The sequence below is a fragment of the Ziziphus jujuba genome, chromosome 12 (assembly GCF_031755915.1).
Source record: "Ziziphus jujuba cultivar Dongzao chromosome 12, ASM3175591v1".
NCBI classification, from domain to species: domain Eukaryota; kingdom Viridiplantae; phylum Streptophyta; class Magnoliopsida; order Rosales; family Rhamnaceae; genus Ziziphus; species Ziziphus jujuba.
The window spans coordinates 24,395,188-24,467,276 of NC_083390.1; the positions used below are offsets into that span (position 1 = coordinate 24,395,188).

At 34.9% G+C, this 72,089-nt stretch overlaps 6 protein-coding genes and 3 pseudogenes across 6 annotated transcripts; 7 read left to right on the forward strand and 2 right to left on the reverse strand.

The window, feature by feature from the left end:
• Positions 1-2,640: 2,640 nt before the first annotated feature.
• LOC107429670 (uncharacterized) lies at positions 2,641-4,397 on the reverse strand (annotated as a pseudogene).
• Positions 4,398-5,565: 1,168 nt separating this feature from the next.
• On the forward strand, positions 5,566-7,126 carry LOC107429673 (lignin-forming anionic peroxidase). Its single transcript, XM_016040403.4, has 3 exons — positions 5,566-5,929; positions 6,010-6,201; positions 6,309-7,126. Exons 1-3 carry the CDS (start codon positions 5,684-5,686, stop codon positions 6,867-6,869), a joined length of 999 nt encoding a protein of 332 aa, XP_015895889.3. The 5' UTR covers positions 5,566-5,683; the 3' UTR covers positions 6,870-7,126.
• A 6,193-nt stretch (positions 7,127-13,319) lies between these two features.
• Positions 13,320-14,737, forward strand: LOC107404031 (lignin-forming anionic peroxidase-like; annotated as a pseudogene).
• A 1,000-nt stretch (positions 14,738-15,737) lies between these two features.
• Positions 15,738-17,157, forward strand: LOC107435795 (lignin-forming anionic peroxidase). The gene is made up of 2 exons (XM_016047427.4): positions 15,738-16,097; positions 16,231-17,157. Exons 1-2 carry the CDS (start codon positions 15,879-15,881, stop codon positions 16,966-16,968), a joined length of 957 nt encoding a protein of 318 aa, XP_015902913.3. The 5' UTR covers positions 15,738-15,878; the 3' UTR covers positions 16,969-17,157.
• Positions 17,158-29,750: 12,593 nt separating this feature from the next.
• LOC107404037 (lignin-forming anionic peroxidase-like) lies at positions 29,751-36,930 on the forward strand (annotated as a pseudogene).
• Positions 36,931-40,014: 3,084 nt separating this feature from the next.
• On the reverse strand, positions 40,015-41,846 carry LOC132799174 (serpin-ZX-like). The gene is made up of 2 exons (XM_016010968.3): positions 41,445-41,846; positions 40,015-40,821 (listed from the first exon to the last, which is right to left on the reverse strand). Exons 1-2 carry the CDS (start codon positions 41,844-41,846, stop codon positions 40,015-40,017), a joined length of 1,209 nt encoding a protein of 402 aa, XP_015866454.3.
• A 5,598-nt stretch (positions 41,847-47,444) lies between these two features.
• LOC107435792 (lignin-forming anionic peroxidase) lies at positions 47,445-48,759 on the forward strand. The gene is made up of 2 exons (XM_016047424.3): positions 47,445-47,766; positions 47,860-48,759. The coding sequence occupies exons 1-2, from the start codon at positions 47,548-47,550 to the stop codon at positions 48,595-48,597; spliced, it is 957 nt and encodes a 318-aa protein (XP_015902910.2). The 5' UTR covers positions 47,445-47,547; the 3' UTR covers positions 48,598-48,759.
• Positions 48,760-58,564: 9,805 nt separating this feature from the next.
• Positions 58,565-59,926, forward strand: LOC132800172 (lignin-forming anionic peroxidase-like). Its single transcript, XM_060813196.1, has 3 exons — positions 58,565-58,810; positions 58,918-59,109; positions 59,215-59,926. Exons 1-3 carry the CDS (start codon positions 58,565-58,567, stop codon positions 59,773-59,775), a joined length of 999 nt encoding a protein of 332 aa, XP_060669179.1. The 3' UTR covers positions 59,776-59,926.
• A 1,680-nt stretch (positions 59,927-61,606) lies between these two features.
• LOC132800277 (lignin-forming anionic peroxidase-like) lies at positions 61,607-68,469 on the forward strand. Its single transcript, XM_060813625.1, has 3 exons — positions 61,607-61,958; positions 62,080-62,280; positions 67,707-68,469. Exons 1-3 carry the CDS (start codon positions 61,740-61,742, stop codon positions 68,259-68,261), a joined length of 975 nt encoding a protein of 324 aa, XP_060669608.1. The 5' UTR covers positions 61,607-61,739; the 3' UTR covers positions 68,262-68,469.
• The last annotated feature ends 3,620 nt before the right edge of the window (positions 68,470-72,089 follow it).

A 72,089-nucleotide genomic window follows, 5' to 3' on the forward strand; every position in this document is an offset into this window, starting at 1 on the left:
CGGGATTAGCTGAAAACACAACACATGGCACATACTGTTCACTCAAGTCAAAATATATTAAAATATTAAGGTATTCGGAAAAATTTACAGATCCATAATTTTTAAACCACATATCCAAATCGGGCGTGTCGCTATTCTATGAACTCGTATCTATGAGTACTTCACAATCATACATGAGTCAAAGCTCAACTTTGCATGAACAAAAAGTCAACTCCGGCACCCCTTGGATAGTTTGGACCTCAACTTGTCTTGCACGTAACTTTCAAACGGTAGCTCCATTTTTTATGTGCTACTAGTCTACAAACTTGGATCGATGTGTACTCCACAACGGTGCCTCAGCCAATGCGAAATTCTATCCGAAACAAAAAATCAAAATTTTGACCCACTCGATCAACGATCAATCTCTTTCAATGTGCAAAAATTCCTATGTACTTCGGGACGGGGTGTTATAAAGAAAGAGAGAGTGAGAGAGAGAGAGAGTGAGAGTTCTTTCATGGTACACGTGTTAGCAATTTTTAAATATGTGAATATTTATACATTTTGAAAAAATCGTTATTAATACAATTAGTAAAAATTATAGCTTTTTAAAAAACTGTTATTTTTACTGATATTTGCATATTAAAAACTATGGATGTCCAAACTATACAACCACCATATATATGTATATATCATATAATTAATTTCGTTACTCATGAATCTTAGTATTAGAACTCAGCTAATTAACAGTTCAATTCTTAATATTATTTTTTTAAGTAAAAATTTCTAATTTCATTTTAAGAGGATATATTGATTTTTATTCTTTAATTTGCCACATGTTGGTGTGATTGCTGGCGATCCTTGAGCTTACTAATACTATTCCTACTCTAGGAAACTTCGAACGTAAAAAATGATGGCCAGTTTTGAATTAGAGATGTTAACAATGATGAATTAACGTCAACCATAACCCCTAGCCTTCCAAGCTAATGGTGCGAGTTCGATGCCCGCTGTCCACTTGTGCTTACTTTCTCTTATCTCTATTCAATATTTTTCAATATTTCTTTTTTATAGTCAAAATCTATAAATCTATATATCTAATAGATATTTATATCTAATATATATTTATATATTTAATAAATAACAGAAAAAATCAATTATAGATACTAATATAATTAGATCTGCTCTTCATAGACAAACTTGGAATTTGTGATCCCAAATAAGATTGAATTGGATTTTATTTTTTTCTATTGTTGTTGATGGATAACATAGTATAAATTTGTAATTAATTATGATCACTTGAGATGAATCTAGCTATGACTATGGGGCAACCAATCATAAAATTGTTTAATCATTTTTTTTTCTATGCTCCTTTTTTCTTTGGATAGAGGAGACTCGTTAAATAAGAGTTGGATTATATCACATGATTAAAAGAAACCTTTTAAAGAGGTTGGTGTGCTTCAGAACTATATCTACTCAAATAAGTTGAATCTAGACTAAACATCATGTCCAAATAGTTCCATTTAGTTGTCAGACTTAGTAAAATGTCAATGCATGTGATTGCGTGAGCAATATGTGTATATATATATATATACATATATACATTTCTGGTGGCATTTGGTACGCAAGAATGATTCGGATCAAATAGGATAGAATAGTATAATACTATATTTGGCACAATGATGAACTGAATGGTGAACAAGTTATCCAATATTTAGTGCAGAATCGGACTAGATTGACCTATTTTATAATTAAAGTTTTTATTTTTATTTTAAATGAAAATTTTAAAAATTATTGTTATGTTTACAAAAAAAAAAAAAATCTTATTTATATTTACATGCAAAATTTATTTTTTGTTTTTACACACACAAATTATATTAATATAATTTTTTTTATTTTAAAAATTATTGTTATGTTTACAAAAAAAAAAAATCTTATTTATATTTACATGCAAAATTTATTTTTTATTTTTACACCCACAAATTATATTAATATAATTTTTTATTTTTATTTTTGGTTGCTGAAACACCCTTTTCAACTTTTTTTTTTTGGGTTGCTGAAACAGCCTTTTCAACTTATACCTTGTACATATATTTTATATAATATATGTATTTTTTTTGGAGTACATAAAATATTTTTGCAAGCGGTTTAATATTTTTATTTTTTTTCAGGTCGCAATTCTTACTCCCCTTTCCACCATTCTTAGTGCAACTTTTTTTCTTTTCTTTTATTTTTTTGTTTTTTCTTTTATTTTTTTTAAAATCCAAATTATAGTCTACTATCATTTTTTTCATTTTTTTCTTTTTTTAAATACGTTCTATTTGGCTGTGAGCTTAAAATCATTATTTCATGGCTGATTTTTATTTTTTTATTTTTTGGGGTTAAATTGTAAAGTTCTTGTTCCTTTTTCTCAGAAGTAAGGATCGCCAGTGCAACAAAAAAAGCCAATGGTGTGTGTAGTAGCATGGCATACACCAGCTCAAGCGATTTTTTTTTCTTTTTTCTCTTAACGTAACAACTAAATGGATATGTACCTAGTTTTATAAGTTTGCAGATTTAGTCTACATGGAGAAGGTAATAAGTCATTATTCCAAACAAAGCACAAAGTTTTTCATACAAAATGCAAAACCACACTTAATTAAAAAATGAGACCCATACATAGTTCTTCATCGACAAGGACTACGAGATTTGGGAGATTCAGAACTTCCTGTGCAGGCTTCTATGGTATCAGAACAACAGATCCAGATGTTTTCCTACCCTCGAGATCTGCATGTGCTTGCGCTGCCTCAGACAAAGGGTATGTATGATTTACTCGAACCCGAAGCACACCTGATGCAATATTAGCAAACACCTCTCCTGCAGTTTCCAATAACTCTTCTCTAGTAGTTGTGTATTGCATCAAGGAAGGCCGTTTAAGAACAGCGATTTCACTTGAAGAGCGGATAAAGGTACCGGATCTGGAGTTCCTGACGACACCCCAAAACTCACCATGTACCCACGGAGTTTTAAGCATGCCAACGATCCCTGGACATTTTTCCACATTAACAGACTCATTTCAGGGAACAATCAAATATAGCAACGTTACTTGTTTTAGAAACTATATCACATTGATTGTTGCAAACAGAATAGTAGAGAACATCTCAAAGATTTGGATGGTGCCCATGTATAAAGTGAAGCTACAATAGAATAACCCTGTCCAGCAAACTCTCTTGATTGAATTTTCAGAGTTCTCTGAAGAAAATAAGAAGATAAATTCATTACCTGAAACGTATCCTTTCCTACAGAATCATAGACAACATCAACCCCATTGCCTGATGTTATCTCATTCACATGGGCAACAAAATCCTCCTCCTTATAGATGATAACATGGTGAGCCCCATCTTCCTTGGCTTGAGCTGCCTTGTCTTTAGTTGAGACAGTTCCAATGACAGTGGCACCAAGAGCATTAGCCCACTGGCATAACAGAGAACCAACTCCACTGGCTGCTGCATGAACAAGAACTGTATGTCCTGCCTCAACCTGTATGCAGAAGAATCAAGTGAGATCTGATACCAAAAGCAACAGAGGTTGATAAATATAGAGATACGACAGAGAAAAGAGGACTATTGTTAGTTAATTAGTTAGAGGAATGATAAAAAGACATGCATACTTAAGAGATGCAATTTAGTAGGCAAACCCATATTGTCCCAATGGCTAAGACCTCTAATTCAAGGAGCGACCAATTGTAGTAAGCTACATTATTTATCCCGTTTTGGTAAATTGAAGGCCCTTTGGGATTGTGGACTACATAACTGAAGAATGCAGCAGAAGAAGAAAACTCATTGGCCAAAGATGCTTCGAAGGGGATGGTCAGCTTGGAGAAGAGATCTTGCTCGGACAAAAGTGACCCAGCCTCCAAATCAAGCCTTCTTCCTCCTGAATATCAAATCAAGCCGCAAGCCCTAACACAAATAGATCGAAGCTTATTTTGCAGATCAACAAATGACATATTACAAACAAATTTCATAATTTTTCAGCTAAAAAAATGACATAAAAAACCAAAGAAGAAGAAGAACATGATGATGGAAGATTGACGAAGCAAATGACATTTCCCAAAAAAATTTCATAATTTTTCAGCAAAAAAAATTAAGTGAAAAAACAAAGAAGAAGAAGAAGATGATGATGATGGAAGATCGACGAAGCAGAAGAAGAAGAACAACAACTCACCGGCGAGAGATGCGAAAGGGATGGTCAACTTGGAGATGCTTCGAAGGGGATGGACAGAGATGCTTCAAAGAGAGCTCGCTCGGACAAAAGTGACCCAGTCTCTAAATGGGTCAGATCTATTCCCTTCATTTGGGATAAAATAACCAATGGGACAAACCTGTCCCCCTTCCATTTTTACTTTCTAAACATCGGACTGGGACTGAATCCTGTCCTAACATGCCCAGTCCTACAGAACAAACATGCCTTACAGACAATAATTATTATATTTTAAATTTATAAAATTTTAACATCGTAAAAATAAATAAGGATAAAGAAGAAAAAGCACATGATCAATTTTTAGTAGTTTTACATGAATTGATTTGTACTATATCCACTTATCCTGAATTGAACTGTATTTATATATATTTTCACATTTGCATATTCTATTTTTAATAAAATTTATGTGTAATATAAATGATCAATATCCTAAAAAGAGAAAGATATCTTAATTTTAAAATCAAAATATTTATGAAAATGATTATACATATATAAACATAAATGCTTTATGCAACGAGGCTCTTATTTTTAATAGGAGAATTTATATATATATATATATATATATGAAAGTTAATTTTTCATTATCGAAAATGAAAAAGAATATTAGTATTTTTCTTAAAAACACAAATAAAAAATACAGTTAATTAATAGGAAAATTCATATAAATACAAATAATCAATATATTTGTTTCATAAAAAATTAATTTGATATATTATTCTTATATACTTAATTGCCCTTCTGTCAATTTTGTTTTGGCGTTGGCACTCTATTAATCTCTGCTTAATTCACTCCTGTTTGACAATATTAAAATATATATTTTTCATATGATTTGGTTGCAAAACTAAGAGGGTGGAAAACGACGAAACATGGGGCTGCTCTTCTTAATTACCAAACGTACCTCATCTGGAAATCAAATCAAGGACGAAACATATGTATGTAGCATTCCTTACTAGCTATAGCTCTCGCTAATTACAATAGGGTCAACGATCAATATAACGTAAAATAAATAGTTTTGGTAATCATAATTCTCTTTTTATTCACAATAAGCCAAAAACCAACTTTGGCCTCCTAAAATGTGTGTATATATATAATTGCAAATGGAATTATTATATATATCTTTGACCTTTATTTTAAATTTATAGTACATGCATAGTAAATTCCTGCACGCCATTTATGTATGTGGCAGCCAAAGAAGATCACAGAACCGGTCACACTCGCACACACATATTGATTTTTTCTTTTTTTGGTAATAACATCGCACACTGATTGATATATATTTATTAATCTTCTACGAAACAATCCCAAATTAACCTGCTCTGCTACAGGTCTGTTATATATAGAGGATAGTCCCTAAGCTTTTTCTCAACATATCCACACATTTTTTTCCTCTTGATATCCACTCAAATTAAGTTTTCAGATTTACTGCTTTCTTTGGAGAACTTGTTTAGTTGCTAGAGAAACATAACAAATGGCTTCAATGAATTGGATCTCTAAGAGCACTAGTTCTTTTACATTTGTTAGTGCTGCTCTATGTTTGTTGTTGGTTTTGCATTTCTCTACAACTTGTGAAGCTACACTGTCTTCCAAGTTTTATGACAAAACCTGTCCCAATGCTCTAAGCACCATTCGAAGCTCCATTAGATCAGCAATTTCCCGAGAACGACGCATGGCAGCGTCTCTCATTCGTCTTCATTTCCATGATTGCTTCGTTAAGGTACCTATTTGTGCATATATATGGTATAGTTTTGGACAATATAACTAGCCATATGCTTATAATGTTCTTCGTTTTTGTAGGGCTGTGATGCATCAATCTTACTTGATGACTCTTCTACGTTCACAACCGAAAAGAATGCATTGCCTAATAGGAATTCCGCAAGAGGTTACGAACTCATAGAAGATGCAAAAGCTAAAGTTGAGAAAATATGCCCTGGAGTTGTATCTTGTGCTGATGTCCTTGCAGTTGCAGCACGTGAGGCATCACTTGCTGTAAGAAGCAATTAAAATCCAACCTCATCATATCAAAAATGAAAAACTATATATTATAAGATATTCCAATTAATTATTAAATTAATGTAAAAATTTAATTTATACAGGTAAGTGGTCCATCGTGGACAGTGAAACTTGGAAGAAGAGATTCAACAAGAGCATATCCAGATGTGGCCAATACCGATCTTCCTGGTTTCACAGAGAGCCTTGACAGACTTATATCTAGATTTGGTGGCAAAGGCCTAAGCGCAAGAGACATGGTTGCATTATCAGGAGCACATACAATTGGACAAGCTCAATGCTTCACTTTCCGTAACAGGATTTACAGCAATACCAGCGATATCAATGCTAGCTTTGCTCGTTCTCGAAGAAGCCGTTGTCCTGCTGCTGTAACCCAAGGCAGTAGCAATTTGGCACCCCTTGAATTGGTAACGCCCAATTCATTCGACAACAGTTACTTCAAGAACTTGATTCAGAAGAAGGGCCTTCTTCAATCTGATCAGGTTCTGTTCAGTGGAGGATCAACTGACAGCATTGTATCAGAGTATAGCAAGAACTCTGCTAGATTCAGGGATGATTTTGCTGCTGCGATGGTTAGGATGGGAGACATTGAGCCACTCACTGGTTCTTCTGGGCAGATAAGAAGGATTTGCAGTGCTGTCAACTAAAATTTGTGACTACCTTGCTTCATTCATTGCCGTGCCCCTGAGAAATATATATTCTTTCGTTTAACATTAAGCATTGGATTTTTTGTTTGTATTAAAGAGCAAACACAGATGTTTGCCATTAATTTGTATTTGAAGTTTGATCCAATTGTAAAAACAATTCTGTGATTATAATGTATAGATCATTGTATTTTAATTAATAAATGTTTTTTTTTTTTTTAATTCCATCAAAAAATTCATGGATACCAATTACTTCAAGAACTCTGATTTGGAAAAAGGAAGGTTCGTCTTCAAGTCATGATTAAATTTTATTTAGTTCGACCAAATTATTCTTTCCGATAGAGTAAATATAGCATTAAATTTGTTAAAGTATATAATGCAATTCTAGTTCACCTCATAAATTGGAGCCTTTTGACAACAATGGTATCGGGTTGTGGTTTGACAAGATTAATTAAGTACCCTACAATGCAATATTTAAAGTCTGAATTTGTTTCTGCAAATAAGAAGGATTTGTACTTTGTTGTTGGTATCAACTCGATAAACAATACTGGTTGATGATCTAGTCAGGTTAATTATTTTTAAAGTACCAAAAAATATATATATATATATATATATATATTTTAGTATTGATTCATAAATAATCTAATAATAAATTAATCACGGTTTAATTTTTTAAAGATAAAGTTTATGAGTTGATCATATCCTTGCAACCCATTTAAATTATTGAAAAAAAAAAAAAAAACTATGTCTTTCTTATGTACGAGATGGATGCATTTTAAAATTATTATAAATAATGAGCAAACTATTATAATGTTATTTGTGTTCCTTTAATTTGTATAAGTTTATGTTATGAGGGTAGCCGAAAAGGCCCTGCACCATACGTATAACATCTAGGCGGGTAGGTACTCGCTAAAAATCCAATATGGAGCCCACCCAACATCAGGGGCTGTATGTCACCTGTCACAAGTTCATTTGAGTCGTTTAGATAAGCCAGGTTGGGCAGTCATGCGGTCAAGATTGAGACACAAATAGGCAGAGTTTGTCATTATCTCCAAATGTCACCTCCTGAGAGAGCGGGAGTTCGTCCACCTCGCAAATGTAATTATTATCTTCATATCAAAAACTGAGATTAACAATGGAATGTTTGACCATACATTTGCGTCTGCATGTGTCCAATTACCTATTTAACAACATTGGAAAGTTCAAAGATATTTCTTTGAGGGAGTGTCCCAGCTGTCCACAACTTCGACTACATTTTTAAATTTCTACTCTGTTTAATTTATTAATGTCATTATTCCAATTCGAGTATAGTTAAATATTTCTTTTGGGGAAGTTGCATGCATGGCTTCCTTCAAGTTTCTCTCGCTGTCATCATCATTTCACATAGAATATTCATAATTAAACTTTGAAAGTGAAATCAGTCAGAATTTTTTAGTCTTCCAAGCTCAAAAAGCACATGACGCATATATATATATATATATATATATGAATTTAATAGTAGATGATATATTGACTATGTGCCTCATATGACAAATCTACAACTTTATTATATTCTCTTGTCGTATTTAATTAATTGATTTATGCCTGTATTCTACTTTCCATGTCGGTTCTTAATTAATTAAAGTACAGGTACTTTTAGAAATCGAGTTAAGACAGCATACTAACTACAATTAATTATGTTAGAAAAAGGAAAAGGTAGCATGTAAACTATTATGCTTTTAGTTTTTATGAAGATTAAAATATTTTATCTTCAAAAATAAGAAAAAAAAAAATTTTTAACACCAGAAAAGTTTTCAATATTTGTATCTTATTTTTGTTTAGGTTTCGAGAACACACTGATAGTACTCAAGATAACACAAGTGCGGGTGACGTTAGATATATATATATATATATATACACACACATAAAGAGAAAGAATTCTTCTGTAGTACACATGTTTGCATATTTTTAACATCTGAATGTCTGTAATTTTTTAAAAAATATTAATATTATCAATTAAGAAGGTAGTTTGTTGAAAAATCATCTTTATTAATGTTTGTATTTTAAAAAATATGTATATCTATACTATACAGCCACCATATATATATATATATATATATATATATATCATAAAATTAATTTCGTTTCTCATGAATCTGAGTATTAGAACTCCGAAGGTAAATTTATAACATAGTTTTACATAATTGATTTGTACATGAATTGATTTGTCCACACTATCCCAGAAAACTCCGAACGTCAAAAGTGATGGCCAATGAATTGGATTTATTGTTTTTTTTTTTATTTTTATTTTTTTGTTTTTGTATCGTTGTTGAAGGATAACATATTATAAATTTATAATTAGTTGTGACCACGGTCTTGAGATGAATGCGGTGCAACCAATCATAAAAATTGTTTAATCATTTTTCTTTTTCTATACCCTTTTATTTTATTTTTTTTTTTTTTTGGGGGTGGCGGATAGAGGAGACTCGTTAAATAAGAGTTGGATTATATCACATGATTAAAAGAAACATTTTTAAAGAGGGTGGCGTGCATCAGAACTACGTCTGCTCAAATAATTAGAATCTAGACTAGACATCCTGTGCGAAGAGTTCAATTTAGTTGTCAGACTTAGTAAAATGTCAAGGGATGAGTTTGCTTGAGCAATATGTCAAGACCCGTTCAGAATTCTTTCCCGGAACCCTAGACAAGCCCTGATCCCAGGAAAATACCATCGAACCTTCCAACGGAAAATCTGGCAGTACCACCCCTAAGGGTAGGACTAACAAAAAATTACCTGCACTGAAAACACACTTCTATAAACATCCCCTTATTCCTCCCACAATACTACAAATTGATTCCACAAATTTCAGCACTTCAAAATAAATAGCAGTAACTCAGTGCATAATTAACAACTACACGTCCAATACAGTATACAGAGCATTATACAATAAATGTGGCATTTATACAATGACAGATAAAGAAGTAATACAAGATAGAGAGGAAAAAGGAAAGAAATACTTCGTGGGCTTTCGGCAACGAACTGAGACGTTTGGCTCGTCCCGGACAATCAACGTCTCCCAACCTGGAACTAGGGGAACGGAATTTAGAAACGTGAGATGCTAATCATCTCAGTGAATGACCCTAACTACTGAACACCTTTAATATTAATAATATACCAAATAAAGGGATTTAATTAATCAATACCGAACAATTAAATAAATAAATAAATAAACAATTGAAGTAATATTTTCTCTCAAAACCCTCATTATTCACTCCATTGGAAAAGTTCCCCTTGTAAAACATTTTTACAAAACCCGATATTCGTATCTCCCGAAAACCAAGGGATCAAACCATTTGATAAACAATAAATAAATAACTACCCCAATATATAATTAAAATGTAATAAATTATAATAAATAATTTTTGAACACCTTTGGGGTTTGAAACTTTATCTGAAAATTACACTTGACGCACCACACCATATACCAGTGATGCCCTCCGATGCCCAGCGTCCTGAGCACATACTGCCGGGGAGATTAAAGAGAGAAACTTGCAAACGGCACTTCGGCGTCCCGACAGTACAGCTGCTGAAACCGTCATCCCGGCCAAGGGAGGGGCGGCTGTGGCCAATATCAAACTTGCCTGCCCACGGTCCAATGGCAACCACGGGAGACATAATACTTGCGCGCTAAACCATATAATACTTGCTCGGTAAACCACGTGTACATACACCAAAACACCAATACTATATGAGTGCATCTAAAATAATTATTAAACCAACCGTACCGTTTTCCAAAATTACCGTGGGAAATATATTAAATTTTCACACTTACCATCCCACATATTTTTATTTAATAAACCGGTATGAAACATCGATGACAAATAAACCATAATTTTCTCGTAATATGAGGTTCCACAAATAAAACACCATGGGCATAATTATAGAATTAAACCACCAATTTAGACAAATATTTTCATAAAATAATCAAACCAATTATGCCAAAAAATAATACTTAAAACCATGTACGATTATTACTGAAATATACTTTGCTCATGCATAATAAATACCATTTAATCACCATAAAATAAGAATCGGGAATTTCTTAATGACCCCAAAATTTCATTTAGCACCAATGGATAATTATATATATAAAATAATATTTTTCCCGATTATATTTAAAATACGCCACATGAGCATAAATTCCAAATATCAAATAAACACCAAATAAATATAATAAATTGCCCAAAATATTTTTAAAGGTGGGTCACTCACCTGGAGCACGCAATTAAACCATGATCCACCATGGGATCAATTCCACGACTCACCCGTGCTCCGAATCGAAGCTTAAGTGATGAGGATCACGGATTCGGTCTTACTTTCCGGTGATCGGACTCGAGGTGGCCGGAATCTCACCGGAAAGCTTTCGGGTTTCGACTCCACAATTCTCCCAAACCGTCACGAATTGGCGGAAAAGGATGCCAGATTCGGGTTCAGGAGGTCGAACACAGTGGACAAGGACCGGAGGTGCGACTCGGTACTCGTCGGAACAGTAACTTCCGACGAGCCGCCGCGGTCACCGGCAATCGTCGCCGACGGTGGCGCGTGCGGTGGCCATTGGTTGAGATTTTTGGCAGATTTGTAGATCGAGGGGAGAGGGTTCCAACGGGACCGACGGTGAGGCAAATAGAGGCCGGACAGTGGAGAAATCGGGGTTTGAAGATTTCTGGCCCCTCGCCGGAAAACGCTCCGATCCCGGCGCGTCGGAGGTCCGGTGGCCTTGAAATTTGGTGGGTTGGCCGGAAATGAGGAGGTGGTGAGGGGTGGCTGGCGCGTGTGGCCGGAAAGGGGTCAAACGGCGGTGGAGGGAAAAATCGCCGCCGATCTTCGACGACTCGATCCGAGCGCGTCCGGAGGCCGGCGGTCGTGAAAATTGGAGGTTTGGGTCGCGGAGAACTAGGCTTCACCGGTGGCCGGCGCGTGTAGCCCTCCGGTGGCCGGACGATGGCCAACCGGTGGTGGCCGGTCATTTCTCTCTCTCCCTCTCTCTCTCCTCTCTCTCTTTCACTCTCTTCCCCGAGATTTTTGTCAAACAAAAGCCACAGTGGTGACACTGTTCATCCACGTGGACCAATCAGGTGACGACACGTGGCATTTCACTGTTCATCGACTCAAAAACATTAAAATATTACGGTATCCGGCAAACTTCACGCGTCGATAACTTTTTAACCGGATGTCCGTTTTAAGCGTGCCGCTAGTCTGTGAACTCGTATCGATGAGCACTTCACAACCATGCATGAGTCAAAGCTCATTTCCCCATAAATAAAAAGTCAACTCCGGCACCCCTTGGACAATTTGGACCTCAACTTGTTTTGCTTATAACTTTCAAACCGTAGCTCCGTTTTCAACGTGCTACTAGTCTATGAACTCGTGCCAACGTGTACTTCGTAATGGTACCTCAGTCAACCTAGAATTCGAATCGAGTCAAAAAGTCAACCTCGGTCAACGTGCAAAAATTCCGACATGGTTCGGGACGGGGTGTTACATATATATATATATATATATATATATATATATATATATATATATATATATATATATATATAATTTATGTGTATTACAATTGATCAACTCCTAGATAGAGAAATATTTGTACTGTATTCTAATCTTATGAAATTAAGATATTTTATTTTTAAAAATCAAAGTATTTATGAAAATGATTATACATATACAAATTACATAAATGCTTTACGCAATGGAACTCTTATTTTCAATAGGAGAATATATATATATATATATATGAAACTTAAATTATAATTCCATGATCGAAAATGAATAAGAGTATTAGCATTTTTCTTAAAAACATAAATAAAAAATACAGTTATTTATATGAATTTCCCTATTAATCTCTGCTTAAATCTACTCTTGTTTGACAATATTAGAATATATATTTTTCTTATTATTTGGTTGCAAAACTAAGGTGGAAAACGAGAAAACATGGGCTGCTTTTCTTAATTACCAAACGTACCTCATCTAGAAATCAAATCAAAGAGAACTAGCTATACCTCTCGCTAATTACCAATAGGGTCAACGATAGATATAATGTAAAATAAATGGTTTTGGGGATCATAATTCTCTCTTTATTCACAATAAGCCAAAAACCAAATTTAGCCTCCTATAGTGTGTGTGTATATATAATTGCAAATGGAATTATTATATATATATCTTTGACCTTCTTTTAATTTTATAATACATGTATAGTAAATTCCCGCACGCCATTTATGCATGTGGCAGCCAGAGAAGATCCAGAACCGGTCACACATCGCACACAGATTGATTTTTTCTTTTCTTGGGTAATAACATCGCAAACGGTTTGATATATTATTTATTAATCTTCCATGAAACAACCCCAAATTAACCTACTCTGCTACACAGCTCTGGTATATATAGAGGATAGTCCCTAATAGCTTTTTCTCCAACATATTCACACATTTTTTCATCTTGATATCCATTCAAATTAAGTTTTCAGAGTTAGTGCTTCCTTTGGGGAACTTGTTTAGTAGCTAGAGAAACATAAAGAATGGCTTCAATGAATTGGAACTCTAAGAGCACTATTTCTTTTACATTTGTTAATGCTGCTCTATGTTTGCTGTTGGTTTTGCCTTTCACTACAACTTGTGAAGCTACATTGTCTTCCAAGTTTTATGACAAAACCTGTCCCAATGCAATTAGCACCATTCGAAGCTCCATTCGGTCAGCAATTTCCCGAGAGCGTCGAATGGCAGCATCCCTCATTCGCCTTCATTTCCATGACTGTTTCGTTAAGGTACTTCAAATACACTATGTAGATGCTTAATTAGTATGGTATATATTTTTGACAAACATATAATTAATTAGTATAGTTTGCTTATGAATATGTTCTTGGTTTTTCGTAGGGCTGTGATGCATCAATCTTACTTGATGACTCTTCCACATTCATAAGTGAAAAGAACGCATTGCCTAATAGGAATTCCGCAAGAGGTTACGAACTCATAGAAGATGCAAAGGCAAAAGTTGAGAAAATATGCCCTGGAGTTGTATCTTGTGCTGATGTCCTTGCAGTTGCAGCACGTGAGGCTTCACTTGCTGTAAGTAGCAATTAAAATCCAACCTCATCATATCAGAAATGAAAAACTATATATTATAAGATATTCCAATTAATTATTAAATTAATGTAAAAATTTAATTTATACAGGTAAGTGGCCCATCGTGGACAGTGAAACTTGGAAGAAGAGACTCAGCAAGAGCATATCCAGATGTGGCCAATACCGATCTTCCTGGTTTCACAGAGAGCCTTGACAGACTTATATCTAGATTTGGTGGCAAAGGCCTAAGCGCAAGAGACATGGTTGCATTATCAGGAGCACATACAATTGGACAAGCTCAATGCTTCACTTTCCGTAACAGGATTTACAGCAATACCAGCGATATCAATGCTAACTTTGCGCGTTCTCGAAGAAGCCGTTGTCCTGCTGCTGTAACCCAAGGCAGTAGCAATTTGGCACCCCTTGAATTGGTAACGCCCAATTCATTCGACAACAATTACTTCAAGAACTTGATTCAGAAGAAGGGTCTTCTTCAATCTGATCAGGTTCTGTTCAGTGGAGGATCAACAGACAGCATCGTATCCGAGTATAGCAAGAACTCTGCTAGATTCAGGGTTTGCTGCTGCAATGGTTAGGATGGGAGATATTGAGCCTCTCACTGGTTCTGCTGGGCAGATTAGAAGGGTTTGCAGTGCGGTCAGCTAAAATTTGTGACTACATTCTTTCATTCTTTGATGTCTTCTAAAGAAATATATGCTCTTTTGTTGAAAAATAATTAGCATTGGATTTATATGTTTTTAATAAAGAACAAACACAAACGTTTGTCATTAATTTGTATTTGCAGTTTTATCCAAACACAAAAGCTTAAAGGCCCAAATAAAAAAGTTAGATGATATAGATACAATCAAGCCCTCGCATAATTATTCCACCAAAAGATAAGCAAATAAATAAAAGCCTCCAATTACTTAAAAAAGAATATCCAAAGGACAAAAGTTGGTGGTCTTCGAATCGGTGCACGTGGTGACTACCATCTACAGGGAAAGAAAAGCAACGTATCACGTCTAAGCTTATCCTTATTTATTTATTATTTTTTTCTGAAATATCTAACTTTTTTTTTTTTTCTTTTTTTGAAACACTGAAATATCTAACTCTATCGGCAAATTTTGTTAACAAAATTTTTACTAGCTAGCCAAACTATTTCAAGTTTTATATTAATCAATCAAATATATATATTTTTTCTTACATACATTGGAGGATTCAATTTTGGAACCTCATCTGAAAGATAAATAATTTTGCCACTAGACCATCTTGAAAAGGACAATTAAATAGAAATTTTAATTCATAATCAAGTTATTAATTTTTATTATCCTTGACTTTTTTTCCGACCATCATGCGTTATTTACAATGTTTTTACTTTTTAGACATTTTGGAATGATTTGTTTACCATTTAACTAAGATACCACATAAAGTAGGCGGTAGAAATAATAAAAATATCAAACTTGGGCATGCAGGTGGGCTGGATCTGCAGCTGTTATATACTTTTGGAAACTGGCATCATATATGCATATATTCTCTTGCAAATTTCACATGTGTGTACATCGGCTTTTGTTCACAATTTGCCCAAATAAAACCAACTCTTAACTTATAGAAAAATCAACTTTGACTTGTACAAATTCAAATCTATAATAATATTCAAATTAATCAATTTTGAGAGCCAACCAAAGAATTAATTATACTATAGAACAATTCATCAACGCGGTCAGTGAAAGAAGAAAAACATCATACTATAAATATGATAACAAACCCAACTCTTTCTCCACATCAATTTCCATTTGCTTCTTTTCTGATCATAATCATCTTTTTCTCCTTCTCTATCAAATTAGCAAAAAACTTGCATAATATAATTAATTGCAAAAAAAATCTTGCTATTAATTATATTTATATTATATAATGGCCTTCCGAGAACATCACGTTCTTCCTGCCTTTCTTTTCCTCTCCATGCTTGTCAGTGCAACAACGACCAAAGCAAACCTATCTTCTACATTTTATGACAAAACCTGTCCTAAAGCTTTAAGTACTATCCGAACTTCCATTAGAGCTGGAATTTCCCGTGAACGTCGAATGGCGGCTTCTCTCATTCGCCTTCATTTCCACGATTGCTTCGTCAAGGTATATAAACTTACTAAATATATATAAAAAGATTTAATTATAAACAGATGCTTGTTATAATTAATTTGCTCTCTAATTGTTGTGCCAATATTGTTTTATTAATTAACTTTTTTTTTTTGGGGGTCTTTAACAGGGTTGTGATGGATCAATTTTACTTAATGATACTGCTACTAACGAAAGGGATGTAATTTTCAATAAGAATTCAGCAAGAGGTTACGAACTCATAGACAATGCGAAAACAGAGGTCGAAAAAATATGCCCCGGTGTCGTATCTTGTGCTGATATTCTAGCAGTCGCAGCTCGTGACTCATCGGTTGCAGTGAGTGGTCCATCATGGACGGTGAAGCTTGGAAGAAGAGATTCAACAACACCATATCCAGATGTTGCATTGTCTGATCTTCCTCGTTTCACCGAAAGCCTTCCGGAACTTATAGCTAGATTCGAACACAAAGGCCTAAGTGAAAGGGACATGGTTGCCTTGTCAGGTTCGCATTCAATCGGACAAGCTCAATGCTTCACATTCCGGGACAGAATTTATAATGGCGGCGACATTGATGCTGGCTTCGCTAGCACTCGAAGACGCGGTTGTCCGGTTAGCTCAGGTGATTCAAAGTTGGCACCACTTGAGTTGGTGACACCAAATCAATTGGACAATAACTACTTCAAGAACTTGCTTCAGAAGAAAGGTCTTCTTCAATCTGATCAGGTTCTATTCAGTGGAGGATCAACGGACAGCATTGTATCTGAATATAGTAGGAACCCTTCAAAATTTCTGTCTGACTTTGCATCTGCCATGGTTAAAATGGGAGATATTGAACCTCTTACTGGTTCTGCTGGACAGATAAGGAGGATTTGTCATGCTGTCAACTAAAAATTTGGAGCCTATAGCTAGCGACTATATTGGACTTGTCAAATGTATATGCTGCCTTTAAATTCTGTCTTTGATTTGTATTCAAATTAAAAAGAAAAAATTATTAAATTTTTAATAAGTAGACACTTATAGTTATTTGTATTTTTCATTTCCATCAATTGTAAGCGATTATGAGATTAATTAACGTTAATTTTCTTTACTTTGTTAATGTTCATGATGTGTTAAGCATTCTAACAAAAAGAAAAGAATTAATCTTTGATAGATATTGTTTAGTTTTAAGGCTATATATACAATAATTAAAAAAATAATAATTATCCTCTTTCTCCAACAAAAGAAAAATTAAGTTATACACAGATTTCATCCTCTTGATGCGCTTAGTCAAATGTACAGATCCGATGCATTCGGTCCTTCTGTACTTCATCTTTTCCAGAGTTTAGCTTTAGAAGAAAGATCAGAAGAAAGATCATCCATCTTTAACTTTGGTTGTCCATTTTTATTTTGGCATTTTAATTTCAAACCTTATAAATTTTGCCCTATATTTACTTTTCTGCTCTTGAAGAGATAGCGAAGTCCCAATAGTTTATTATTTCTTTCGATAATTATTTGAGTTTGAATCCTCAATTTTCAATATAAAAAAAGCAAAAAAATAAAAAAATATATGTATTAGTACCATTCTAAGTTCAGGGTTGAAGTACCACCAGAAAGTGGTTGGAGGAGGGCTTGACGTTGAAACCAACCTCTCCTCCAACGATTATTGGTGGTCCTCTGGCGGGCAGTAGTGCACCGGCAATGACCAGCTGCTGGTGGTTTTCCGGTTGCAACTCACTAGAGTAGTTTTAAGTAAAAGAAAAACGCTAAGAGGCAGAAAAAAGATCGAGACAGCTAACCTCTATACATGCATGCGTGCAAGCATATAACATGAAATGGTCAACATCTCATAGAGCAAATCAACTTCAAAAATTAACTAATATGAAATCGTTTCAAAACCTTGACATTTGTGAAGAAGAACTTAAATTGGCTGCGATTAATGCGAACATATTTGACTACGGAACTTATAAAGAACGACACCTCTCAATAATTTTATATTTTATAATCTTGTTGTATGTATTTTAAAATTGAGGGATATCATCATTGGTCCAAATTAAAAATCATAAAAGTCAAAGGGAAATTGAAATGTTGAGTTGGTCAAATCTTTGAGTTGACCACAATATTAATTCTTTTACCTAAATTCTTATCACCGCTGCGAGCGACGAGTACATATAATATTTTTATTTTTTCTGCACGGTATTTTTTATTTAACAATTACAATTAAAATATAAAAATAAAGTCATTGTTATGGAAGAAGATGCATGAGCTAAAGTAATTTAATTTCCTCATCGTCATCATCATGATATACTCCTTATACATCATAATGTAAGTGAACCACTTAAGCAGAATGTGATTTTCGTATGTCTTCCAGCTCAAGTCTCTTGATGAAGACATATGTAAATTTTGAAAAAAATAATGTATTAATTAATTAAGGATATAATATTATTATATAATTAGGTAGCTGCTGACCTATATCTATATATATATATATATATTATTACGCTGAACTATATATTTATTGCTTTATTAATAGATCAAAATCCTATATATCTTAATCTATAATAAAAATCCACGTCATTTAGAAAGGACCAGTATTTATTTAGATATTGTTCACAAGAATTGATTCTCGGGCGATGTAATATTGGCATTAAAGTGGTTAGTGCTTCGAAAAAAACATCGATCAAGGTAGGCTTTAATTAATAGTAAGGTGGGCTGGTGCCTTCGCCCTTGTACCAATGCACACTGCCATATTTAAATATTAATAATTAAATTAATTCAACTTTTCTTTTTTTCGTTCAATTATACTATGGACCCTTTGTTGATTTTTTTATATACTATTCTTTTTCTTGTTTGTTTTTACCCTTACGTTAATAAGATTAACATCTAATTAAGAGATTAATAAAGAATTGAATGCTATTAAAAATAAAATTTGAAGTACAAACATGAAAAATTCAAGTAGTCTTTGCCTAGGTACCAATACGCACACTACCAATTTAAAAAAAATAATAATAATAACAATTGAATTAATTTAAACTTTTTTTTTTAATTATACTATGGACATTATCTTCATTTTTATTATATACTATTTCTTCTTTCTTATTTGTTTTTACCCTTGGGTTGGTGAGTTCAATATTCAATCAAGATATTATTAAACAAAATTGGAAATCTGCTAGTCATGCACATTGGCTGGGTTTAACTTTCATAAATACTTCATCTTTATTCACAATAATTTGCCAGACTAACTCCAACTTTTTAACTCTTGTATCGAAGTAATAATGTCTTCGTTGTCTTATTACTTTATACAAATCTATCATGATTTTTAAATCTACATAATACAATTCAATAGCCAGCCAAAGAATAAGAGAATTTGACAAAGCCTTTCTTGTTAATTTCTACTACGTACTGAGTAATTATTTTCCTTCCCATCCATACAAAGTTTTCCAAAGAAACAAACATCTAATAAGTAATGTCCTCCCATACGTGCAATATTGTCCCTTCCACTTTATTCCTAATCCTGATACTTATTTTCACCACAACATGCAAAGCCCAAGTATGTATATTTTCTTCGTGTTATGAATGAACCTGTCCAAACTAGGTTTCCATTCAATTTCATGTACGAAAACGTCAAATTCTTGTTACAATAGTACTATTGTTAACTTTAAAATAACATACTGTAATTATTGTTCCAAAACGACTACTTAAAAACTTTTATAAAAAAAAGCCCAAAAGTTATTCTAATTACTTAATCTATTATCAAATATATATATATATATATATATATGCTGTTCCAGTTTGTGGTGAAAGTAATAACAAATAAATTTTTTTCACCAAAAAAAACCATAACAATTAACATTTAACCTTGCCAGTTAGTGCAAATATTATATCATAATACTCTTAAAAGAAGTAGATGAGAACTCAAAGCCTAATTGGTCTAAATAAAATATATATCCCTTAGAGAGTTAAAAGGGTGACAATTCATTTAGACTCAGTTTGGATGAATTGATCTCTGGGTCTTGTCACCGGAGCTTGTAACCAAGTAGGGTATTAATGTGGTTGGTGCTTTGAAGAACTTGATCAACGTGGGACTTTAATATGTGAAATGTTTGTAATGATTTGATTGGGAATATTAATGTGAAATACTGTGAAATTGTATGTTAGTTGATTAGGAATATATGAGAAATGCTTGCAGTTATTTGATTAGAAATATTAAATTGAAATATTGTGAAACGTTTGCAATAATAGTTTGGTAGAAGTAAATATTAAAGTGAAATAACGTGAAAAGTTTCCACTTATAGTTGATTGGAAATAATAACTGAAATGCTTGCGAAGCCTTGGCTCAGTTGTCAATGCACACAACCATTTATTATTATTATTATTATTATTATTAAGTTTAAGTTTTAGTTTTTAAGGCTGTACAAAATTAATGGAAATAATTAAATAAATTAAGTATCCACTTTCTACAATAACAAAAAAAAAAAAAAAAAAAAAAACTTAAATTGAAGTATATATTAAGATTTCAAAATCCTCTACATGCTAAGTCAAATACATCTATTTTAATTTGTTGTTGGCTTCTGAAGACAGTTTATCTATCTCGATCTTTAACGTCGGTTTTCCATTTTTTTCTTTTGGCATTTTGAATTCAAACATTACGTAAACACGCGATCTCTATACATGCATACTTTCAAGCATAAGCATGAAATGGTCATCTAATATTAAATGGCAAATCAACCTCAAGAATTAATGTTCTTTTCTAGGCAGGCATCGATCAAATCCTTGACATTTGTATGAAAAAAGAACTTAAATTGGCTGCAATTAGTGTGAACAAATTTGACCATGAAACTTAAGAACCTCTCTCAATGTAAAAGTCACAAATCAAAAAGGGAAATTGGAACGTTGACTTGATCAAATCTTTGAGTTCATAACACTCTTTCATCTAAATTCTTATTACCTGTGGTGACGACGAGATGGGTATCTATAACATCTTTTAATTTTTTTTTCCAATGGCATGGACAATTTTTTTTTTTTTTGGGACAAAAAGACATTAGTTACCTTAATAATTCCAATTAAAACATAAAATAAATAAATATTTTTTTTTTTAAGAAGAAAGTACTCTTTCCTCATCGTCATCATCATCCTATATTCCTTCTACATCATAATTAATGAAAACGAACCAGTAAATTAAGCAGAATTTTTTTGTCTTACCAGCTCAAGTCCATAGATGAAGACATACATCCAAGTTTTAAAAATAGAAACGTATTAATTAATGATATAATATTAACATATTAATCAATGATATAATATTATTATAAAACTTAGTTGTGCTGAATTATCTATTGCTTTGTTAACATATCACAAACATACTTTTAGCTGTTACAGAAAAATATAAATCAAATGAAAGTTCACCTTTCATCGGCTTAAGTTTTTGGAATAAGTGATAATTCAACATGGTATCAAAACCAAATATTCAAAAGGTTTGATTAAAAAAAAAAAAAAAACACATGTAAAGATCCAAAAGTGGATCTACATATGAGGGTATCAGAACCAAAGATCCAAAAAGTCTTGAGTTTAAAACTCATTAACTTCATCCAAAATAAATTAATTAAAAAAAATACATATAAAGACCCAGAGACGGATATGAGAGGGAGTGTTGGAGAAAAATAATAAATTAATTAATAAAAAACACATGTAAAGACCCAGAAATTTTAAATTAGCTTAAACTTTTGAAATAAGTGTTAACTCAACATTAACATTCTATACTTTTAAATCCATACATCTATATAAGGTAATTTAAATAAAAATCCTACATCATTTAGAAAGTAAAAACAAGTAGTATTTATTTGGACATTATTTAGAAAAGTTCATTGTTGGGTCTTATAACATTGTTTTCGTAATTAATTAAGTTGGGATATTAAAAAAGTTGATGTATCAAAGAACTTTGAATTAACGTGGGCTTCTATAAAGTTGATATACGTTTGCTTATATTGCATAGTGATTTTTTTGTACAAAACACAAAAAGTACGAGTAACCTTGACTGAGGTGCCAATGCACACAACCATTTTTTTAATCAAATAACTTAACCTTTTTTTAAAAATAAAAAATAAAAATTATACTATGCACCTTTTTCTTTCATTTTTATTTTATCTTCTTTTTTTCTTATTTGTTTTTACCCTTGGGATGATGAGTTCAATATATAATAATTTGCCTAAGATGACAGGACCCGCCCGGGAACCCTCCCAGGATCTCCCGAGTGATCCCGCCTAGTGAAGTCTCGTTGGACAATCCCTAGAAAATATCCAATGGAACTTCACCTTAAAACGTAGATAATCAAACACCAGCATTAACATTAATACCTCAATATATATATATATATATAAATAAGTCCACAACCGGCCTACTGTACTACAGGCCATAACTATACACATGAGTAGCATGGTCTCTACTGAGTTCCATAATTAAAATCAGAGCATTCTAAGAGTGTCAACAAAGTCTATGAGTACAAATAAGTAATAAGTAAGTCTAGAAGATAACAATAGGTGAAGAAAAGATAAATACGACTGCTGTAGTGGAAGGAAACAAGCGATAAGCTATGCGCGAGGTAGACTGCTACTAGCTGCCTGGGCCTAGGGGAGTGAGATAAAGAAATCTCAGTGAGTGGCATAGTATAATAAAAAAATAATGATTTATTTTTGAAAAATATTTCTCTCAAGACCTCTCATTCCACTCATTGAAAAGTTCCCCGTTTAAAAATCATTTCATAGAAACCCAAACTTGTACCCCAATTAGTATCATGAAAACCGATGCTTAAAAGTATGAATAAATGATCATTGTAATATTATGAAATGTCTCAAATCAATATATAAACATCTAAGCATACACTATAATAAATACAGTTCCACCAAATAAATATGAAAATGCAGAAATCACCACAATATTTGTAAATCAACAATATATACAAACATATACAATGTACCATACGATACACCAATATGCAAATCATGAGATACACCCACCTCACGACCCTCAATATATGAATGGTGTCATGGAAATAATAAATAACCATCGGGATGTACCTAATCTCACGGTCCATGGCAATAATAAACCGTTGGATGATACCAACCTCACGGCACTGTGGTAAACCTAGCGCGCGATAATATAATATAATATAATATTGATCCAAGGTATTGGCATTACATGGTACATCAATTTAAAAATAATCATGAACCAATCTTGTAAGATTATATATATACTTTTCTAAACGATACTGTATCATAAATCATAATTTAATATTTAAACTTCCACCGCTTAATTAAATACTTCAAAAATCTCAAAACATCATTTCATACGAAAACCAGAAATACCATAGTGAAATATATTCACCATAAACCAATTTTAAGCACATAAAATTATAAAATATTTGATCATGCTTAAAATCATATGATTTTCAATCTGGTTTCTCAAACCAAATAGTTTCCAAAATGATTTAGAATCTCAATTTAATTACCAAGATATTTAAATACCACCAGTCCATTTATGGACCCATAAAAATTGAAAATTACTTAAAACATTATCAAAAGTCATATAAAATGATAACACATATATGTGAAAGCAAATATTTATTTATGCATAAAACAACATTTCAATCAAATAATATATACGTAAAATATTTAAACCACATATATACTATACTATATACCCAAATCATTTAAAAATGATATAACCACTCACAGTACTGTAGATGCTCATGCCTGCTTCTCCACAGGATTGCCTCCAGGCTCAACTCGACTGCCTGTAATATAATAAATTATTCCTCAGGCTCCAAAAAACTAAACCAGAGACACTTGTATAACCCAAATGTCTCAAAATGATTTACAGTACTACAAAATTGCATAAATTGGACACTGGGCAATCCAATTATACCGCGTGTCCTTATGACCAACCCAAAATTGGGAATTTTTATCCGAAGCCTAATATTTCGAAATCGAATCACCTAATGGGTCCTAATAATATCCAATTTCACTAATTCAACTCCAATTTTAACTAATTTGACTAATTTTGTCCAAACACAGTCCCCAACTTATCTGAAAATTAACTAATTGATTCAAAAATGGAAAAATTATCAAACGACCTCCAAAATTCACAAACTTTATATTGACGGAAAGCCCAAAAGACAAGGAACTCATCAGTATGCTCACCTTGGTCCAAAGTTTCCTCCAGTGGCCAAAAAACACTGTTAAAGCATCGGCCGAACTTCTCGCTGTCAGATCTTTCAAAGGGTGAGGAATCTGGACAAAATAACCATGGAAATGAGCTCAGAGGGCCGAAAATAGTGGAAAAGGTGTATGGTTTGGCCTGAAAGGGCCAAAAAATGAGAAAATCTGACGACCCACCTCGCCGGCCGCCGCGAACTTCGTCGGCCCAATCTGGGCGCGTCCGGCCGCTTTTTGCCATGAATTTCACGGTTGAGCTCGCCTTCAGGTGGGCTTCCTAGGTGCCTAGTGTCAGGACCCGTCCAGAATTCCTTCCCTGGAACCCTAGACAGCCCTGATCCCAGGGAAACCCTACCGGACCCTCCAACGGAAAATCCGACAGAGCCTCCCCTAAGGGATTTACTTACCACAAACTACCTGCACTGAAAACACACTTCTATAAACGTCCCCTTATTCCTCCCACAAACTACAAATTGTTCCACAAATTTCAGCACTTCTCAAAAGCAACAACAGTCCAGTGCATAATTAAACAGAAGTACCCCAATAGTATACAGAGCTTTAAAAAGTGCTAAACAACAGAAATACAACAAGGCTGAAAGAAATAATACACTGAAATGAAAGAGTACAAAGATACTTCTTGAAACACAACAGCAGCGGAAAACTTGGTTCGCTCCGGAAGAACGTCTACCACTACTTGCACCTAAGGGAACGGAATTTAAGAGTGTGAGATGCTAATCATCTCAGTGAGTAACCCGAACTACTGAACACCTTTTAATAAAAAAATAATAATAATAGCAATTAAGGAATAGAACAAATACCAACAATTAATAAATAAATAATAATAATAACGGTTGGAAAATAATAATTTCCCTCAAAACTCTCACCAAATGCTCCGTTTGAAATGTTTCCTTTTTAAAACCTTTTCCCAAAACTCAATGTACATACCTCCCAAAAACCAAGGGATTAAACCATTTGATAAACAATAATTAAATAAAAACATACCCCAATATATATAATAAACATATAATAAATTATATTAAATAATTTTGAACACCTTTGGGATTTAAACCATTATTTGCAATTTACACCGACGCATCACACCATATACCGGTGATGCCCTCCGATACCCAGCGTCCCAAGCACCGACTGGCGGGGGGTTAAAGAGAGAAACCTGCAACGGTCACTTCGGCGTCCCGACAGTACCGCTGCTAAAACCATCAACCCGGCCAAGGAGGGGGGCGGCTGTCCACAACAATAACCTTGCCTGCCCACGGTCCAATGGCAACTCACGGGTGAAGTAATAACCGCACGCTAAACCACATAATAACCGCGTGCTACCACGTGTCCATACACCATACACCAGAACACCAATACTGTATGAGTGCGTCTAAAAATAAACATTAATAACCAACCGTACCGTTTTTCCAAAAACCACCGTGGGAAATACATTAAATTCTCACACTTACCATCCCACATATTTTTATTCAATAACCCGGTACGAAACATTGATAACCAACAAACCACAATTTTCTCGAAGTACGAGATGCAACCATAAAAATACCGCGGGCATAATTTATAAAATTTAACCAAATATTTTCGTAAAATATTTAACCCAATTATGCCCGAAAAATTAATACTGAAAACCACGTACAAATACTACCGAAATACACCTTACTCATGCATAATAAATTAAACCACAATAAAATAATAATCGGGAATTTCTAATGACCCCAAAATTTCCATTTATTACCAATGGGTAAATATATATATATAAAATAATATTTTTCCCGATTGTATTTAAAATACACCACATGAGCACAAATTACAGATAGCAAATTAATACCACATAAATACAATTAATTACCCCAAAAATATTTTTAAAGGTGGGTCACTCACCTGGAGCACGCAATTAACCCATGATCCACCACGGGATCAATTCTACGACTCACCGGTGCTCCTAGAACAAAATTCACAGACAGTCAAATAAATTAATATTTTATTCGGGTAAATAATACCTGGTACCTGGGGAGTCAAACACAAACTTTAACCAAAATGGTCGAATGATATACCGAATCGAAGCTCGTGGGACGAGGATCACCAATCCGGTCTCCATCGACCCCAATTCCGCCGGAGGTGGCCGGAATTTGGTCGGGAAGCTTCGGCCGGTTTTGATCTTGAGGGATCTTTCAAACGGTGGGGATTTTGGGCAATCTAACCCTGGAAATGGACTTAGAGGGGTTGAAAATAGTGGGATAGAGGTATGGGACGGGCTGGGTTGGTCGGAAACGGCGAGAATCGCCGGAAAAATTTCTCCTCGCCGCCGTGACTTCGCCGGCCCGATCTGGGCGCGTCCGGCGGCGGCTGGCCGGGAAATTTGGTGGCCGAGATCGCGAGGTGGCGGGCTACACCGGTGGCCGGTGCGTGTAGCATTCTGGGGATTGAAATCCGGCGAAACACCGGTCAAACAGGGAGAGGGAGAGAGTCAAAGGAGAGAGAAAGGGAGAAAAAATTTTCTGCATATTTTATCTTTCGGGCTCGGGGAAGAAAAAGAAAAGAAAAGAAAAAGAAAAAGAAAAAGAAAAGGAAAAAGAAATAAAATAAAAATGATTAAATAATATTAATAATAATATTATTATTTAAAATAATAATAAAACAATTTGATTTTTACACATGGTTGACATGTGGCATTTCACCATGGTGTCACATGGTCACCTTCATTGAGTCACACGTGGCACATCGTTACGCGTTTAAAAAAATAATATTAAAATAATATAGTATTTGAAAAACTTTACAGGTCCATAACTTTCAAACCACATGTCCAAATCAGACGTGCCGCTAGTCTACGGACTCGTATCGACGAGCACTTCACAACCATGCATGAGTCAACACTCAACCTTGCATGAATAAAAAGTCAACTCCGGCACCCCTTGGACAATTTGGACCTCAACTTGTTTTGCTCAAAACTTTCAAACCATAGCTCCGTTTTCAACGTGCTACCAGTTTACGAACTCGTGCCAATGTGTACTTCGTAACGGTACCTCAGTCAACCTAGAATTCCAACCGGGTCAAAAAGTCAACCTTTGACCCCTTCGGTCAACGGTCAACAGTCAACCTCGGTCAACGTGCAAAAATTTCCGACATGGTTCGGGATGGGGTGTTACACCTGGCGTGTGTAAGTGGTGGTTAGCAGGAAATGGGCAAAACGGCGGTGACCCGGTTCGATGGTAAACGGGTCGAAATGACCCATTTCGGACCCACGGGTCTGAGGAGAGAATTTCTCGGGTTTTGGGGAAGAAATGGGTATTTTGGGCTTTGTTTCCTGTTTGACACACGTACCTAGGCTTATATAAAGCCTTGAGTCACTAACGGACAAAAATTGGAGACTGGCTTGGACACTGATTTAAAACTTATGCTTAAAACTTCTCAGAACCATAACTTTTTATCCGTAATTCAGAATTTGACGTGCCACTAGTCTGTGAACTCGTATCGACTTGATCTACACAATGGTACCTCAGTTAAACCAAAAATATTGGCTATTGAAAAAGTCAACTTGAACCCATATATTATTCACTTGGTCAAACTTAATCAATTTGGTCAAACTTGTTTAATCATGTATATTTTTTGGTATGGGGTGTAACATAAGACCATCTCCAAGTTTAGCTTTTGTATTAGATACAGTAATAATATCCTCTCTTTATTTTATTATATGTTACACACATTAATATATAAGAATTTTTAAAACTGCATAAATAATTTAATAATTCAATAGCCAGCGAAAGAATAATAGAATTTGTCAAATCCTTTCTGATTTCTACTATATGCTGAGTTATAAATATCCTTGGTCAAACTCTTTCTGATTTATACTATATGCTGAGTTATAATTATGTTACAATATTTTCCTTCCCATCTCATACTTTTCCAGTTTTAATTTTCTTTCCCATCCAAAAAAAATTTTTCCAAAGAAACAAACAATCCAATAACTAATGGCCCTCCGTGCAATATATCTTCTTCGTTTAATGAATATACATTTCCAAATTAGATTTCCATTCAGTTTCATATTTATACGAACGTTAATTTTTATTTTTTTTTTAAAGATTATAGTACTACTGTTACTTATTGTTATAAAATGACTACTTAAAATAAAAATAAAAAGCCAAACGTTATTCTAAGTACTTTATAATCGAATATATATATGTTGTTCCAGTTTGTGGTTTAAACGTAATAACAATTAACGTTATAACTCTCTCAATTCATGTAAATGTGGTAACATTCTTAAAAGAATTAAATGAAAATTAAAAACATAATTGGTCTAAATAAAAAGGAAAAGTACCACATCATTGTAAAAGTAAAAAGAATCACTAATTATTTAGACTCAGTTTAGAGGACTTAATTGCCGGGGCCCTGTAACGAGGCTTGTTACCAAGTCAGGAGTGGTTGGTGCTCTGAAATGTTATGTCAAGGTGGGACTTGCAATTAGTTGATTGGAAATATTGTGTGATATGAAATATTGTGAAATGTTTGCAATTAGTTGATTGGAAATATTAATGTGAAATGTGAAATATTGAGCCTGGGCTCAGGTATCAATTCACACAACCCCTTTTTTTTTATGTGTATTATTACGCTTAATTTGCTAGCTAATTAATATTTTTATAGTATCCTAATTTTATTTTTTTAATTGATTTTACCCTGGATTGATGAATTTAATTAAGAGATTAATCAATAAACAAAATTGGAAATCTGCTAGCCATGCAGGTGGGGCACTGAAATTAATTTTCATTTGTACTTTTCCTTCGTTTTGTTCTCTGCCATGAAATTTTGGAATGTTGATTGGTCGATCAAATAATTGAGCTGACCATAATATTCTTTTATACATTTAAATCCTTATCACTGTTCTCACAGCAAGTAAAATATAATACTTTACCCCCCCAAAAAAAAAAGAAGAAGTAAAATATAATATTTTTTTATTTTTTATTTTTAAGAAAACATAAAACAAATAAATTTTTATGGAAAGAAGATGGATAAGCTAATGAATTAATTAATATTTTTAATTATATTATTATGGACCTTTTTCTTCATTTTTATTAATCCTATTTTCTTTCTTGGTTTAATATTTAATAACTGATAAACAAAATTAGAAATCGGCTAGGCTGCTAGCCATGCAAGTGGGCTAGGCTGCTAGCCATGCAGGTGGGCTGGATTTAACTTATATATATATATATATATATACTTTGTCTTTATTCGCTATAATTGTCAAAGTCGACAAACTCAAACTTTATCTTTTGTATTATAATAATAATATCTTCTTTTGACTTACAATTATACTCTCTACAAGTCAATCTGAATTTTCAAAATAAATAATAATTCAACGGTCAGCAAAATAATATAATAGAATTTGTCAAAGCCTTTCTTGTTTCTACTCTGCATTACTGAACTATAAATATGACCACTGGAACGCTAATCTTTCTCCAAACATATCGATCCCTATCTTTTTCCTTACCATCTCATTGTTTTTCCTTTCCCATCCAAAGCAAAATTTTCCAAAGAAACAAACATCTAAATAATGGCCTCCCGTGCAATATTTGTCCCCGCTGCTTTGTTCCTTCTACTTCTTTTCAGCACAACATGCAAAGCCCAACTATCCTCTTCCTTCTATGAATCTACATGTCCAAATGCCCTCGCTACCATCTGAAATTCCATTAGAGCTGCAATTTCCCGAGAAAGTCGAATGGCAGCTTCTCTCATCCGCCTTCATTTTCATGACTGCTTCGTTCAGGTATATTTATTGTAAAGAAATAATCCTCAAGAGTTGAGGAGTGTTGAGAACTGATGTGCATCTGTTTAAGCTTGTGCATAAAGGAAGTAAGAAACGATGCCGTTTTGGATATAATACAGTTATATCGTTTTGAGAAGAAGAACGACAGCGTTTTTCATCTGGTTTAATGATTTAAGTAGGACGGCCTCGTATTGGCTCAATGGTGGTTTTATCTAGATAACAGAATCACGTGCAGGCCATGTGGATTAGTTATGGTGGTTATGTGAAGGGCTAATTATCATTGGTCCACGTCATTTTGGATTGCCACATCAGCAACAGCAATACTGGATATAAATAACGGTCTTCGTCCTTTTTCGCTCACTTCTGGTTTTTACAGATTGCAGAGCTAAGGGTTGAGTTTGTTTTCAGTGATTGTGAGAGAGAGTTGAGTTCTTTGCGTGTTTTGTACAAACTCATCAAGATAATCTGTAGGTGTAAGAACAATTTCTTTGTGAAATTGGTTAAGACAGATTGAGAGAGGGTGTATGTTGGCTTACGGGTTGGGTTTGGGTGTTGTTCTGAGTGAGCCACTATTGAAGAACCTGTTAAGCTCTTGTTTTTTCTCAATTTATCAATAATAGCAGAAGCTTAGAACCTGAGCACGAGGACGTAGGCAATCAGTTTTGGCCGAACCTCGTTAAACTGTGTGTGTGTGTTTTTCTTTGCTTTTAGTTCTTGTTCTTGCTGCTTTCCACAACAAGTGGTATCAGAGCAAGGTTAGGAAAGTTAGTGGAGATTCTTTATCAAGAATCAGGTAATTTCATATGATCAAGAATGGCATCAAAGATTGAGGTGGAGATCTTCAATGGCAAAGGGGACTTCCTACTTTGGAGGAAGAAAATGAAGGCTGTTCTTGTCCAGATGAAAGTAGCAAGAGCCATAGATGGAACATTCTTTGTAGATCTCTCAGAAGACAAGAAATTGGAGATGGATGAGATTGCTCTAAGTACGATCATTCTTCACTTGTCAGATAATATGCTGAGAAAGGTAGATGATGTAACCACCACTTCTGAAATGTGGCATAAACTAGAACAACTATATCTGGTAAGGTCTTTACCTGATTGTATTCTTTTGCTTGAGCAGTTTTTTGGCTTTAAGATGGACACCAATAAAGATTTAGACTCTAATCTTGACATGTTTAATCGTTTAATACTTGATCTTGCAAATTGTAAAGTCACTTTTAGTGATGAACACAATGCTGTGATTTTGTTAAACTCTTTACCTGAGTCTTATAGAGAGGTCAAGAATGCCATAAAGTATGGCCGTGATTTCTTGTCCTTAGATATGGTGATAAGTTCTTTAAAATCTCGGGACATTGAAATGAAATCTGAGTCTAAGGTAGAAGGACTTAATGTTCGAGGAAGAAGTCAAACAAGGACTTTTGGTAATTCTGAGTTTAGAGCCAAGAGTAGAGATCACTCCAGATCCAAGTCTAGAACTAAAGGTCGAAAATGTTATTACGGTAAGAGGGAAGGTCACATAATGAGATTTTGCTACAAGAAGAAGAGAGATGACAAAAGTAAGACTCAGGTGAGTAGTGATCTTGCTGCTGTCACCTCGAGTGAAGAGTCTGGTGAGGTTCTTGTGGCTGACACTGAACAAAATAAGACTGAATGGGTTCTAGACTCAGGGTGTTCATTCCATATGAGTCCTATACTTGATATTTTTCAATCTTATAAGGAATATGAAGGAGGACAAGTTCTCCTTGGTGATGATCATTCTTGTAAAGTTGTTGGTATAGGTAATGTTCAATTTAAACTAGATGATGGTACTGTTAAGACTCTAAACTCAGTTAGATATGTGCTTGGTTTAAGGAGAAATTTAATTTCTCTTGGAATGCTTGATGAGGCTGGTTATACCACTAAAACTGAGAATGGAAAAATGAGAATTTCAAAAGGCTCTTTTGTTGCTTTTAAAGGCATTAAGAAAAATGGTTTGTATGTTTTGCTTGGTGAGGCTGTGTCTAATTCTTGCAATGCTTCAATTTCAGACTTCTGCAGATAAAACTCTGCTATGGCATAATAGATTAGGCCATATAAATGAAAAAGGCATGTATTATATGAATAAGCAACAAGTTTTTGGTAAGGATCAGATAAGCAAATTAGATTTTTGTAAAAATTGCATTTTAGGTAAGCAACATAGGCTCAGTTTTAATTTGAATTCAAATAGAGCTAAAGCTGTGCTTGATTATGTTCATGCTGATCTTTGGGGTCCTGCTAAAGTCTCCACTCAAAGTGGAAACAGGTACTTTATGTCTATCATAGATGACCATTCTAGGAAAGTGTGGGTCATCTTATTGGAGTCCAAAGATGAGGCCTTCAATAAGTTTAAAGAGTGGAAATTACTTGTTGAAAAACAAGCAAATAGGACAGTAAAGGCTTTAAGAACAGATAATGGTCTTGAGTTTTGTAATAGGGAGTTTGATAATTTCTGTAAGACTCAAGGAATGGTGAGACACAGAATTATTAAGCATACCCCTAAGCAAAATGGTGTTGCTGAGAGGATGAATAGGACCTTGCTTGATAAGGTAAGGTGTATGTTAGTGTCATCAGGCTTGCCAAAGTTGTTTTGGGGTGAAGCAGTTATGACTTCTATGCATCTTGTTAATTTGTCACCATCAACTGCTTTAAATTTTGAAACACCTGAGTATGTCTGGTCTGGGAAGTTGCCAAATTATGATAATTTGAGAGTGTTTGGATGTGCAGCATATGCACATCAGTCAGAAGGTAAGCTTGAACCTAGAGGCATCAAATGTGTCTTTCTAGGATATCCTCAAGGTGTCAAAGGCTATAGGCTGTGGGTTAAGGACAGCAATGGTTTTAAAGTCATTGTTAGTAGAGATGTCATTTTCAATGAAAATATTATGCCTTGCAAGAATACTAACAGTGCAGGTACTGAAAGTGAACAACCACAACAAATGTCAAGGCAAATGGACTTAGTAATACCTGAGATTGATTTTCAAGACAATGAGGGAAGTGCACCAAAGGAATCATCATCAGAAGCTGAAGTCCATGGAACTCCTGAGCATTCAGAGTCAGAATCAGATGAAGAAAGGCAAGGACAACAGCTTTCTTCACCTTCAAGAACTGTTGCATCACCAAGTTACCTGTTGACTCGAGATAGAGCCAGAAGGAGGATTATTCCAAATAAGAGATACAACTATGCAGATTTTATTGCATATGCTTTAGTTGGATTTCAAGAATTCTCTGATAATGAGCCTTAGAATTATAAAGAAGCTATGAACTCTTCAGAATCATCAAAATGGAAGCAAGCAATGGATGAGGAAATGCAGTCACTTCATGATAATCATACATGGGACCTGGTGTTGGCACCTGCAAAACAAAGAGTTGTTGACTGTAAATGGATTTATAAAGTTAAGGAAGGGTTGACCAAGTTAGATCCAGTGAGATTCAAGGCCAGGTTGGTAGCAAAGGGTTTTACTCAGGTTAAAGGCGTGGATTATAATGAAATCTTCTCACCTGTAGTCAAATATACCACTATTCGAATTATTCTCTCTTTAGTCACACATTTTGATTGGGAACTAGAACAATTGGATGTAAAGACTGCTTTCCTTCATGGGGATTTGGAAGAAACTATTTACATGAAACAACCAGAGGGGTATGAAGTGACTAGAAAGGGTGTAGAGCTAGTATGCATGCTAAAGAAGTCTCTCTATGGTCTAAAATAGTCACCAAGGCAGTGGTATAAAAGGTTTGATACCTTTGTGGTGAAGGCTGGTTTTATGAGGAGCAACTTTGATAGTTGTTTGTACTTCAAGGAGACAGCAAGCTCAAATGCTGTATTTCTGCTTTTATATGTGGATGATATGTTGCTGTCAAGACCAAATGCAAAAGTAATTGATTCAAAAAGTTACTAAGTTCAGAGTTTGATATGAAGGAGCTTGGTCAGGCAAAAAGGATTATGGGCATGACAATCGAGAGGAACAGAAGAAATAGAAAAATGAAACTGCATCAGACTTCATATGTTCAAAAGATACTGTCCAAGTTCAATATGAGTGAAGCTAAACCTGTATCTGTGCCTCTAGGTGGTCATTACAAGTTGTCAATGGAACAGTGTCCTAGTAATGAACAAGAAAGAGAAGATATGATCACTGTACCATATTCAAGTGCAATAGGTTCAGTTATGTATCTTATGATCAGTACAAGGCCAGATTTGGCTTATGCAGTAAGTATGCTCAGCAGGTTTATGTTAAATCCAGGAAGGAGTCACTGGAATGCAGTAAAGTGGCTCTTAAGGTATTTAAAACTCACTGCTAATGAAGGATTGGTGTTTAAAAGCAGCAAAGATGGAATAGAATTGCTTGGCTACACAGATGCAAATTATGCTGGAGATCGAGATAAGAGAAAGTCAATCTCAGCATATGCATTCACTGTTTGTGGGAATTGTGTAAGTTGGAAGTCACATTTGCAAGCCATAGTAGCTTTGTCTACTACAGAAGCAGAATATATGGTAATCACAGATGCTGCAAAGGAAGCAATATGGATTAAAGGTTTACTGTCAGAACTTAATATGTTGCACAAGGCTATCATACTTTATTCAGATAGTTAAAGTGCAATACATCTTTCTAAGAATCCTGTATTTCATGAGAGATCCAAACATATTCAGATTAAATATCATTTCATACGGGATATGGTGGAAAGGAAGGAAGTCAAGTTAGAAAAGGTACCTACAGAACTTAATCCTATTGATATGGGTACAAAAGTTTTACACCTGAGCAGGTTTAATTCATGTAAAACCTTGCTCAATATTGGGGTAGGCTAATGTTGATTTAAAGGAAGATTGCAAGGAGGGTTTACAGAGTTTCTGCTATAATTACACTCCTGAGGATTAGGTGGAGAAATGTAAGGAAATAATCCTCAAGAGTTGAAGAGTGTTGAGAACTGATGTGCATCTGTTTAAGCTTGTGCATAAAGGAAGTAAGAAACGATGCCGTTTTGGATATAATACAGTTATATCATTTTGAGAAGAAGAACGACAGCATTTTTCATCTGGTTTAATGATTTAAGTAGGACGGCTTCGTATTGGCTCAATGGTGGTTTTATCTGGATAACAGAATCACGTGCAGGCCAGGTGGATTAGTTATGGTGGTTATGTGAAGGGCTAATTATCATTGGTCCACGTCATTTTGGATTGCCACATCAGCAACAGCAATACTGGATATAAATAACGGTCTTCGTCCTTTTTCGCTCACTTCTGGTTTTTACAGATTGCAGAGCTAAGGGTTGAGTTTGTTTTCAGTGATTGTGAGAGAGAGTTGAGTTCTTTGCGTGTTTTGTACAAACTCATCAAGATAATCTGTAGGTGTAAGAACAATTTCTTTGTGAAATTGGTTAAGACAGATTGAGAGAGGGTGTATGTGGGCTTACGGGTTGGGTTTGGGTGTTGTTCTGAGTGAGCCACCATTGAAGAACCTGTTAAGCTCTTGTTTTTTCTCAATTTATCAATAATAGCAGAAGCTCAGAACCTGAGCACGAGGACGTAGGCAATCAGTTTTGGCCGAACCTCGTTAAACTGTGTGTGTGTGTTTTTCTTTGCTTTTAGTTCTTGTTCTTGCTGCTTTCCACAACATTTATATATATATATATATATATATATGTACTTAATACACATACACATATATACTTTTTTATTTTTTGTACAAATAATGTAATTTTGGAATTATACATATTATTGGTTTTTGCAGGGTTATGATGTATCAATTTTGCTTCATGGAACTTCTACTATTAGAAGTGAAATGGAAGCAGGACCCAATAGGAATTCAGCAAGAGGCCACCAAGTGATTGATGCTGTAAAATTGGAGGTCGAGAAAATATGCCCTGGTGTTATATCTTGTGCTGATATCCTTTCAGTAGCCGCAAGAGATGCATCTGTTGCTGTGAGTATATATTTCATATGTTTATATATATATATATATATATGGAACCATTCACCTCATCGAAGATGTTACAATCTTTAGCACCGCCACATCACCATGTCTCTTATTATAAGTTACAAAATAGTTTTTGAGAAATTGAACTTCATGTATATATAGTAGATTAATTATATCTAAATATATGTTGACATATTTACATAAATATTAATGGCTCTGATTATATATGTAGGTGGGAGGTCCATCATGGACAATGAAGCTTGGAAGAAGAGATTCAACTACACCAAATCCGGACAAGGCTAACAGTGATCTTCCTAGCTTCAGAGATGGTGTTAATAGACTTATATCTAGATTTGCTGACAAAGGCCTCAGTGCAAGAGACATGGTTGCCTTGTCAGGATCACATACAATTGGACAAGCTCAATGTGTCACATTCCGTGACAGAATTTACAACAATGCCAGCGACATTGATGCTGGTTTTGCCAGCACACGAAGACGCGGTTGCCCTGCTAACCAAGGCGATGGTAATTCCAATTTGGCTCCGCTTGATTTGGTGACACCGAATCAATTGGACAATAATTACTTCAAGAACTTGATTCAGAAGAAGGGTCTTCTTGAATCTGATCAAGTTCTCTTCAGCGGAGGATCAACGGACAGCATTGTTTCAGAGTACAGTAGCAACCCTTCAAAATTTCTGTTTGACTTTGCATCTGCCATGGTTAAAATGGGAGATATTGAGCCTCTCACTGGTTCTGCTGGACAGATAAGAAGGATTTACAGCGCTGTTAACTAAAATTCTAGCCTCTGCCAGGAAATATTATTTCATTTATATCTTATTAAGCATTTGTTTGTTAAAAAGAACAATAAATAGACACCAGGATTGTCTATAATTTTTAATTTTCACTTCCATCAATTGTAAACAATTATGAGATCAATTTTAATGTATTACTTTATTTCAAGTTTTTCAAACAAAGATAGGAAAAACCAAAAAAATATATATATATATATGTACACCTTGTTAGTGATATCTAAACCTAAATTTTCTGACCTCATTTCAATTTACAAGCACGTACACAAAACGAAGCAATGCAAGCTTAACACTTGGCTCGTTTCTAATGTTCTTATGAAAAGAAGAATTATTATAAAAATATATATTGTAGTATAATATAAAGTCTTTGGCGTACTTTTAAGACTTACCAATAGCAAGTAATACAGTTAATCTGCTTCGATCGGAAGAGATTCTTCCTTAACCAAGAAGTAAGGAAAGAGTGCAATGGTTGATTTGCTTTTACACACTCATTCTTTACCCCCAATACAAAAACTGTAGGAGAAATCTTTTGTGAGAAAAAAGCCAAAACCCTCTGATACCATTGATACTAGAACAAGTTGCATATTGGCTTCCCCAACTAAGACTCTCTCCAACTTTCTTTACAAGCTCATACAATGCTTCATTGTTAACAGCTACAGGATAAGGCAGTGGCATTTCCTCCTTGAAGTCCACAACCGGCACCGAATTCTATATATGAACTGCGGCTTGATGCTCTATGACCTTGACATGGAACATGTCAGGACCCGTCCAAAATTTCTCACCGGAACCCTAGACAAGCCCTGATCCCAGGGAAACTCTACCAGACCCTCCAATGGAAAATTCGGCAGAACCTCTCCTAAGGGTTGGACTTACCACAAATTTCCTGCACTGAAAACACACTTCTATAAGCATCCCCTTATTCCTCCCACATTACTACAATATAATTCCACAAATTTGTAGCATTCCAAATGAATAACAGTAAATCAGTGCATAATTAATAACTACATGTCCAATACAGTATACAGAGCATTATACAAATAAATGTGGAATTAATACAGTATACAGAGCATTATACAAACAAATCCACCGATAACCATATACAAATAAGTTTTCTCGTATCATAAAGTCCATCAAATAATGTTCCACGGGCATAATTATAAAATTTGAAACCACCAATTTAAACCAATATTTTCCTTGAAATATTTAAAATCAAATCATGCCCAAAAATAATATTAAAATCCAAATACAATTAATTAACTGAAAACACCTTGCTCATGCGTGATAAATACAATTGAATCATAATAATAATAAAAAATCCATTAATAAACCAAAATTTTCATTTAGCAGCAATAAACATATACGTGCATATAAAATAATATTTTTTTTTTCACAATTATATTTAAATTCCACCACATGAGCATAATTTTAGATATCAAATTAACACCAAATAAATATAATTAATCACCCCAAAATAGTTTTAAAGGTGGGTCACTCACCTTAAGCATGTGCATCAATCAAGATCCTTCACAGGATCAACTCCACTACCCACACGTGCACCTAAAATATCCACAATACACAAAACCAATTACTTTAATATTTTAATCGGGTAATACCCAAATGGGTACCCAGGGAGTGAACACAAACGACAACCAAAATTGACGAGTAATATACCTAATCGAAGCTTGAGTGACGAAGATTACGAATCCGGTCTTACTTCCCGGAAATCAGACTTGAGGTGGTCGGAATCTCGTCGGGGAGCTTTCAGGATTCAACTCTTCGATTCTCTCAATCCGTTGAGATTTGAGGAAAGAGGACACCAGATTTGGATTCAGGGGGTCGGAATTAGTGGGGAGGGACTGGCGGTGCAACTGGGTACTAACCGAAACTGGATTTTCCGGCGAGCCGCCGAATCCCACCGGAAACCGTCACCGCTGGTGGCTGGTGGCCGAGATTTTTGGAAGTTTTGTAGATCGAGGGGAGAGGGTTCCAACGGGACCGGCGGTGAGGCAAACAGAGGCCGGACGATGAAGAGATCTGGGTTTGAAGATTTTCGGCCCCTTGCCGGAAAATACTCCGATCCCGGCACATCGGAGGTCTGGTAGCTGTGAAATTTGGTGTGTTGGCTGGAAATGAGGAGTGGTGAGGGGTGGCTGGTGCGTGTGGCCTGAAAATGGCTGGAAATGGGTCAAACGGCAGTGGCCGGTGGTGGAGGGGAAAAATAGTCGTCACCAGAAAACGCTCCGATCCCTGTTACCGGCAGGTTTGCCGTGAGATTTGGGTGGCCGGTCGAAATTGAGGAGGCGGAGGCAGTGGGGTGGTGCGTGGGGCCCTCTGGTGGTCGAACGATGGCCAACCGGTGGTGGCCGATTTTTCTCCCCTTATGTTTCTCTCTCCTCCTTCTCTCTCCTTCCCCCTGCCCTCTCTCTCTCTCTCTCTCTCTCTCTCTCCCCCCTCACCTAAGAAAAACCACGTGGGTGCCACTGTGCACTCACAGGAACGACTGAGATCGCAACACATGGTGTTTCACTATTCACCGATTCAAAAATATTAAAATATTACGGTATTCGAAAAACTTCACATGTCCATAACTTTTATATACTTAATAACAAACATCTAGTAACTAATGAAAAAAACCCAAAAAATACAGGTAGCCTTGCCACACAGGTACCAATGCACACAACCTTTTTTATTTTTTTATTTTTTAGTAAAAGAAATCATACTATGGACCTGTAGTTATATACTTCATAACAAACATCTAATAACTAATGGCCTCCCGTAGCTTAGCCGAAGAAAGCTGACTGAATCATCATACTTACTCGAGAATTGTGGTTTGAGTTCAATTTGATATGCCCTGCTATTTGCCTTGGCATGTCCCTTTTTAATGTCGCGTAGTGCAGGGCCATCGGCCTGAGGTAGTACAAATCTATCAGAATTTTCAAACTACATAAAAATTCAATAGCCAGCCAAAGAATATGTATATTATAGAATTTGTCAAAAGCCTTTCTTATTTCTGCTATACACTACTGAGCTATAAATATGATCAATGGAATGCTAATTTTCTCCAAACATTCCCAATATTTTCCTCACCATCTCATGAAATTAAGAATGAAAAAAGAAAAACAATCTGAAGTGATAGTAATAATTTTGGTATTATTGCAATTGCATTATAATCATAAATCTAATTAAAATAAAATGTTATAAAGAGCTGGATAATTATATTGAATAAATATTCATAAATATTTCAAATATCAGAGAGGGGATTAAGAACAGCTCCAGTGAAAATCACAGCCCCAGAACCCTTTTCTTTGATCATGAACATAAAAGGATGGTCAGCAACAAATTGTATCTCAGGAGGGGGATACATTGAACATCCCAAATTTTCATTACAAGAAACTATTGAAGCTCCTTCTGTCCCTTCCTCATTAACTGAAATGCATGCTTTATGAAGCATTTTCGAGATAAAAATTTCATCAGCATCCGGAGAATCCATTGCCTCAGTGAAATCAACATCCGGGTAATTGAAAGGCATAGTCAATCCCAATTTCTTCACGAGCTTAACCATGTCCAAACCATAGGAAAACTTCCACTTTGGAATCCACATCTCAGTAACCAGCATATCTTCCAGCTTAAAATCCTGGAGTAGAAGTTTTGTATCAGAATTAAACTTCTCTAGCAGATCTTGGAGTCCATTTTTTCTTTCAGGAAGAATGATATCCATACAGAAACGTGGGAAGTTGTTACTGTAACATCTACCGGTATTATAATTGAGTCTTATAACCTTAAAATCCTCGAATGATCCACACATCTTCATGCTCTCTTCTATTTGGGTCATGAAAGGTGCTCTGATAGTTTTCCCATCAAGATGGTGGAAATCTTCGTCCCGAGTCGATGAGGCAACAAATTGATCTAACCATGCTGCCTTAAAGTAGAGAGCATTTGCGAAAAAGAGTGGTCCTTTCAATTTTGATGTGGGTGGCAGAAACCCTTTCATGAGGCCCTTTCTTTTCTCCTCTGCCCATGAGTTCACTTCATTTTTAACTTTCTCTTGCTGCACTTTCATTACTCATCAGTAATATTTCTAATATGCATACACCAAGATATTAATGATATTTTGTGCTTGCAATACTATAATGTAGGAAATTTATGAACTTAATTATGATGTTACAAACCAGGCATATTCAAAGAACAAACAAAAACAGAAAGGCATTGAGAAATTAGTCTCCAAGTAAGTACACTTTACTAGAATCAGCACTTACGTATTTTTATTTTTATTTTTTTCCTTTTTTCTAAAAGACAAATTTTAAGTTCTCAATCTTCCTTAAATTTTATACCATTGCAAATATTAACAGAAGTCCAAACTCCTAATAAGCTTTATCCCCAATAATAAAAATCCAACATTCTATATGAGACAGTCGAAATTCTCCGTGAAAACAGCCTTAATTCAATATATATACATTATCTCTTGTTTGTAGAAACCAGTTCTTATATTAAAGGCTAGAAAACATTAAAAAAAAATTGTATTTAACATAACAAAATGATCATAGCAAAATAGATGGTTAATTTGTGGCACTAATTAAAGTTGAACATGTCTGTATATGTTAATTTTTATACATGATTAATTAATTGCAATATATATATATATATATATAAGAGGGAAAAAATTACACGAACCTGATCAAAGTTAATCCTCTTTGGTTCTGTTTTGTAGATGTCTCGAACTATCTCTTGGAAAGACGGTTTCAAAGGATATTGCTGGTCTACAAACATGAGGTTCACTAAAGACAATTCAGGAGGAGCACTATACTCTGAATCAGTGTAGTCTGGGTCTGGGTCTGCCGCAGTGTTCAAGTCAAAGAGACCCATCAAAGATGAAGACTTGGAGCTCAACTCAGTAATGGTTTCGGAGCCAAGAGACCCGAGAAACTGGTCCAAAGTTTTGCCTGCCGACCCGGAAGCGGCCATGTTTAGAACAATGTTCATGGATGCCGGAGACATCACAACGTTCTTGTTGGGATTATTCTTGGTCAGCTCCTTCAGAATCCCTTCTGTTACAACTTTCACACGCAACTCCATTTTTTGGAAAAGGGAGAATTATTGTGAGCTTTTAGCGGAACACCCTATTTATATTGAAATTGAAGAGAAACAGATCAAACTTGCGTGAAAAGAAACTACTTCAGGTTCTCGTTTGAAATATGGATTTATATACTATATATATATATATATATATATTTTGGACTTAATGCCTAATAAGAATATGCAAAAGTTATTACTTTTTATTTTTTATTTTTTCCTTCTCCAATGCAACCTGAGATTGCAGGGTAGATCGGCGGCTCACGGTTTCAATGCAAGACAACGCAAAATAAAACCCTAGCATTTTTAAGCCTATATGTAAAGGCATAATTTTAATTTTTCTTTTTCTTTTTCTTTTTTTTTTAAAAAAAAGTTTGGCATTTTAATTTCGTAGGCCCATACAATACAATGGAAATTGTGCCAAATAACCCAATTAAAAATCTTGTTGGACAAGTCCCTATCAATAACCATGCCCACATCTGTTACATGAAATAGGAATTATGTTTCAAACAAATTAATTACATTACATACGTATTTGATGAAAGGCTGGCTAATAAATAAACACTAAGCTTGTATATCATTTTTACCTTCATTTTGATCAATTGTAAATAACTATGAGATCAATTTAAATTTATTATATTATTTCATGTTTTTTTTTAAAATTATTTTTTGTGCTTATAAGAAGAACAAGAATACAAAAACAAAAAAAACGAAAAAAAGAAAAAGAAAAACATTGATCTAATATAATTTATAGTTTTTGGCTTTCCAATTATCATTTAAATATGACGTGGCAGCCAAATGATAGACTTACCAATAGAAAGTAATTTTGTAACACCCTGTCCCAAAGTACAACGGAAATTTTCTAACTTTGACCGATGTTGACCGTTGACCGTTGACCGTTGAACGAATGGGTCAAAAGTTGACTTTTTGACTCGGATGAAATTCTAGATTGACTGAGGTACCGTTATGAAGTACATGTTCGCACGAGTTCGTAGACTAGTAGCACGTTGAAAACGGAGCTACGGTTTGAAAGTTATGAGCAAAAAAAGTTGAGGTCCAAACTGTCCAAGAGGTGCCCGAGTTGACTTTTTATTCATGCAAAGTTGAGCTTTGACTCATGCATGGTTGTGAAGTACTCGTCGATACGAGTCCGTAGACTAGCGGCACGTCCGATTTGGACATGTGGTTTGAAATTTATGGACATGCGAAGTTTTCCAATTACCATAATATTTTATTCTATTTTCGAATTATGCATAGTGTATGAATAGTGATGCCACATGTCGACATCTTAGAGGTCCACGTGGGTGAACAGTGCCACCCACGGTGGCCTTAAACCGGTGTGAAAAGAGGGGGGAGGAGAGAGAAAGAGAGAGAGGAAAGAGAGAGTGAGAGAGAGAACCACCGGCCGCTGGAGTTGCAAACTTTTCTGGCCGAATCTTGCCACACGCGCCGGCCAGGTAGGAGCGCCTCTCCATTTCCGACCAACCTCGAAAATTTCACGCCCAACCGACAGGCGACGCGCCCGGATCGGGGCTTTTTCCGGTGGCGGTGCCGCCACATTCAAACCCAGATTTCTCCCAATTCTGGCCACCGTTTGCCTCACCGCCGATCCCATTGGAGCACCCACCTCGAGACCTACCTCCCTGCCGAAAATCACAGTCAGTGGCCACCGCACGCGCCGCTGGCGGCGATGGTTACCGGTGACCGCGACGGCTTGCCGAAGAAATCACTATTCCGGTGAGTTCCAGGTTGCACCACCCATCTTTTCCTACTAATTTCGACCCCCTTAACCCAGTTCCAGGTGTCATTTTCCTCCAATTTGCGACGGTTTGGAAGAATCGAGGCTCTAAAGGCTGAGAGCTTTCCTGCAAGATTCTAGCCACCACCAGTCCCATCTCCGGGAAGTAAGACCAGATTCGTAATCCTCGTCACTCAAGCTTCGATTCGGTATATTATTTGTCAATTTTGGTTAACGTTTGTGTTAAACCCCCCGGATACCGAGTATTATTTATCCGAATAAAATATTACTTTATTTGACTGTGTGTGAATTGTTGTTCTAGGAGCACGTGTGCATCGTGGAATTGATCTCATGGAGGATCTTAGGTTAATTGTGTACTCCAGGTGAATGACCCACCTTCAAAATTATTTTGGGATGTTAAAATATATATATTTTGTGTTAATTTGTTATTTGAAAATTATGTTTGATGTGTTGAATATTTAGTAAATTTATATTTGGAATTTTGATGCCAAAATTGAATGAAATTAAATATTTGTGCATTATAAAATATTTTGGTTTTTAAGGAATTTGAGATTTTGGTAAATTTTATCAAATTTCATTGTTGGAATATTTCATAATTAAATAATTGATAAATATGTTTTATGTATTTGATATGAAGAGAATTTCCATATAAATTGTATTGCTAATTTATAATGTTTTTAATATATGTTTTGGTGCCAAAATAATATATTTGAGAATTTAAAGAAACTGTGGTTTGATTTATTTTAATTATTGCTATGGTTATTATTCAATTATTGTGCACAATTATATGAATTAATTATATATGAAATTTATGTGGTTTTAAGGATTTGTTGATTTAAATGGATTTAAATTATTATGTTTTAAAAATATTTATGCTGGAAATATTAATGGCTTGATCTTATGCCATTGGAAGATTTGGATATTTAAATTGATGGAATTGAGAGTTGATAAATTTGAAATTGATGGTACTTATGCGATGAATTTATGATGATGATTTATAAAGGAATTGTGGAAAATTTACGGATTTGATTGGATAGAATAAACCCAGTAGTATTTATAAGATTTTGAGATTTAAAATAAATATGTGGATTTTATAATTTTTAGATGCACCATACACGTACTGGTGTTCTGTGTTTATGTATGTGATTAGTGCGCACATGGATATGATTACCGCACAGGTGATTTATGGGGTTGTCCTTGGTTGCCATTGGATGAGGGTAGTTCGTCCCTCCATGGCCAGGACGCCTGTTTGCAGCGGCGTGGTGGGACGCCACGCGACCATATGCCGGTTTCTCTCTTTAACCTCCTGTCTGGCGGTACCTCGGGACGCTAGGTACCGTTGGCACCACTGGTATATAGTGGGTGCATCAAGTGGTTTTCGGAACATGGATTTCAAAATAAATATTTTGAAATTGTATTTAAATTACGAATATATTTAATGTTGCTTTTTTATTAAGTATTTCAAATGGAGGTTTTAATTTGATTTAATTTTTTTCCTTTGCTTAATTATTCAATAAATTGATTCATTTTAATTATTTAATTATTTTATGAATTGTTTTAATGTGATTTTTATTAATATTTTTTTATTATTTGTTTATGCTATTTGTTAATCATTTAGTAATTGTTACAAAATTATTTTTATTCTATTTCTATTTTATTTTCATTATAAATTTTGTATCTTTGATCTATTATACTTTACTTGATATTTAGTTGACTAATTGTTTCCTTGGTTTTCGGGGAATCAAGATTGGGTTTTGTGAAAATGTTTTAAAATGGGAACTTTTCCAACCGAATGAACCGTGAGGGTTTTGAGAGAAAATATTATTTTCAATTAATTATTATTTATTTACTCATTATTGTTAATTATTCAAATGTGCTATAATTTTCGTTAATATTATAATTGTACAGTAGATAGGGTCACTCACTGAGATGATTAGCATCTCACATTTTTAAATTCTGTTCCCCTAGGTCCAGGTTGGGAGACGTTGATCGTCCGGGGCGAGTCCGACATCTCAGTTCATTGCTGAAAGTCCAAGAAGCTCCCTTTTTCCTCTTCATCTTGTATTATGTCTTTATCTGTCATCATATTAATTCCACATTTATTTGTATAATGCTCTGTATACTGTATTGGACATTTAGTTATTAATTATGCACTGATTTACTGTTATTCATTTGGAGTGCTGCAAATTTGTGGAATTATATTATAGTAACGTGGGAGCAATAAGGGGATGTATATAGAAGTGTGTTTTCAGTACAGGAAATTTGTGGTAAGTCCAACCCTTAGGGGAGGTTCTGCCGGATTTTCCATTGGAGGGTCTGATAGGGTTTTCCTAGATCGGAGCTTGTCTAGGGTTCCGGTGAGGAATTTTGGACGGGTCCTGACAAATTTCAATCGTAAAAATATTTTCATTGATCTTATTCTTTTTTTTTTTTTTTTACACAATTTCAACTGAAATTACAATTCAAGGATGACGGAGACATTGCGACGTTGTTGTTGGGATCCTTGATCATCTCCTCCATAATACCTTTTGTAACAATGTTCATGCAAACTCCATATTTTTTTTGCAAAGTGTTGAAAATAGAATAAAAGGTTGGTGGATGAGTGTGAGGTTAGAATACGAACAGAATAATATAAAAAGACAAATTTGTGTGACAAGCAACTACTTGAGATATGACCAAAATCTGCTTAGTCGCAATATTTTGAGATTAAGGATTTGAATAAAAAAAAAGTTAGATATATTTTTATAAAAATATGGATGGATTTTGAAAATGCAAAATTTTACTGCATTTGCAATGGTTTGATGTGGATTTTTTTTTTTTTTTTGGGTACATAATTTCGTTTTTGGAGATTGAGAGACAATAGGATTTGAAAAAAAAAAAAAAAAAAGTAGGATACAATATTTATAGATAAGTTTAGGAAACTATTTAGACGTATTTCAAATTTGAAAACGTGTTGTACAAAAAGATATGTATTGTTTCGATCACCAAAAAAAAAAAAAAAAATGAAAACAAAAACAAAGAAATATATATTGTTTATGTAAATTTAAAAATAGCCCTACATCTATATTTTACCATTAGAAATTGTAACTAATTATTTCAAAAGTAATGCTACAGTACCAAATTTGTGTACAAGATTATTTACTAATTGATGTGGTTTAAATTACCAATTTACATTAATTGATGCCCCCCATAAAGTTCGAATATATATATATATATATATATATATATTGCTTCAACGAATATTTTTGGATATTTGATTCCAAAAAGATCAATGACAATGACAGTTTTATATATATATATATATATATTTTTACATATTTGGATATACTTGGTATATATAGCTCAGCGAGGCAGTTCGTATATGTAGCAATGACAATGATCCCAATTCAAGTACATATAACCCAATATATATATATATATAACTTTTTTTATTATCAATAATATATACAAATTACTTTACAATATAAAATGGGCCGGAAAAATGTTAAAACTTATTTGCTAATAATACCAATGCGGAAAAATGTCAAACTTGTGCAAAGAGTCTGCAGGTGTTACTTTTTGGTGAATTGGATGCCAGCCGTTATATACTTTGGAATATCATTATATTTATATATTCGGCTGCAGCTTTCATATGTAGATTGTCTTTATTCACAAATTGCCAAAGACGACCAACTCCAACTTTATATGCATGGAGTTATCATCTTTGACTTTTTGTACAAATTCAACCCCACTGAATTTTCTTTCAAACAAGTACTTAGAACTATTCAACGCGTCACAGCAGACAAAAAAATGAACTATAAATGTGACGAGAGGCTCCTTTTTTCGCCACACCATTTGCAGTTAATATCATTTGCTTCTTTCTCTTCATCAATATTTCGTTTTCCCCACTGAAGCAAAACTCCACTCTAATTTGCGAAAAAACTAGCAAATTATTAATTTTATACGATGGCTTCCAATGCATTTGCATTTGTTCCTGCCCTTCTCTTTCTGTTGATGATGCTTTTCAGCTCAACAAGCAAAGCTCAACTATCTTCTACATTTTATGACAAAACTTGTCCTAATGCTCTCAGTACAATCCAAACTTCCATTAGAGCTGGAATTTCCCGTGAACGTCGAATGGCGGCCTCTCTCATTCGCCTTCATTTCCATGACTGTTTCGTCAAGGTATTTAATCAAAATTCATATGCATAAATATGGTGTGCTCGTTGTTCTTTAATTTTCCTCGCATATTAATTAATATTGTTCCTCGTTTTGCAGGGTTGTGATGGATCCATTTTACTCAACGATACTGCTAATAATGAAAGGGAGGTCATTTTCAATAAGAATTCAGCAAGAGGTTACGAACTCATAGACAATGCGAAAACAGAGGTCGAAAAAATCTGCCCCGGTGTTGTATCTTGTGCTGATATTCTAGCAGTGGCAGCTCGTGATGCATCGGTTGCAGTGAGTGGTCCATCATGGACGGTGAAGCTTGGAAGAAGAGATTCAACAACACCATATCCAGATGTTGCATTGTCTGATCTTCCTCGTTTCACTGAAAGCCTTCCGGAACTTATATCTAGATTCGAACACAAAGGCCTAAGTGAAAGGGACATGGTTGCCTTGTCAGGTTCGCATTCAATCGGACAAGCTCAATGCTTCACATTCCGCGACAGAATTTATAATGGCGGCGACATTGATGCTGGCTTCGCTAGCACTCGAAGACGGGGTTGTCCGGTTAGCTCAGGCGATTCAAAGTTGGCACCACTTGAGTTGGTGACACCAAATCAATTGGACAATAATTACTTCAAGAACTTGCTTCAGAAGAAAGGTCTTCTTCAATCTGATCAGGTTCTATTCAGTGGAGGATCAACGGACACCATTGTATCTGAGTATAGTAGGAATCCTTCAACTTTCTTGGCTGACTTTGCTTCTGCCATGGTTAAAATGGGAGATATTGAGCCTCTTACTGGTTCTGCTGGACAGATAAGGAGGATTTGTCATGCTGTCAACTAATTGGAATCTGCCAAATGTATAAGCTGCCTCAAATATTCTTTAATTTGTATCTAATTACAGATTTGTTAATTTGTTTAAATAAATAGACACTTTGTGTAATGATCATTTGTATTTTCATTTCAATCAATTGTAAACAATCAAGAGATCAAAGTTAAAATTTTATTATTTCACTTCAATCCAATAAAAAAGGAAAGAAAAGACTTGAGTATGTATTAAACCTTGTTAGTGCGATTAATTCGGTGATCTTCATTTAATTTGTTGAGGATATATATAAAACCGAACAATGCAAATTAAACAAAGTTGGCTTAATGCTTTCTTATTTTAAATTTCAGATTTCTTATTTCTTTAAGTTAATAATATGTTGAACTTTGTAAGGAATTTTTTAGCAATAATTGTGGTTTCAAGTTCCTAGTTTTCCGATCAGCATTAATGGTCTATCTTAATAGCATGGGTGTTCTTTGTACTAACAGAGGAACTTAATTGGGAAAATAAATTCAAATTCAAACTCAATATTACAGTAGTAACATTGATATTGTAATTCAAGCATAATTTAAAAATAAAAAAAATAGAAAAGGAAATATTAAAAAGAGCTAGCAGCATGCCAAAACCGTTGAATTGTAAACAATTATATCCCAATATATATGCTTGTCATAGATAGGCAGCGACATAAACTTTTTCAATTATCCAGAAAGGGGATTAAGAACAGCCCCAGTGAAAATCACAGCCCGGGAAACTTTTTCTCTGATCGTGAACATGAAAGGATGGTTGGCTACAAACTCAGGAGGGCGATACCTTGATCTTGCCATTCCTCCCGAGATTAGTTTACAAGAAACTGAACTGCTTCTGTTCCTTATCAATTTCAATACATGATTTCTGAAACATTTTGTCAATAAAAAGCAGTTTTCCAAGCGGCTTGTAACGGAAAGGCAATGTCAATCCTAATTTCTTCATGAGCTTTACAGTATCAAAACCGTAAGAAAACTTCCATCGTGGAATTCATATTTTTGCAATTTTCTTTGCTTCAAGGTCAAAATCAAGGAGTAGAAGTTTTGTATCAGAATTGAACTTCTTTAGCATATCTTGAAGTCCATTTTTTTCTTTCAGGAAGAATGATATCCAGACGGAAATTTGGGTGGCTGTTACTGTAATCGTGACAGCCACTTGTATCATAATAGAGTCTGGTAATATCATAATAATGTCTGTTAGACTCTGCATATTCTACTCGATTGGAGTCAGGAAAGGTACTTTAATGGTTTTCCCATCGGGATGGTGAAAATCTTTGTACCAAGGCGACAAGGCTATGAATGGGTCCCTCCAGGCTCCTTTAAAGGAGAGAGCATTTGCAAGTAAGAGTGGTGGTTCCAATTTTACTAAGCGTGGCAAATAGTCTTCGGTGAGGCCGTTTGTGCTATTCTCTGCCCATGAATTCACTTCATTCCTCATATTTTCTGTCTGCTCAATTGGATTGAAATAATTATTTGTATGGACTGTTACTAATTTTATAATATGTATACACCAAGATTGGTTAATTTTAATGGTTCGAAATCTCTTAAAACCGAAGAGTGCTCTGAGACTAAAGTATATATTACTAAAATGTAAACTCTTTTTCCTTCTTCCTTCTATGAGTTTTTTTTTTTTTTTAAACAATTAGGATGCTTTTTTAAGCACTTTGAGAAAGTAAGCTTTAGAATTAAGTAAGGTTGGCTTAGTTGGTATGCATAACTGCATTTGGAAGGTAGTCATGAGTTTGAGACACCGCCTTAAAGGAAAATTGGTGTAAATGATAAAAAAATAAATAAATAAACTTTAGCTTCTTTTGCATACTCCAATTTTGCCATCTGTACTGTCCCAAGGGTTCACCAAACATCACGTTCACGAAAGACAATTGGGGAAGAGCATTCTTCCTTTGCCTCTTCCTTCTTGATGATGATGATGATGATGATGATGTTTACGTGTTGGTATCGAGTCAAGAAGAAGAGCATCAAATATGAAGACTTGGATCTCAAATTAGTGATGGTTTCTGACCCAAGACATCCAAGAGACTGCTTCAAAGTTTTGCCTGAAGACCCCAAAGCCGCCATGTTTAGCAAAAGGTTCAACGACGATGCAGACATCACAACGTTCTTGTTGGCATCCCTAATCACCTGCTTCTGAATCCCTTCTGTAGCAACTTTCAAGCAGAACTCCATTTTAAGTGTTTGGATAAAGAATGAATATTGTGAGCTTTGATGCTAACACTATATATAGAAGGAGAAATACAAGTAACTTGTGTAACAAGCAACTATTTTAGAGGGTTTCACTTTCTCCTGCTTGAAATATGGATTTTTATATATATCTATATATGGGTAAAGAGCGAGATGGTATATTATGAGATATCACTAGTGTCAGGACCCATCTAAGACCCCTCACCAGAATCCTAGACAAATCTTGATCCTAGGGAAACACCACCGAACCTTCCAATTGAAAATCTAGTAGTATCTCCCCTAAGGATAGGACTTACCACAATTTTCCTGCACTGAAAATACACTTCTATATACACCCCTTATTCCTCTCATCTTACTACAATATAAGTTCCACAACTGGCAGCACTTCGATAACAAATTATATAAAAGGCATATGATGAAATTTATTTAGTAAATAACCAATTAAAATATACCATCATAAATTCTCGTCCGCCCACACCACCCACTTAGTGCTGCACATATCAATTACACTTCAAATGTCATTTTACAAATATGCCAATGCGTAACAAAGAAAGAAAGGTAAAACGACATCACATTAACAATAATAAAAAAATAAAATAAAAACAATAACAAACGTTTTAATGATAATGATATTAATGTAACTTGCCTGAGGGCTATCATATTCCTATACATGCCCGAGGGCGATCACCTATCCAAAGGCTATCACATAACCACACCTGTCCAAGGGCTATCTCACCTACCCAAAGGCTACCACTTGTCCGAGGACTATTATACTTATCCGATAGCTATCTTTCTTACTCGTAGGCTATAATATTTGTCCGAAGGTACCATATGATAGTAATAATAATAAGAACAATAACAAAATTAATATTAAAGACCTAAATTATTTATTAAAATCTCAATAACTGAGAATAGCAACTGCGATAATACTTAATAATAGTTTTGTTAATAAATACCATTGATAATAACAATAATAACAACTATAATTATAATAATGATAATAATAGAAATTGGAATTACAATAAAAATAATTATTATAAATAATAATAACAATCCCGATAATAGTGACAATAATGATTGAATAAATAGTTAAATACAATTAATAGTAATAAGAATATAATAACATCGATTAAGACTATTAGTAAGAAATTAAATCACAAATAGATAACATAACATAATTACATAAAATCATATCTTAAAATCCATCGCATAAAATGAAATATGCACGCTCGTAATGGAGATACGTATGATACCTTCTAACATGCTACATGATCCATGATTCCAGCTGTCGCCGGCACTCTGCTACCAATACAAACCAGGGTGGTTGCCTATATTGGTCATCCGATCCCTGGACTCGTAAGCAACATGGTTATGAGGCTAGCTCTACATGGACCACATTGGTTCGCTGCCTCTGTATGGTGCGGTATATGCAGTATAATATCAAATAATATAACATACAAAATATATGTATGAACGTATAAAAAAATACTTGATGCACCATACTATATACCAGTGGTGCTCTATGATGCTCAGTGTCCCGAGCACCGTCTGGTGGGAGGTTAAAGATAGAAACTTGCATATAGTCACTTCGGCATCCCCACACTGCCGCTGCTTAAACCGTCATCCTGGCCATGGAGGGGGGCGGCTTATGTGCACTATATCAAACTTGCCTGCCCTCAGTCTGGTGGCAACTCACGGGAGACATTACAATTTACGCGCTTATCATAATCACATATACGATACAGAACACCGGTACGTGTATGGATGCATCTTAAAAAAAACTATAAATTTTGTAATATTATAAAATATTAAATTTAGATAAAATATAATCCAATTCATATGTTTTTATCAAATACATACACAATAATAATAAATAATAAATAATCAAATATACGGATATTCCTGATCACAATAATTTGATATAATTATTTTCTCAAACCTTCAATTCAATTTATATCAAACATATCATTAAAGCCAAGTAAAATTTACACATAATTAAATTCCACAATTTTAAATATTATCCAATAATTCATATATTCTCAAGTATCAAAATCTCATAAATACTGCTGGATTAAATACTTCCTTTCAAGTCCATATAAATCACATTTTCTTTAGACCACCATCATAATCCTATGAGCTTAAATTCATCACTGTACATCCATTAATAGATAAATAAATAATAAACAAATGCATAAATAAAATTTTTGAGCTCAATAATTAATACAAATATTCTCATAAATCTTCTTGAAATTTACTTGCACACAACCTCATTTAAATCGCATTATAAAATACGTGCTCATATTTGAATTCACAAATAACATTCTAATTTACATAACATTTCAACAATGATTTAACAATTATTAACAAAATTTCATATCCATGAATAAATAAATATCTAAAGGCATAAATATATTTACAGCCATATAGATATACACTTTTTATCAAATCTATAGAATTTCATATTTTCTTTTAAACAATCATATAATTGAATATAACAAAAATTTCAGTAATATAGATATATATATAAATATATATATATATGTATATATATATAATCAATTTTGCCAAACCAGATAACGAATATTATATAACATTATGTTTAAATCAATTAAATAGCATAATAATTTAGATAATACTTCCTTAAATTTCTAGTCAACCATAATACTTATCAGGATACACACATATATATATATATATATATATATATGATTACATCTATCTACTCGCACACACACACATATATATCCACATATATATATAATTATGTTTTTTTCATATAAAATCACACATCTCCATATATATATATACATACATATATGTGTCATACGTTCACAGTACATGTGCATGTATCTATATATATATCAATCTATACACATGCTAACTATAATTTTCATATAATGATTCCAATCAACATAACAAGTAAACTCACAAAAAATCTATAACAATCCTTTTACACCTTTTGCTTAATATTATCAACATTGTCCACCCTAATTTGATAGAATACAGGATGAACCCGTATGGCCTAAACTGCAAATTTGGGATTTTTCAATATCTTGACATTAAATTCAAATTAACCATTCCTTTAGCCTCTAACAATCATTAAGAACCCAAATGTAATGGCAATTGGCTAAGGACTTGTCCAAACTATATCCAATTTCAACATAAACACAACCTAGCTCCATCAATGGCAACTTCCTAATTACTCAATTATAATTCACATTCTATCTACCAATTTGAAGCTTATAATGAGAGCATCAAGAAGATACCTTCAGTTGGTCCAACCGCCACCGGAGGTCGCCGGAATCCTATCGTGAAGTTGCTGCCGAAATGGGCTCTTATCATATCTCACAAATGAGCAAGATTTGAGCCAATCCGAGCTTGGAAACGGACTTGGGGGCCCCAAATTTACGGAAAAGGACCCGTCACATGGCCGGTAACAGCTGGAAAATCGGCCAACAGGGAGGGCACCGATCCCAACGCGTCTGTCGACCAACCGGCCAGAGAATCAACAGCTGAGCTCACCTAGTCGTGGGCCGTCCCATCGCCTGGCGCGTGTAGCCGTCCGAGGGCCGGGAAAGGTGCAGACAAGGAGAAGGACCGACGGGAGGGAGAGAGGAAGAAGAAGGAGTCCCCTGCCCCCCCTTTTTCCCCATGGGAGAGAAGAAAAAAAGAAAAAAAAATTAAACAAGTATATAAAATAATATTAAAATAATAATATAATATAAAATAATAAAATGATGATAAGAAAATAATGTGATATTTAATTATTGTTGACATATGGTATTTTCTTGTCGTGACACGTGGCACCCTTTATAATGTTACACTGTGGCATCGCTGTTCATTACACTCACATATCGATGAATAATAACAGCTGTCTCAGAAAACTTGATAGATCCGTAACTTTCAAACCACATGTCTAAATTAGGCGTGCCGCTAGTCTATGAACTCGTATCGATGAGTACTTTACAACCATACATGAGTCATAACTCAATCTTTCAAGGATAAAAAGTCAACTCCGACACTCTCGGACAGTTCGAACCTCAACTTGTTTTGCTCTTAACTTTCAAACCGTAGCTCTGTTTTTGACGTGCTACTAGTCTACGGACTCGGATTGATGTGCAATCTGCAATGGTACCTTGGTTAGTGCAAAATTCCCTTTAAAGCAAAAAGTCAACATTTTGACCCACTTGGTCAATGGTCAAACTTGATCAACCCTCGGTCAATGTGAAAATTTCCGACGTATTTCGGGACGGGGTGTTATAACTAGTTTGTTTTTTGTTTCTTTTTTTTTTTGGGGGGGGGGATAAATTTGGAAGTAGAAATTTTAGCACATAGGATTATCACCTCCAACAGTTAAAAATAAAAAATTATAAAAGGAAAATCGGATTTCTTTCCAATAGAGTAAATATAGCATTAAATTTGTTAAAGTATATAACGCAATTCTAGTTCACCTCATAAATTGGAGCTTTTTGACAACAATGGTATCGCGTTGTGGTTTGACAAGATTAATTAAGTACCCTACAATGCAATATTTAAAGTCTGAATTTGTTTCTGCAAATAAGAAGGATTTGTACTTTGTTGTTGGTATCAACTCGATAAACAATATTGTTTGATGATCGAATCAGGTTAATTATTTTTAAAGCATAAAAAAAAAATTAAAGTTTATTTCAATACTGATTCAAATCCCGTATTTTTGTCGTTCTGGAGATAATCCAATGATAAATTAATCACTGTTTAATTTTTCAAAGGTAAAGTTTATGAGTTGATCATATCCTTGCAACCCATTTAAATTATTAAAAGACAAAAAAAAAAAAAAAAAAAACTGTCTTTCTTATGTACGAGATGGATGCATTTTAAAATTATTATAGATAATGAGCAAACTATTATAATGTTATTTGTGTTCCTTTAATTTGTGTAACTTTATGTTATGAGGGTAGCCCAAAAGGCCCTGCACCATACGTATAACATCTAGGCGGGTAGGTACTCGCTAAAAATCCAACATGGAGCCCACCCAACATCAGGGGCTGTATTTCACCTGTCACAAGCTCATTTGAGTCGTTCAGAGAAGCCAGGTTGGGCAATCATGCGGTCAAGATTCAGACACAAATAGGCAGAGTTTGTCATTATCTCCAAATGTCACCTCCTGAGAGAGCGGGAGTTCGTCCACCTCGCAAATGTAATTATTATCTTCATATCAAAAACTGAAAGTGACAATGGAATGTTTGACCATACATTTGCGTCTGCATGTGTCCAATTACCTATTTAACAACATTGGAAAGTTCAAAGATATTTCTTTGAGGGAGTGTCCCAGCTGTCCACAACTTCGACTACATTTCTAAATTTCTACTCTGTTTAATTTATTAATTTCATTATTCCAATTAGATTATAGTAAAATATTTCTTTTGGGGAAGTTGCATGCATGGCTTCCTTAAAGTTTCTCTCGCTGTCATCATCATTTCACATAGAATATTCATAATGAAACTTTGAAAGTGAAATCAATCAGAATTTTTTAGTCTTCCAAGCTCAAAAAGCACATGACGCATATATACATATATATATATATATATATATGTATATATGAATTTAATAGTAGATGATATATTGACTATGTGCCTCATATGACAAATCTACAACTTTATTATATTCTCTTGTCGTATTTAATTAATTGATTTATGCATGTATTCTACTTTCCATGTCGGTTCTTAATTAATTAAAGTACAGGTACTTTTAGAAATCGAGTTAAGACAGCATACTAACTACAATTAATTATGTCAGAAAAAGGAAAAGGTAGCATGTAAACTATTATGCTTTTAGTTTTTATGAAGATTAAAATATTTTATCTTCAAAAATAAGAAAAAAAATTTTTTTTTAACACCAGGAAAGTTTTCAATATTTGTATCTTATTTTTGTTTAGGTTTCGAGAACACACTGATAGTACTCAAGATAACACAAGTGCGGTTGACGTTAGATATATATATATATACACACAAAGAGAAAGAATTCTTCTGTAGTACACATGTTTGCATATTTTTAACGTCTGAATGTCTGTAATTTTTTAAAAAATATTAATATTATCAATTAAGAAGGTAGTTTTTTGAAAAATCATCTTTATTAATGTTTGTATTTTAAAAAATATGTATATCTATACTATACAGCTACCATATATATATATATATCATAAAATTAATTTCGTTTCTCATGAATCTGAGTATTAGAACTCCGAAGGTAAATTTATAACATAGTTTTACATAATTGATTTGTACATGAATTGATTTGTCCACACTATCCCAGAAAACTCCGAACGTCAAAAATGATGGCCAATGAATTGGATTTATTGTTTTTTTTTTATTTTTTATTTATTTTTTTGTTTTTGTATCGTTGTTGAAGGACAACATATTATAAATTTATAATTAGTTATGACCACGGTCTTGAGCTAAATCTAGCTATGAATGCGGTGCAACCAATCATAAAATTGTTTAATCATTTTTCTTTTTCTATACCTTTTTTTTTGTTTTTTTTGGGGGGGGGGGGGGGGGGGTGGGTTCGGTGGGTGGTGGCGGATAGAGGGGACTCGTTAAATAAGAGTTGGATTATATCACATGATTAAAAGAAACATTTTTAAAGAGGTTGGCGTGCATCAGAACTACGTCTGCTCAAATAATTAGAATCTAGACTAGACATCCTGTGCGAAGAGTTCAATTTAGTTGTCAGACTTAGTAAAATGTCAAGGGATGAGTTCGCGTGAGCACAATCTATATATATATATATATATATATATAATTTATGTGTATTACAATTGATCAATCTCCTAGAAAGAGAAATATTTGTACTGTATTCTAATCTTATGAAATAAAGATATTTTGATTTTAAAAATCAAAGTATTTATGAAAATGATTATACATATACAAATTACATAAATGCTTTACGCAATGCAACTCTTATTTTCAATAGGAGAATTTATATATATATATATATATATGAAACTTAAATTATAATTCCATGATCGAAAATGAATAAGAGTATTAGCATTTTTCTTAAAAACATAAATAAAAAATACAGTTATTTATATGAATTTCCCTATTAATCTCTGCTTAATTCTACTCTTGTTTGACAATATTAGAATATATATTTTTCGTATTATTTGGTTGCAAAACTAAGGTGGAAAACGAGAAAACATGGGCTGCTTTTCTTAATTACCAAACGTACCTCATCTAGAAATCAAATCAAAGAGAACTAGCTATAGCTCTCGCTAATTACCAATAGGGTCAACGATAAATATAATGTAAAATAAATAGTTTTGGGGATCATAATTCTCTCTTTATTCACAATTAGCCAAAAACCAAATTTAGCCTCCTATAGTGTGTGTGTATATATAATTGCAAATGGAATTATTATATATATATATATATCTTTTACCTTATTTTAATTTTATAATACATGTATAGTAAATTCTCGCACGCCATTTATGCATGTGGCAGCCAAAGAAGATCCAGAACCGGTCACACATCGCACACAGATTGATTTTTTCTTTTTTTGGGTAATAACATCGCAAACGGATTGATATATTATTTATTAATCTTCCACGAAAAATCCCAAATTAACCTACTCTGCTACACAGCTCTGGTATATATAGAAGATAGTCCCTAATAGCTTTTTCTCCAACATATTCACACATTTTTTCCTCTTGATATCCATTCAAATTAAGTTTTCAGAGTTAGTGCTTCCTTTGGGGAACTTATTTAGTAGCTATAGAAACATAAAGAATGGCTTCAATGAAGTGGAACTCTAAGAGCACTATTTCTTTTACATTTGTTAGTGCTGCTCTATGTTTGCTGTTGGTTTTGCATTTCACTACAACTTGTGAAGCTACATTGTCTTCCAGGTTTTATGACAAAACCTGTCCCAATGCAATTAGCACCATTCGAAGCTCCATTCGGTCAGCAATTTCCCGAGAGCGTCGAATGGCAGCATCCCTCATTCGCCTTCATTTCCATGACTGTTTCGTTAAGGTACTTCAAATACACTATGTAGATGCTTAATTAGTATGGTATATATTTTTGACAAACATATAATTAATTAGTATAGTTTGTATGAATATGTTCTTGGTTTTTCGTAGGGCTGTGATGCATCAATCTTACTTGATGACTCTTCCACATTCACAAGTGAAAAGAACGCATTGCCTAATAGGAATTCCGCAAGAGGTTACGAACTCATAGAAGATGCAAAAGCTAAAGTTGAGAAAATATGCCCTGGAGTTGTATCTTGTGCTGATGTCCTTGCAGTTGCAGCACGTGAGGCTTCACTTGCTGTAAGTAGCAATTAAAATCCAACCTCATCATATCAAAAATGAAAAACTATATTATAAGATATTCCAATTAATTATTAAATTAATGTAAAAATTTAATTTATACAGGTAAGTGGCCCATCGTGGACAGTGAAACTTGGAAGAAGAGATTCACCAAGAGCATATCCAGATGTGGCCAATACCGATCTTCCTGGTTTCACAGAGAGCCTTGACAGACTTATATCTAGATTTGGTGGCAAAGGCCTAAGCGCAAGAGACATGGTTGCATTATCAGGAGCACATACAATTGGACAAGCTCAATGCTTCACTTTCCGTAACAGGATTTACAGCAATACCAGCGATATCAATGCTAGCTTTGCTCGTTCTCGAAGAAGCCGTTGTCCTGCTGCTGTAACCCAAGGCAGTAGCAATTTGGCACCCCTTGAATTGGTAACGCCCAATTCATTCGACAACAATTACTTCAAGAACTTGATTCAGAAGAAGGGTCTTCTTCAATCTGATCAGGTTCTGTTCAGTGGAGGATCAACAGACAGCATCGTATCCGAGTATAGCAAGAACTCTGCTAGATTCAGGGCTGATTTTGCTGCTGCAATGGTTAGGATGGGAGATATTGAGCCTCTCACTGGTTCTGCTGGGCAGATTAGAAGGGTTTGCAGTGCTGTCAGCTAAAATTTGTGACTACATTCTTTCATTCTTTGATGTCTTCTTAAGAAATATATGTTCTTTTGTTGAAAGATAATTAGCATTGGACTTATATGTTTTTAATAAAGAACAAACACAAACGTTTGTCATTAATTTGTATTTGCAGTTTTATCCAATTGTCCCCAAAAAAAAAAGAAAAAAAAAAAAACAATTGTGTGATTCAAGTGTGTTCATTATATTTTAATTAATAAACGTGTTTTTTTTTTCCCCATTCTACCAAATAATACATTGGACAACAATTACTTCAAGAACTCGACTCGGTTAAATTAAAAAGGATCTTCTTCAAAACATTTTAAATTCAATTTACTTCAACCAAAATATTTTTTCTAATAGAGTAAATGTAGCATTAAAGTAATTAAAGTATCCTGCAATGCAATAGTTAAAGTCTGAATTTTTCTTCTGCGGATAAGAAGGATTTGTACTTTGCTGATGGTGTCAAGTGTCAACTAGATAAATGATATTGTTTTTTGATTTAATCATGTTAATTACTTCCGACGTACAAAAAAGAAAATTAAAGTTTCTTTTAATATTGGTTCAACATTCAATATATTTTTTTTTTTTGGTCGTTTTGGAAACACTGCAGAGACAAATTAATCATTGTTTTCTTAGAGAATGTTTATGATTTCATAACCTTTCACCGCATTCAAATTAAAGAAAATAAAATAAATAAATAAAACTTGTGTTTCTTGAGTCAACAAAACATGTTAAGATGGATTTATTTTAAAATTATTATAGATAATGTGCAAAAATATTAATTTTATTTGCAATCCTTTTATTTGTGCAAATATATTCTTGTATATACATATAAATCTAATTAATTATTCAAGTATAAAGTTGGTTAAAAAAAAAAAAAAGCTTAAAGGCCCAAATAAAAAAGTTAGATGAGATACAATCAAGCCCTCGCATAATTATTCCACCAAAAGATAAGCAAATAAATAAAAGCTTCCAATTACTTAAAAAAGAATTTCCAAAGGACAAAAGTTGGTGGTCTTCGATTCGGTGCACGTGGTGCCTACCATCTACAGGGAAGGAAAAGCAACGTATCACGTCTAAGCTTATCCTTATTTTTTTTTTTTTTTCTGAAATATCTAACTCTTTTTTTTCTTTTTTTGAAACACTGAAATATCTAACTCTATCGGCAAATTTTATTAACAAAATTTTTCTAGCTAGCCAAACTATTTCAAGTTTTATATTAATCAATCAAATATATATATTTTTTCTTACATACCTTGGAGGATTCAATTTTGGAACCTCATCTGAAAGAAAAATAATTTTGCCACTAGACCATCTTGAAAAGGACAATTAAATAGAAACTTTAATTAATAATCAAGTCATTAATTTTTATTATCCTTGATTTTTTTTCCGACCATCATGCGTTATTTACAATGTTTTTACTTTTTAGACACTTTGGAATGATTTGTTTACCATTTAACTAAGATACCACATAAAGTAGGCGGTAGAAATAATACAAATATCAAACTTGGGCATGCAGGTGGGCTGGATCTGCAGCTGTTATATACTTTTGGAAACTGGCATCATATATGCATATATTCTCTTGCAAATTTCACATGTGTGTACATCGGCTTTTGTTCACAATTTGCCCAAATAAAACCAACTCTTAACTTATAGAAAAATCAACTTTGACTTGTACAAATTCAAATCTATAATAATATTCAAATTAATCAATTTTGAGAGCCAACCAAAGAATTAATTATACTATAGAACAATTCATCAACGCGGTCAGTGAAAGAAGAAAAACATCATACTATAAATATGGTAACAAACCCAACTCTTTCTCCACATCAATTTCCATTTGCTTCTTTTCTGATCATAATCATCTTTTTCTCCTTCTCTATCAAATTAGCAAAAAACTTGCATAATATAATTAATTGCAAAAAAAATCTTGCTATTAATTATATTTATATTATATAATGGCCTTCCGAGAACATCACGTTCTTCCTGCCTTTCTTTTCCTCTCCATGCTTGTCAGTGCAACAACGACCAAAGCAAACCTATCTTCTACATTTTATGACAAAACCTGTCCTAAAGCTTTAAGTACTATCCGAACTTCCATTAGAGCTGGAATTTCCCGTGAACGTCGAAAGGCGGCTTCTCTCATTCGCCTTCATTTCCACGATTGCTTCGTCAAGGTATATAAACTTACTAAATATATATAAAAAGATTTAATTATAAATAGATGCTTGTTATAATTAATTTGCTCTCTAATTGTTGTGCCAATATTGTTTTATTAATTAACTGTTTTATAAACAGGGTTGTGATGGATCAATTTTACTTAATGATACTGCTAATAACGAAAGGGATGTAATTTTCAATAAGAATTCAGCAAGAGGTTACGAACTCATAGACAATGCGAAAACAGAGGTCGAAAAAATATGCCCCGGTGTCGTATCTTGTGCTGATATTCTAGCAGTCGCAGCTCGTGACTCATCGGTTGCAGTGAGTGGTCCATCTGTGAAGTCCAGCCGCACCAACCACACCAACCTCACCAACCACAGCCGCACCAACCACAGCCACCATTGTTGACAGCCACCATTGTTGACACCATTGTGGGCTAAGATGTTGAAAATTGTGGCCTTGTAAGCCTATAAATAGGCTCCTTACCGTTTCATGAAAACCAAGCCAAGAGAGCAATCTCAATCCTCCCAAGTGAGGAGAATTGAGAGAAAACTCCAAGAGAGAGAGTTGTTTAAGTTCCAGAGAGAACTTGAGAGAAGAGTGAGCAATTCCAGAGAGAATTGGAGAGTGCAGAGAGAGGTTCCACGAGAGAATCCTCCATGAGAGAAGTTTTTATTTTTGTATTCTATTTTTAAGAGATTAATAGAATTCTTTTATTTTCTTCTCATATTTCTTCTCTAAAGTGGTCAGAGAACCACAACAAGTGGTATCAGAGCCCCAGATCGAGAGCTTGGGTTCAAAATTTGAAGAAACAGAGCCACTGTTCTTCAAGTTGGTGTTTCGGAAAGTTACTCAAATAATTAATTTGACAATCCCAGGTGAAAGTACCCGACGAGAGGAGAACAACGAAGTTCGCCGGAGAGAAAACTGACGTTCCACGCGCCCGCACGCGCCGACTGAAATTTTTCTGCAACTGTTCACGCGCCCACGCGCCTCACGCGCCGTCTGGAGGTTGAAGACGACCACGTCAGCAGCCACGTCAGCGCACCTCTGCCACGTCATCTGCCACGCCAGCGACACGTCGTCAGCCACGTCATCAGCCACGTGTTGACACGTCAGCACCATCTGCCACGTCAGCAATATTTTCTGAAATTACGGAACAGCCCCTAAAGGTTGACCCAGAAATTTTGTGAAATTACATTTTTGCCCCAAAATTTCTGGTAATTATATTTTGACCCCGGAAGAGTCAAGTCCACCATTTTCGGTCGTTCCGGACGCAACGGTTAACTCCGTTTTGCCAAATTCAGCTCCAATTTTGGTCAAGCCATAATGTCAATGGAAGAATCATCTTCGGGAGCTATGGTTAAGCTCACTGCCACAAATTATACACTTTGGAGACCTCGGATGGAAGATCTCCTCAATTGTAAGGATCTGTTTGATCCTATAGAAGCTAAAGGTGAAAACCCCGATCCCAGCAAAGTAGCAGAATGGAAGAAATTAAACAAGAAAACGATCGGTCAGATCAGGCAATGGATCGACCACAGTGTCTTCCATCATGTAGCGAAGGAAACGGATGCATATGCCCTCTGGACAAAATTGGAGGACATGTACCAGGCCAAGACTGCTCGGAACAAAGCCCTGTTGCTTAAGCGATTGGTACATCTAACATTACAGAGTGGAACTTCTGTAGCCGAGCATACCAGTGAGTTCCAGAGCTTGGTAAATCAACTATCTGCTGTGGATTACCAACTAGGGGATGAGGATCAGGCCCTCCTACTTCTAAGCTCTCTTCCAGACAGTTGGGAGACATTGGTAGTCTCTCTCAGCAATTCGGCCCCGAATGGCAAACTTACTATGGCTATGGTTAAGGATGCCCTATTTAATGAAGAGGCCAGGAGAAAGGACATTGGCATGGATCAGTCACATGCCCTCGTCACAGAGAGAGGAAGACAGCAAAGAGGTGGTCGAGATAGGGGGAGAGGCAGGAGCAAGAGCAGAGGCAGATCTACAGACGGCAGAAAATCATCGTATAAATGCTATCATTGTGGCCTGGAGGGTCACATGAAGAAGAACTGCAGAAAGTTGTTGAGAGAGCAGAGACTCCAAGGTAATCAGTCGAAGAAGGATGGAGAGACACTAGTCACTTGTACAGGAGAAGTGGCGCTCTGCTCCACCGAAGAAGAGACATGCCTTCATATATCAACCCAAGATGTTGAGTGGGTAGTCGATACTGCAGCATCCTACCATGTCACTCCACACAGAGATTTCTTTAAAACGTACAAAGCAGGAGACTTTGGTACGGTAAAGATGGGAAATTCCAGTTTCGCAAAGATTATGGGAACTGGTGATATTCAGATAAAAACGAATGTTGGTTGTACAATCACTTTGAAGGATGTCCGTCATGTTCCAGATCTTCGGCTTAATCTACTTTCGGGAGCAGCCTTAGACAAGCAAGGCTATAACAACTACTTCAGCAAAGGCACATGGAAAATGACGAAAGGTGCCATAGTTGTCGCCCGAGGACATATTTGTGGAACGTTGTACAAGACTCATGTGAAGATATGTGCAAATAGCCTCAATATTGCAGAAGGAGAGGCGTCTCAAAATCTGTGGCACCAGAGACTCGGTCACATGAGTGAAAAAGGATTGTCCACTTTGGCAAGGAAGAAGCTTATCACTGTTTGCAAGGATGCTGCGCTAGTTCCTTGTAATCACTGCTTGTTTGGTAAGCAACATAGAGTCTCCTTCAGTTCCTCTGCATCGAGAAGATCAGAGTTGCTTAGTCTGGTGCACTCTGATGTTTGTGGTCCCATGGAGGTGGAATCATTAGGTGGCAACAAGTATTTCCTGACCTTCATTGATGATGCTTCACGGAAGGTGTGGGTATATTTCTTGAAGACAAAGGACCAGGTACTGGATTACTTCAAACTGTTTCATACCATGGTAGAGCGTGAAACAGGAAAGAAGCTGAAATGTCTCCGCTCAGATAATGGAGGCGAGTATACTTCCAAGGAGTTCGATGCCTACTGCAGAAGACACGGCATTCGACATGAGAAAACGGTCCCTCGCACCCCACAACATAATGGAATAGCCGAAAGAATGAACCGAACCATTATGGAAAAGGTCAGAAGTATGCTCAGTATGGCTAAGCTGCCAAAGCCATTCTGGGGAGAAGCTGTTCGTGCCGCCTGCTATTTAATCAACAGATCACCGTCAGTACCGTTGAATTTTGAAATTCCGGAGAAAATGTGGTCGGGTAAGATTCCCTCCTACTCTCATTTAAGAGTGTTTGGTTGTATAGCTTATGTACATGTATCCAAGGAGCTCAGACAGAAGCTCGATGCAAGATCTACTCCATGCATCTTTATAGGATATGGAGACGAAGAATTCGGATACAGGTTATGGGACCCGAAAACAAAGAAGGTTATTAGAAGCAGGGATGTAGTATTCCATGAAAACCAGAAAATGGAAGACATTGAAAAGCCCAGAATGTCTCTTAATTGTAGTTCTAGTGCCGAGAATTTTTGTCCTAATCCAGCACCAGCACAAATAGCCACAGAGGATAATGAGGTGCATGAAGATATACCAGAAGCAGACCAGGAGGAAGAAGGGGATAATGAGCAGGGGGAGACTCAATCCTCTCAAGCAGCTGCAGGGCCATCACAGCGGTCAGATGATGGTACACCTCCTGAAACCAGTGGTTTACAAGTTCGAAGATCTGAGCGAGGCCGAATTCCATCAAAGAGATTTCCAGAATCTGAGTATATTCTGCTTACTGAAGAAGGGGAGCCAGAGAGTTTCCAGGAAGCTGTTTCTCATCAAGAGAAGAAAAAGTGGCTGCAAGCAATGCAAGATGAGATGGAATCCTTGCAGAAAAATCATACTTATGAGTTGGTTGAGCTTCCAACAGGAAAGAAGGCACTAAAGAATAAATGGGTGTTCAAGCTCAAGAAAGATGGCAGCGGAAAGGTGGTGAAACATAAAGCCCGATTGGTAGTCAAAGGATTTCTTCAGAAGAAAGGAATTGACTTTGATGAGATTTTTTCACCAGTGGTAAAAATGACTTCAATTCGAGTCATTTTTGGTTTAGTAGCAAGTCTAAACCTAGAGCTTGAACAGATGGATGTGAAGACAGCATTTCTTCACGGTGATTTACATGAAGAAATCTACATGGAGCAGCCAGAAGGATTTGAGGTTTCAGGGAAAGAAAACCTCGTATGCAAGCTAAAGAAGAGCTTGTATGGCCTCAAGCAAGCACCAAGACAATGGTATAAGAAGTTTGACTCGTTGATGGTGAGTCAAGGCTATAAAAGGACTGCAGCAGACCAGTGTGTTTATATTAAAAAATTTTCAGGTGGAAACTTCATTGCACTTTTGCTATATGTGGACGACATGTTGATCGTTGGACAAGATGCAATGAAGATTAGTCAGCTGAAGAAAGAATTGTCTAAGTCTTTTGATATGAAAGACTTAGGACCAGCTCAACAAATTTTGGGAATGCAAATAATCCGAGACAGGAAGAATAGAAGGTTATGGCTATCTCAAGAGAAGTATGTTGAACGGGTGATAAAGAGATTCAACATGGATAAAGCCAAACCGGTCAGCATTCCACTTGCAAATCATTTTAAGTTGAGTAAGAGATTGTGCCCCTCATCCAAAGAAGAGATAGAGGAGATGGCTTCAGTACCATATTCTTCAGCGGTAGGAAGTCTGATGTATGCAATGGTGTGTACCAGACCAGACATTGCTCATGCAGTAGGTGTTGTGAGCAGATTTCTTTCAAATCCTGGAAAGAAATACTGGGAAGCAGTCAAATGGATTCTCAGGTATCTTAAAGGTACATCGAAGCTGTGCTTGTGCTACGGGGGAGGTGATCCAATCTTAGAAGGCTATACAGATGCAGATATGGCCGGAGACCCTGATAATAGAAAATCCACATCAGGTTATCTCTACACTTTTGCAGGGGGAGCTGTGTCATGGCAGTCAAGATTGCAGAAGTGTGTTGCTTTATCCACTACTAAAGCAGAGTACATTGCCGCAGCGGAAGCGGGTAAGGAAATGTTGTGGTTAAAGCGTTTTCTCACAGAATTGGGCATCAAGCAAGAAGACTACAAGGTACATTGTGATAACCAAAGTGCCATGGATTTGAGCAAAAACTCAATGTATCATTCCCGTACAAAGCACATTGACATTCGCTATCATTGGATACGCGAAGTAATAGATCAACAGTTGCTGAAACTGATGAAGATCCACACAAAAGAGAATCCAGCAGATATGCTAACAAAAGTTGTTGCTCAAGAGAAGCTGAAGCTATGCAGAGACATAGCTGGAATAGATGGCAGATGACCATCAGTTTTAAATGCGGCTGGAGGGGGAGAATTGTGAAGTCCAGCCGCACCAACCACAGCCACCATTGTTGACAGCCACCATTGTTGACACCATTGTCGGCTAAGATGTTGAAAATTGTGGCCTTGTAAGCCTATAAATAGGCTCCTTACCGTTTCATGAAAACCAAGCCAAGAGAGCAATCTCAATCCTCCCAAGTGAGGAGAATTGAGAGAAAACTCCAAGAGAGAGAGTTGTTTAAGTTCCAGAGAGAACTTGAGAGAAGAGTGAGCAATTCCAGAGAGAATTGGAGAGTGCAGAGAGAGGTTCCACGAGAGAATCCTCCATGAGAGAAGTTTTTATTTTTGTATTCTATTTTTAAGAGATTAATAGAATTCTTTTATTTTCTTCTCATATTTCTTCTCTAAAGTGGTCAGAGAACCACAACACCATCATGGATGGTGAAGCTTGGAAGAAGAGATTCAACAACACCATATCCAGATGTTGCATTGTCTGATCTTCCTCGTTTCACCGAAAGCCTTCCGGAACTTATAGCTAGATTCGAACACAAAGGCCTAAGTGAAAGGGACATGGTTGCCTTGTCAGGTTCGCATTCAATCGGACAAGCTCAATGCTTCACATTCCGGGACAGAATTTATAATGGCGGCGACATTGATGCTGGCTTCGCTAGCACTCGAAGACGCGGTTGTCCGGTTAGCTCAGGTGATTCAAAGTTGGCACCACTTGAGTTGGTGACACCAAATCAATTGGACAATAATTACTTCAAGAACTTGCTTCAGAAGAAAGGTCTTCTTCAATCTGATCAGGTTCTATTCAGTGGAGGATCAACGGACAGCATTGTATCTGAATATAGTAGGAACCCTTCAAAATTTCTGTCTGACTTTGCATCTGCCATGGTTAAAATGGGAGATATTGAACCTCTTACTGGTTCTGCTGGACAGATAAGGAGGATTTGTCATGCTGTCAACTAAAAATTTGGAGCCTATAGCTAGCTACTATATTGGACTTGTCAAATGTATATGCTGCCTTTAAATTCTGTCTTTGATTTGTATTCAAATTAAAAAGAAAAAATTATTAAATTTTTAATAAGTAGACACTTATAGTTATTTGTATTTTTCATTTCCATCAATTGTAAGCGATTATGAGATTAATTAACGTTAATTTTCTTTACTTTGTTAATGTTCATGATGTGTTAAGCATTCTAACAAAAAGAAAAGAATTAATCTTTGATAGATATTGTTTAGTTTTAAGGCTATATATACAATAATTAAAAAAATAATAATTATCCTCTTTCTCCAACAAAAGAAAAATTAAGTTATACACAGATTTCATCCTCTTGATGCGCCTAGTCAAATGTACAGATCCGATGCATTCGGTCCTTCTGTACTTCATCTTTTCCAGAGTTTAGCTTTAGAAGAAAGATCAGAAGAAAGATCATCCATCTTTAACTTTGGTTGTCCATTTTTATTTTGGCATTTTAATTTCAAACCTTATAAATTTTGCCCTATATTTACTTTTCTGCTCTTGAGGAGATAGCGAAGTCCCAATAGTTTATTATTTCTTTCGATAATTATTTGAGTTTGAATCCTCAATTTTCAATATAAAAAAAGCAAAAAAATAAAAAAATATATGTATTAGTACCATTCTAAGTTCAGGGTTGAAGTACCACCAGAAAGTGGTTGGAGGAGGGCTTGACGTTGAAACCAACCTCTCCTCCAGCGATTATTGGTGGTCCTCTGGCGGGCAGTAGTGCACCGGCAATGACCAGCTGCTGGTGGTTTTCCGGTTGCAACTCACTAGAGTAGTTTTAAGTAAAAGAAAAACGCTAAGAGGCAGAAAAAAGATCGAGACAGCTAACCTCTATACATGCATGCGTGCAAGCATATAACATGAAATGGTCAACATCTCATAGAGCAAATCAACTTCAAAAATTAACTAATATGAAATCGTTTCAAAACCTTGACATTTGTGAAGAAGAACTTAAATTGGCTGCGATTAATGCGAACATATTTGACTACGGAACTTATAAAGAACGACACCTCTCAATAATTTTATATTTTATAATCTTGTTGTATGTATTTTAAAATTGAGGGATATCATCATTGGTCCAAATTAAAAATCATAAAAGTCAAAGGGAAATTGAAATGTTGAGTTGGTCAAATCTTTGAGTTGACCACAATATTAATTCTTTTACCTAAATTCTTATCACCGCTGCGAGCGACGAGTACATATAATATTTTTATTTTTTCTGCACGGTATTTTTTATTTAACAATTACAATTAAAATATAAAAATAAAGTCATTGTTAGGGAAGAAGATGCATGAGCTAAAGTAATTTAATTTCCTCATCGTCATCATCATGATATACTCCTTATACATAATAATGTAAGTGAACCACTTAAGCAGAATGTGTTTTTCGTATGTCTTCCAGCTCAAGTCTCTTGATGAAGACATATGTAAATTTTGAAAAAAATAATGTATTAATTAATTAAGGATATAATATTATTATATAATTAGGTAGCTGCTGACCTATATATATATATATATATTTTTTTTATTACACTGAACTATATATTTATTGCTTTATTAATAGATCAAAATCCTATATATCTTAATCTATAATAAAAATCCACGTCATTTACAAAGGACCAGTATTTATTTAGATATTGTTTATAAGAATTGATTCTCGGGCGATGTAATAGTGGCATTAAAGTGGTTAGTGCTTCGAAAAAAACATCGATCAAGGTAGGCTTTAATTAATAGTAAGGTGGGCTGGTGCCTTCGCCCATGTACCAATGCACACTGCCATATTTAAATAATAATAATTAAATTAATTTAACTTTTCTCTTTTTTTTTCAATTATACTATGGACCCTTTGTTGATTTTTTTATATACTATTCTTTTTCTTGTTTGTTTTTACCCTTACGTTAATAAGATTAACATCTAATTAAGAGATTAATAAAGAATTGAATGCTATTAAAAATAAAATTTGAAGTACAAACATGAAAAATTCAAGTAGTCTTTGCCTAGGTACCAATACGCACACTACCAATTTAAAAAAATAATAATAATAATAACAATTGAATTAATTTAAACATTTTTTTTTAATTATACTATGGACATTATCTTCATTTTTATTATATACTATTTCTTCTTTCTTATTTGTTTTTACCCTTGGGTTGGTGAGTTCAATATTCAATCAAGATATTATTAAACAAAATTGGAAATCTGCTAGTCATGCACATTGGCTGGGTTTAACTTTCATAAATACTTCATCTTTATTCACAATAATTTTCCAGACTAACTCCAACTTTTTAACTCTTGTATCGAAGTAATAATGTCTTCGTTGTCTTATTACTTTATACAAATCTATCATGATTTTTAAATCTACATAATACAATTCAATAGCCAGCCAAAGAATAAGAGAATTTGCCAAAGCCTTCCTTGTTAATTTCTACTATGTACTGAGTAATTATTTTCCTTCCCATCCATACAAAATTTTCCAAAGAAACAAACATCTAATAAGTAATGTCCTCCCATACGTGTAATATTGTCCCTTCCACTTTATTCCTAATCTTGATACTTATTTTCACCACAACATGCAAAGCCCAAGTATGTCAGGACCCGTCCAGAATTCCTTCCCCGGAATCCTAGACAAGCCCTGATCCCAGGGAAACCCTACCGGACCCTCCAACGGAAAATCCGACAGAGCCTCCCCTAAGGGATTTACTTACCACAAATTTACCTGCACTGAAAACACACTTCAAAAATTCATCCCCTTATTCCTCCCACAGACTACAAATTGATTCCACAAATTTACAGCACTTCAAAAGAAACAACAGCAGCAACCCAGTGCATAAAGAACAACTACACGTCCAATACAGTATACAGAGCATTATACAGATACATACGGAATTTATAAAATGACAGATAAAGAAACAATACAAGACAAAGAGGAAAAAGGGAAGAAAAAAAATGCTTGAACCTTCGGCAACGAACTGAGACGTTGGGCTCGCCCCGGACAGTCAACGTCTCCAACCTGGACCTAGGGGAACGGAATTTAAGAGTGTGAGATGCTAATCATCTCCGTGAGTAACCCGAACTACTGAACACCTTTTGTGATAATAAAAATAATAGTAATAGCAATTAAGGAATAGAACAAATACCAACAATTAATAATTAAATAATAATAATAACGGTTGGAAAATAATAATTTCCCTCAAAACTCTCACCAATTGTTCCGTTTGAAATGTTCCCTTTTTAAAACATTTTCACAAAACCCTTGTACGTACTTCCCAAAAACCAAGGAACCAGACGAATTAATAAACAACAAATAAACAAATAAATACCCCAAATATAAATAAACTGCAATAATTTATAATAAATCATTTTAGAACACCTTTGGGGTTTAAAACATTATTTTCAATTTACACCGACGCACCACACCATATACTGGTGATGCCCTCCGATACCCAGCGTCCCGAGCACCGACTGGCGGGGGGGTTAAAGAGAGAAACCTGCAACGGTCACTTCGGCGTCCCGACAGTACCGCTGCTAAAACCATCAACCCGGCCAAGGAGGGGGGCGGCTGTGCACAACAATAACCTTGCCTGCCCACGGTCCAATAAACACAAATAACCAACCGTACCGTTTTCCAAAATTACTGTGGGAAGTATACCAAATTTTCACAAAACACCATCCCACATATTTTTATTTAATAACCCGGTACGAAACATTGATAACCAACAACCCACAATTTTCTCGAAGTACGAGATGCAACCATAAAAATACCGCGGGCAT

Bases quoted from the DNA above. Each gene is read 5' to 3' on its own strand.
- LOC107429673 (XM_016040403.4), top strand. From the start codon at position 5,684: ATGGCTTCAATGAATTGGATCTCTAAGAGCACTAGTTCTTTTACATTT. The intron at 5,930-6,009 runs GTACCTATTTGT...TCGTTTTTGTAG, and splicing joins TCCATGATTGCTTCGTTAAG to GGCTGTGATGCATCAATCTT. The intron at 6,202-6,308 runs GTAAGAAGCAAT...TAATTTATACAG, and splicing joins CACGTGAGGCATCACTTGCT to GTAAGTGGTCCATCGTGGAC.
- LOC107435795 (XM_016047427.4), top strand. From the start codon at position 15,879: ATGGCCTTCCGAGAACATCACGTTCTTCCTGCCTTTCTTTTCCTCTCC. The intron at 16,098-16,230 runs GTATATAAACTT...GGTCTTTAACAG, and splicing joins TCCACGATTGCTTCGTCAAG to GGTTGTGATGGATCAATTTT.
- LOC132799174 (XM_016010968.3), bottom strand. From the start codon at position 41,846: ATGGAGTTGCGTGTGAAAGTTGTAACAGAAGGGATTCTGAAGGAGCTG. The intron at 40,822-41,444 runs GTTCGTGTAATT...ATGAAAGTGCAG, and splicing joins AGAGGATTAACTTTGATCAG to CAAGAGAAAGTTAAAAATGA.
- LOC107435792 (XM_016047424.3), top strand. From the start codon at position 47,548: ATGGCTTCCAATGCATTTGCATTTGTTCCTGCCCTTCTCTTTCTGTTG. The intron at 47,767-47,859 runs GTATTTAATCAA...CTCGTTTTGCAG, and splicing joins TCCATGACTGTTTCGTCAAG to GGTTGTGATGGATCCATTTT.
- LOC132800172 (XM_060813196.1), top strand. From the start codon at position 58,565: ATGGCTTCAATGAAGTGGAACTCTAAGAGCACTATTTCTTTTACATTT. The intron at 58,811-58,917 runs GTACTTCAAATA...GGTTTTTCGTAG, and splicing joins TCCATGACTGTTTCGTTAAG to GGCTGTGATGCATCAATCTT. The intron at 59,110-59,214 runs GTAAGTAGCAAT...TAATTTATACAG, and splicing joins CACGTGAGGCTTCACTTGCT to GTAAGTGGCCCATCGTGGAC.
- LOC132800277 (XM_060813625.1), top strand. From the start codon at position 61,740: ATGGCCTTCCGAGAACATCACGTTCTTCCTGCCTTTCTTTTCCTCTCC. The intron at 61,959-62,079 runs GTATATAAACTT...TTTTATAAACAG, and splicing joins TCCACGATTGCTTCGTCAAG to GGTTGTGATGGATCAATTTT. The intron at 62,281-67,706 runs GTGAAGTCCAGC...TAAAGTGGTCAG, and splicing joins TTGCAGTGAGTGGTCCATCT to AGAACCACAACACCATCATG.